We start from the raw sequence: 72,089 nt of genomic DNA, 5'->3' as shown, positions 1-72,089 counted from the left end.
TGAAAGTCAATTTAGAAAATTGCAATTATTAAATGTTAATTTATGTAATTCAGACACACTGGAAATGGAGTATGGAAATTTGTCCACCATTATCAAGTGCTGTTATAAAAAAAGGAAAATATATATTTATGAACTGCTGTCAGATTAATGATATGCTACATTTATTGACGCAGTAATGTTTAATTTAGCAGATATTCCAGTGATAAGCCATTAGGTTTGCTGCTTTGATTTGGGATTTTATGTGGTCATAATAACAAACAGATGTTATTACATTTAATAAGTTTGTGCCATAGCACTCGGATGAGAGTTTAAATATTGGTCCATTCGCCACAAAAAAGCGTACCATCAAAAGATCCGTCAACAAATTACTTGTTTTGTCATTTAACAATAAAATATTCTAATTTTATCTACACAGATTTCATTCAATTATCTTTGATAATGGATGTTATCACGAAAGGAGCACTTAGTCTTGAAATCATCCATATTGAAAAATAAATCTTTATATAAGATTTAAACATATATTTATATAATCTCATCAGTGTGACTGTTAACAAAAATCATAACAGGTTTATAAAGGTTCTTTTATAACATTAATTATCTCTCTCTCCCTCTATATATTAGAGTAACAGTATGTTAATTTTAAAACTTAAATTTTGTCTAAAAAATACCTTAATTTTGTTGACTGTGTATAAAAGATAAATAAAAACAAATTTACACAGTTACTTTGTTTGACCTTACTGTAATAACTTTTAAAACGTTTCTGCTGTATCTTTGATATTGTAAATGACTGCTTGTCCTTTCTCCATATGATTAATGTCCCTAATTTATTTTCAGAACAGCTTATGGATTATGCAAGTTTACTTGCTGCTAGGGGAAAAAAAAAACCTTCTCTGACATTTAATGTAAGAACTGCTAACTGAATTTACATGAGAAACACAACACATTATCATATCACTACCAGAGAGGGCGTCACTTAAATGACCTTAAGAAACAAAACATTTGATGGGATATAAACAAACAAACAGAAGGTTTGAGCATTTTGCAATTCCAAAATAATTATCTCAGATTGCTATAAAGTAGATGTAACTTTGTAAAAGCCCCAACCGAAAACCCGGTCCCTAACCCTGATCCTAACCTAGCTATACATGTGATTAACAGCACAACTGGCAGATAAACAGACATCAATTAACATTATTAATATACATTTCAGGAATTAATATTAAGTGTTCGCTTCCTGAAAGCCTATAGATGCTAAAGCTACATATGCAAACTAGAATGATTTACAAAGCGCTAAAGAGTTATCTGTGGCACAGTTGTGTTTCCGACAATGGTATTTTGGATTAATATTAACTCCCTGACATTATTTGGTTGTCTATCATACTTACTAATTGCTGAGCCACACCGTTTAGGAAGTGCTGATATGCTAATGAGCTTCTGTGCCTTGTCTTTGCAGGGCTTCTCATTCATGTGCAACTTGTTTATATGTCACAAATAAAGTATTTTCCTCTTCAAACTGCGAGCGCACAAAAATCACCTCCCGAGATTGGGCATGAAGTCCTCGGATTATGCGGTTTTATACCGTTTACTGTGGTGATGAAGCTGTTGGGCTCTCCTTGTGGACTGACAGGCTGGGATAGGTTCAGCTCTCCACAGATCAATGCAGAATCTCTAAGCCCCTGCTATTTTCATTCCTAACTACCATCACAACCAAAGCGTGCCATATTGCAGATAATGCTTTCATAATGGCATTGAGATATTGTAACAAATTTATCATTATAATGGATCATTATACATCTGCCACTATGTAATGACAGAGAGATAAAAAATGCTGCATGATTTACCTTGCCGATATAGTTCATTGGCTTTTAGTTTCGAAAATTAGCATATAACACACACACCGCCAGGACGGCAAAAAAAAAAAAAAAAGAAAAGGAATTGCTTCTCAGCTTCAAAGCTTCAAGTCATAAAACTTACTTCCGAGGACAATGCTTCGACAATCATCTTTCAGGAGTTTATGACCAAAATGAAACCGCTGCTGTACTGTGTGTCCTTTCTATTCACTGGGGCACAGTTTGTGTTGGGATCTCAAGAGGAACTACAGAATCTATTGAGGAACTATTTGGGTTCCAACTGAGCTCTCAATTACTTCATTACTAGTAGGGTACTTAATTGAACCCCAATTTAACTAATCATTTGCCTAATCTTAAATCTTAAATGATTTTAAACAGTTGTAGAGTTAATGTTAAGTATGAAACTGTAGATGGAACGTGAAATCTCCAACTTTTTATAAGTGACTCAATTCAGATGAAGAAAAATAGTTCAATTACGGCTTCAGTTAAGTACTTGAGAACCTGTTTGAAATACAAAACAGTAGGGTAGGGGTTTTTCTAGATCGAGGATTGAAAACCAGTGGCATATGATGTCTCTTTCTCTCTTCTTTGACTCTTTGTTCTTCTTTCCTTTACTAAGAAGCCCCAAATCTGAAGACAATCAAGCAATTGGTGTTTCTTATCTATGCAGGCAATGCAGCTTGTCAGCCACCAAGTTATTATTTTGGTATTGTCATTGATCCTATAGACACGTGTTCTTCTGGCAATCTCCTTGTTCGTGATGTTCTGATTCCCAGAGGCTTTACAGGATATGATTCATGTACCTTCCTCTCGAATCCTCTGAGAATCTGCTCTTGCCATGTTTGCTGGTTCTTCACATCTCATCCCTGTACAGGAGTGTGTTTTTCTGTTTTTTGGAGAGCTCTGGCATGATATTTCTCAGAGATCTCCACATCTGCCCCTTTGTTCTCAGCCTGTGACGTCATCCCTGCTTGTGTCTGGTCTGGATGTTTCTACTAACCTATGAGAAAGCAGTGGGAATGGGATGGCAGACCTTTGTGTTGCAGGGCTGCATTCTGGTTTGTGTGGTCACTTGTCATTCTTCTCAGTCCCTTGTGATATATTTGATTGAAATCAAGACACACAGAGGAGATGAGGGGAGAGCAGGAGGTTGTTTGGTTGAGTTTAGAAATAACCAAATCATCTAAAGCATCTCCATTTCAGAAAGCAAGTGAAGGGAAATTTATACAATAATGCCTTGCAAATAATAGTAATAATATTAGCTGTAACTACATTATTCATATAACTGCAACATTAAATCAGTCAGAAGGTTAGGTTTATTGAATACCACATTAGGTTCCCACCTCTGTTTGAGGTGTTATTGTGACGGGGGTGAGGTGGGTACTATCGCAGGGCGAGTGGAGCCCTGTGATAGTACCCACCTCAGTGCCACACTGGAAAGTGCCACACTGCTTCCCCCATGCACTCCTCAGCCCAGGTCTACGGTGTGGACTCCAGTCCTAATCGCTGCTGCTCTGTCCAACACCACCTTGTAACTTCTTGGAAACTGTTCCTCCAATGTGTTCTGTCTGTCTATCTGTCTGTCTCTCTCTCTCTGTCTGTCTGCGTTCCCGTCACATTTGCCCTTCCATGCACCCTCCTGCTCCACCTTGCTCTAAGCTATTTTTGCTCGGTTTCTATCCTCTGCTCTCTTCTCCAATCTGCGCACTCGATCATTCAAAACAATCATCTTTTTGGGGCCGATGTAAATATGGATTTTATGTTACGGCCCATATGTTTAAACCAAGTCACATTTTAAAAGCACGACGACAAAAACATTTTTTTTTATTGCGGGTCCCTTCAGATAAATAACTCCAGACTGCATAACATTTTCTGTGTTATGTTCACAATATCCTAAGCGGAGTGACTGCAAATGCAATGACCTGCGGTCGTGCGAGTCGTACAATCCCAGTTGACAGCATGGAGGCTGTTTTAGCAGTATCAAGGGAACAAACGCTACCGGTTCACGATGCCCGATGGCACTGCCACAGACTGGCAGTTTCGTTTTACAAGGTCATGAGTGTATCAGAGCAACAGCAAAGGTTATAGTAAACTGGATGTCACCAAGCTGAAATTAGGCACCCTCGATTTAAAAGCTCTGTCCAGACGGATGAATTTGGATTTGGTAATAAGACCATTGAGCATTTTTTTGTTTTTGATTGATTTGTTTTTTATTTGTTTTCTGTTTGTCTACCTGGGTGGGCTAAGATATTGTATGAGACCCTCCCTCGATTATCTGAAGTACAGAGAGTTGTTAAACAAAAGGTCCTAATTATGAATGTCTAGGAATAGAGCAACAAAAATAGACGCTGTAATTCAATGCAAAGTAATCTGGAATCAGCAAGAATGGAAAACATCAATAAAGTTTTCCTGAAGGTTCAACGGCTCATTGATCATATTATGGACACAATCAATATGCATAAAGCATAATTCAACATTACCCGAAGGGTGACAATGTATGTTAACCAAGACAAATATATGTTTGTAAAATATGTGTAATGGAATAGATTACATTATTGCATTCATTATTACAAATTAATTACAATCATTACCAAACAAATCAAGAATGCATACAAATACGAGGGCAAAATGTGATGAACCAAACAATGTGAATAAATAGGGTTTTGCATTCTTCATTCCAGATCCATTCCTTTGAGCCCCAACCTCCCACGAATGCCTTTACTAAAGGCCCTTGCTCACTTCAACAGTTTACTACATATTTTGATTAGGGCTACTAATGTTATGTTGCCAAAAATTAGAGTAACATCTGTTTGACACTGCAGAGGATAAGTCATTCAGTAAGTATGAGAGGGTGGCTTGTGCCTTTAATTGTATAATTAAAGTATGCATGCATACCACCTGCATTGCACTACACAATGATAATATGAGTTATTATACTATTAAATATTGATCTAAAGGTAAGTCAAGTATGTTTTATTTCATATAGTCCCCTTCACGCGGAGTCCTTGCCGGCACACTGCAGAAGATGAATATGGCAGATGCAGAATAACAAGCGATAAACAACTATAGCTTTGAATCCCAGAGACTGGAGACATAAAAGCCAAACGCTCCGTCTCCAGATGATTTTTAAGAATAATAAAAAGCAGTCAGCAGTCACGAGTTCACAGGGTATCACTGTGTGACAAGTGCATTTTTTCTCTTTAATGCTTTCAATGATATTCAACTGAAGAGCAATTTAGACAGATTCATTTTAGGTTAGTTTCCTGAACTGTAATTGTACTTCACTGACTTCATTCTCTCTTCAATGCTGAAAATGTAACCGTATCCGTGCCATGCACTTACGGACCCTTCAAACCAGCCTGCTTTGTGACATCTGAGGGGTGGAAGAGATGGTGCAATAGTTACAGATGATTACATTTTATGGAAATCCTCCCCCCCGTCAAAAATAATAACACAAAAATATGGTATTTAAATTACAAACTATTGCAATTTAAAGAGATGTGAATTTTTAAGCTTTTTGAATGTGGTAATGCTTCTCTCTGCCCTGTGCTGGACATTTCTCCACTGACAGATCTGTTGATACAGTACTTGGATGCTGTAAGCATTGCTATCAAAACCGATTGGATTTAGAATCATACAATTTGTTTACGCAGACTAGATGCAACATTTTGTAGAAATGAAACTGCTGAACATTAAGAAATTAATGTAATTAACAACAGAGTTTTGATGACAATAAATCAACACCTAGGATAGCCAAAAGTCAACATAATGCTGACCCTCATGTTGATGCTGTTATCATTTATTTGACACTTGTTTGAGGTGACAACACTGCTGACATTTTCGACACACTGCGTAGAGACTATTGACCCTGTTCCCACCGCTGACACCAATTAGCTGCTGTCTATAATTTAAGGGAGAAAGTCACTCTGTGCAAAAGAGCCTCAAAGGCATTATTATTTAAGTATTTTACAAACATAATCAGAGTGACAAACAGCAATAAAGCTTATCTGGAAGATTTCTGGGGAGGTTTCTCATGTACTGTGACACGGACAAGGCTATAAATAATTGTATTTGTTACTCTCCCAAATTGTCCTTCTGTAAAATGACAGACTATGCCACTGCCTAGATGTAGCTCTACTTCACATGATGGCATATTGGAGATGGCACTTGAAATACCAACCTCAAGAACACGTAAGAGATGAACATAACGAAGGAAGGATATGACAATCCCAGATAACAGAGAGGTAGTTAAATATGAAACACTAATGTGACTTTAATAAGGGATAATATTAAACCAGAAACAACTCCAGCGAAATGCTTAAATTACTGGGTGACATCATTGGCAAGGATAAGCTGTGTTTATATAGAAAGCTTGTTTTATTAATTCTCTCCGATCCTACAATCTAACCACTTTTTCAGTAGGGGAATTTTCACTGTGACGTGTTTTTAAGTTCTATAATTGTATAGTGCATTTTGTATTTGACTAATGCATAAGGTAAGTACTATTTATGTCAAAACACCCTTAGGGAGATTATAATTATGATCATCTATGATCACGGACCAATGTCAGCTTTACAACCCATTCATTTAGGATGAATAATAATGCAGATTTGATTTGTATACATGTGTCCACTTATGTTTATTTTGTTAATTCCACCCAATGTAACACAAGACCAAGGGCAAGAAGATTTGTCCGACACCAGACAGTGAGAATGGAATGGTGAATAATACAAAAAAAGACTTTGGGAAGGCTATCAGCAAATTCGCCAACGAGACAGTGACAGTGATGCAGGGAGATTTCTGTACGCCAAAAATACCCACAGTACTTCTCACTCTGCTTTGCAAGCAGACGTGTGCAGCCATATTTCCAGGCATTTTCCTCAAGCACACAATCTGTATATTCTACACAATCTACAGCAGCAGATTAGTGACAGAGAAAATACAGACGCAGGAAGATCTACTGTTAAGGCTTTCCGCTGCAAATTGCAAAGTAGATGTTTCTGACATTGAAAGGATACCACTTGAAACAGACACATTTGTTTATTTATAAATCATTATAAACTAAGCTCCACAAGGACAAAAAACTCCCTCACTGGCTTTAAGAATATAATCACATGGATATTTAACAATCTACTGTTCTTATTAAATTATTCTTTCTGTGAATACATTGCACTGCAGTATTTTTCTTACAGACACCAGCATGTAACCCTTTTGGGAAGTATTCTTGATTCGAAAGACCTTGCCCATAAAATGCCCAGAACTGGGATCTGAGACACTTGTTTTTTCTCCTACATGCCATCCATAGGAGTTTTTTGTTTTTCTCTCCTCCATGCCTAAATGGTTTATTCACTAAATGTTCACTCACTTTATTCTATATCATGTAAAATGTTTACAGGTCTATATTTTATTTTATTGTATTTATGTATTTTATTTTGCTGTACATTTACCAGTCTGTAAAGCACTCTGTGGCTACCCTGCGAAGGGTGCTATACAAATAAAAATGGATTGATTGATTGATTTTACATTCATGTATGAGGGCATTTGAGCTTGTCATTGTCATTCAATGTTTTATGGGTGGGGGTATATTCAGTAAGAGGCAGGCATTGGTGAGTCTCCCATTACAAACAAATCTTCTTACATGCAAAGACGACCATATTTCAACACTGCGGCATTCTTTAAAAAGTAAAGTATAAAAATCCACAAAGTACAAAAGTGTAGTTTTGAAATAAAGACTATCAAGCAAATTCAATTAATTGTAATTACAACTTGGCATATTATAACAGTGTGAAACACCATTATAATAATGTATCCAGCTCCTTCATTCTCCACCTTTGACTTCCATCTTTCTAATGCATTATTCAGATGATAAAAGCAGATTTTATTTATTCCAAAAGAACAGCAAGGTTATTTTAGAAGTCACTTTGAGAAATATGTGTTCAAATATTATAATGTTGCATTCATCAAAGCAGCTCTCAAAGTCACATTACTGTCATACTATTTTTATGTAAAAAGATAGAAACTATGGCAGTAGACTAATTGCATTTCTATTTAGCTGTATGAACAATTTATTAACTTATATTTTTTAACTGATACCTTTTTTATAAAATTATAATAATGCCCAATTACAGTTTGTTTTGAGACAAACCAAGATGTATCTGAACTGTAACAGTTGCTAAAATGTAACTTGAAATATTGACTTAATTGCAAATCCCACACCCACACACACAGGAATATATTTTAAGGACTTTAAGGACCAGCAGTCATATTAAAAAAGACAGAAATATCCCAAGTTCAGTTAGACAGACCTGGTTTTCTTTCAAGCCAGAAAAAAAAAAAACATGCATAAAAATTGTGTAAAATACAGCAGGGTAGTTTTTTGTTAGCTAGAAAATTGCATCCTCCACAAAGTTCACAAAAATATACACTTGTGGATGAACACTTTTATTGTTGAAAATCCATTGATTTCCTGTCCATGTTGTTCTCCCCCTCGTTTAAATGTCTTAGATGTGTGAATTTTTTTTTCTCACTGACAACATGTCAGTTGATTGTTGCTTGTTGCCACAGAGAGTTGTGGTCCATTCATTTACACTGCACAATCCCTCTGTTTTCCATATTTTAATGGATGAGAATTTATTTTGAGACATTTCTGGATCATATGTATATTTCACGAATGTAAATGTAATGTCTCAGCATGTTTGTGTTTGTGTGCAGGATAGATCAATGCATTATCAGTATAGGTACAATAGCATACATTTTCTGTTTAGTTTGTGCGTGTAGCAATTACTGCAAAAATTCGGTGTAAAAGTGTATTGTCATTTTCTCACATTACCAAGCTTCATCATTAGTCCTTCTGCTCATTATCCCGTTTTACAACAATTGCCTGTTGGACTTATAGCTAATACAGTAACCGAGGTCTATACAGTACAGTGGCATGATGTGATATGGATGTATTTATTTATTTCATATCTTGTTTTATTTAGGGGGAGTGTGAGCAGACACCGCACAGGTCCCGGAGCAGAAAAGAGGCAGGAATAAACAAGCAAGGATTAGGGAAATCAACGACGGTTTCTGAAGTCACATGCCGCATTCATTATTCTCAACTCATCCGTCGGAGGTGCTTGAAGATTACCACAGTCATCTAAACAGACCTTTTAGATATAAATGACTGCATCCAGCACAGATGAGCTGTCAAGTATGCAAGCTATTCAGGACACCTGAATTGAGAAAAATGAGGGCAATCAAGCGATGGAGAGATATCTCTTTTATCTCCAGCCAAAGTAGCGGAGCCGCATTATCATCATGCACAATTATGCATTCTTATTTTTCTGTGGTAATTTCGCCAATCCGCGGCGCTGAAGTTTCGCCGTTTCTTGTTTGTTCTCATAAGAAGAATGAATAAATATATAAATACCTTCAAAGGCTCAGAGAGCTGTCTGTTGGCCTACATTCCTCTCCTCCTGACACATGTGTCCGTGCATCCTGTAAGGGTATATCTGAATTTAGAAAAGTGTCAATGCCGAAAACCACTCAGACATGATGAATGCAGCCATTAGGGGCATCAAGGGCAAATGGGTGCTGCTCATTTCAGTTTAAGCTAATGGAGCGTATATATCAGCATGTGGACTTCTAATATCGGTGTCCCTAACTTTGCCACACCGCCACCGATTTTTCTAACAGGATACTAAGTGCTTAGAAAATAAATAACTGATTGATACATATATGCCCCGGCCCCATATGTCATCAAAATCCATAATTTGTGTACACACACATATCTCAGAAGAAGTGATTTCTTTATCCAGCTGACAATGTAGCAGCTCAATGGATACATTCACAGGCAAAACAATACGAACAGAAGAGTTACTTGCTATTGTTAGTTACTCATAGACTAACTGAATTAAATATAAATATAAACGGCACAAAATGAATTATATATGAATATGCTGTCCCTCAAAGCAAGAGATGTTAGAATGAGAATACAGCCAGCATCTGTTCACTGTCATTCTTGACTCCAAATTCGTATTATTTAAGCACAGACATGTTTAATTACTACTCCTCTGCCCCTCCCCCTTTAATTTAATAATTATTTCTCATGAATTTTAATGGACATATTTCACATACAGTGAGGGAAAAAAGTATTTGATCCTCTGCTGATTTGGTACGTTTGCCCACTGACAAAGAAATGATCAGTCTATAATTTTAATGGTAGGTGTATTTTAACAGTGAGAGACAGAATAACATCAAAAAAATCCAGAAAAACGCATTTCAAAAAAGTTATAAATTGATTTGCATGTTAATGAGGGAAATAAGTATTTGACCCCTTCGACTTAGTACTTGGTGGCAAAACCCTTGTTGGCAATCACAGAGGTCAGACGTTTCTTGTAGTTGGCCACCAGGTTTGCACACATCTCAGGAGGGATTTTGTCCCACTCCTCTTTGCAGATCCTCTCCAAGTCATTAAGGTTTCGAGGCTGACGTTTGGCAACTCGAACCTTCAGCTCCCTCCACAGATTTTCTATGGGATTAAGGTCTGGAGACTGGCTAGGCCACTCCAGGACCTTAATGTGCTTCTTCTTGAGCCACTCCTTTGTTGCCTTGGCTGTGTGTTTTGGGTCATTGTCATGCTGGAATACCCATCCACGACCCATTTTCAATGCCCTCGCTGAGGGAAGGAGGTTCTAACCCAAGATTTGACGGTACATGGCCCCGTCCATCGTCCCTTTGATGCGGTGCAGTTGTCCTGTCCCCTTAGCAGAAAAACACCCCCAAAGCATAATGTTTCCACCTCCATGTTTGATGGTGGGGATAGTGTTCTTGGGGTCATTCCTCCTCCTCCAAACACGGCGAGTTGAGTTGATGCCAAAGAGCTCGATTTTGGTCTCATCTGACCACAACACTTTCACCCAGTTCTCCTCTGAATCATTCAGATGTTCATTGGCAAACTTCAGACGGGCCTGTACATGTGCTTTCTTGAGCAGGGGAACCTTGCGGGCGCTGCAGGATTGCAGTCCTTCACGGCGTAGTGTGTTACCAATTGTTTTCTTGGTGATTATGGTCCCAGCTGCCTTGAGATCATTAACAAGATCCTCCCGTGTAGTTCTGGGATGATTCATCACCGTTCTCATAATCATTGAAACTCCACGAGGTGAGATCTTGCATGGAGCCCCAGACCGAGGGAGACTGACAGTTATTTTGTGTTTCTTCCATTTGCGAATAATCGCACCAACTGTTGTCACCTTCTCACCAAGCTGCTTGGCGATGGTCTTGTAGCCCATTCCAGCCTTGTGTACATCTACAATCTTGTCCCTGACATCCTTGGACAGCTCTTTGGTCTTGGCCATGGTGGAGAGTTTGGAATCTGATTGATTGATTGCTTCTGTGGACAGGTGTCTTTTATACAGGGAACGAGCTGAGATTAGGAGCTCTCCCTTTAAGAGAGTGCTCCTAATCTCAGCTCATTACCTGTATAAAAGACACCTGGGAGCCAGAAATCTTGCTGATTGATAGGGGATCAAATACTTATTTCCCTCATTAACATGCAAATCAATTTATAACTTTTTTGAAATGCATTTTTCTGGATTTTTTTGTTGTTATTCTGTCTCTCACTGTTAAAATACACCTACCATTAAAATTATAGACTGATCATTTCTTTGTCAGTGGGCAAACATACCAAATCAGCAGGGGATCAAATACTTTTTTCCCTCACTGTAACTGTCTCTTTATTTCACTTTGGTAAATAAGAGACTATCTGTGGAATAGAGGAAGTTTAGTAGATGTATTTGGACTATTTTTTGAGTAAACATTGGCTTTAGGCTCTACGGTAGAAGGGTCTGTAGGGATTTACACAGATTCAGTCTCTCTGGCCACCTATACACACAGCTCATCTTATTATTGAGCTGTAATCCATAGATTTCTATCTGGAGATCTCCATTCACTCCATCATCCTGTGTGTGATTGTTGTGAGGCCCAGTCAACAAAACATATTGACCAGCGGACTCTACTTGTGTGCCGGCTCACGATAACCAATAACCAATGATATTCACTACAAAGACTATTGACTTGTTTAATGTGATGCTTAGATAAAGTGCCTTTTTTGTCATTTCTTTGCCTTTGCATTGGAAATAATGTTATCTCCCTCTCAAGCGAAAGAATTAGAGGTTTTTCATGTGAACTTTCAGATCGAAACTTGAAACCCAAAAAGTCTATATTTAGAAAGCGTAATAAATCACACAGGTGAAATTCGGAAAAAGTAGATTTGTTTGGTAAATGACTCATGGCCGTGAAAAGTGTTTTCTAATCCTATTCAGCGTTGCAGTGGGAAAACCTGTATTATAAACAGAGCATGCAACAACTTATTCATATAAAATATAAGATTTTATATTAAAGAAAATGTTCCCAGGTTGGGTCAAAATGTAAGCAGTCAGGCACGCATGTATACAGTTTGATGGCCAATCCATTAGATGTGTGCTACGTTAAATCTAAGCAACAGCTGCTTAAAATTCCCAGCGATCCTTTTGAGATGATGATTATGTGCATTGATCTATTTTCTTTAAGAGTGTACTTTGAGAAACACAGCTGCCTTAGATACTATTAAGGCTATCACCTAATCAAATGAGTATATAAAAAAAACATGAATACATGGAGGTTAAATAGAATCAGCTTTTATGGAATGTGTAATGATAAGTCTTTAAGGTCTCTAGTGATCATGATTATTTCCAGCTATGGGCTCTGGATTCTTTAAAAAAACAAGAACAACACAAATAAAACCCCTGAATCCAGCCTTGTGCCGGGCATTGAAATGTGGATCAATCCCACTGTGGATCTGTCAGGGAATGGAGTTTTAGAATGGTCTGAAAACGTAATTGGAGATGGAGATAAAGTGTTGCCAGAAACTGATTTTCAACTCAAACGTCTCAGCCATGGCTCGGTGCACCTTGTTTTAGGGAGATAACAGCCTGGCTTTCCCCCCCGACTGGTGTGCACCTGCGCTGAGATAAAACGGCTATGAAGTCCATCACATCCTGACCCGGTGGACTCGCGCCAATGCTCGAGTAAACAATGAACTCAAGACTGGAGGTGTTATGACCGATACTATAGCAAGCCAAATTATCATTTAGGGATCTCTAAATTATTTTAAGATATCGTCAAATGACTTCCTGTATGTTGGCTGAGATTATCACTTCCTGTTTCCTCATTCAGTTACATAGTAATGAACAGGAAGTGATTTGCAAATATCTTTAAATGATTTACAGATATCTTTAAATATTTAAAAGTATCTTGAAATGAAATAAAGATATCTTGGCTTGCCATACCGATACAGCCGCCTAATTGAAGAATAACATGATCTGCAAAACAACAACAAAAATGAACACAGTCTTCTTGGTCTCCCATTATGGGCCTTAAACTGTTGCATTTACTGTTTTAAATCAATTCGAAAAGATTTGCATGAATGGTAGAGTAGGTCATGTCCTGTTATTAAACAATTGTAGGCAAGTGAGAATACTTGTACTGTTGCAGCTTGCACTCAATTCTTATTTTTGTTTTGTTAGTTTGGATTTTGTTGCTCCAGTGTTATAATAGTAAACTCCATAGATTACAAAGATAGATATGAAACTTACTTTAGGAATGGAAATAGAAAATGGTAGATAAACTGCTTCATAGTGCACAGTGTCAAAACTGTATTTATTTCTCTTTTTTCCAGAACAGTGGGGTTGAGGAGGGAAGCAGACTATGACACATTGAGGCTATCGCGTGAATATGTGAAAGGAGACTAATGAGGACTGATTTCAGGTTAGACCAAGACATAATTACTGCATCCACCCTTTCTTGTTAAATGAGGCTCGGGCCTCCTGGGGAAAGTCTTATTTCCAGCAGGTAAGAGAAAGCAATCGTGGATTCGCAATGAAACCATCCATTCGGTGGCAGGTTGTGCTTTCTTATTTCTCCCATAAGAGATAAAAAGCTGACCCAAGGATCTTTTTTGAGAGTGCGGTTAATTTAAAAGCAAAGCTCTCCCCAGACGTCCTGTTTGTGCACAAGCCTGCTTGTGTTTGATTTATGTACTGTGAGTTAATATGCTTGTACTAAACCATTCTGAGGCATATGGAAACCAAGAGCGGACTCTTGTTGGAAATTAAGAGTTTGTACCCACCCTTTGTTTTCTATCACAATGAACCGTACCTTAATTGTGTCTTATTGTGTAATTAACACCGGCAGGCTTGAACCCAGCGACATTTACATTACATTTAAATGCAGAACACATTCTCTGTTTACAATGTGTTTTTCAAAGGAATAAAACTGCTGCTGTGATTGTTTGAAGGACGTTTTCTGTGGAACACTGTTAGATGTTAATAAATAGCTTTTTTCCTGTTTCACATGAGACGTTTAGATGTAAAGTAAAGATATGTCTGTATATTTATTTTACAATGAAGGTAACATTCAGTTTGTTTAGATGACTGTAATAATCGTCTTTATCTATAGATATAAAAATGGTTGCCTCAAGGATTCATTGACAACAAAGTGTGTAGCTGTATTGTTGCCAGTAGATCTTCCAGATAATCAGTGCTGACATATCCATGTATTGCCCATAAGAAAATCACAATGGGAAGCAGGAATATTCCACAATATTGCACCAGTCATGACAGCACGAGTTAACATGCTTTAATTCTCACCTAAATCGAGTTCAGATCCCACCTTATCAATGTTTATTTGGTGTCATGTTTTACAAGACTGGCAAATGAAGGCGTCGCTGCTCAAATAAAAACGAACAGAACATCGCGTCATTACTATTTAATATCTCCACTGGCATTCTGAGTGTCATCATTTATACAATATGTTTGATAATTTAGCCACAATTTTAATGAATGATTTACGACAGCCCACCCCCTCTAAAAAAGAAAGAAAGCAAAAGTTCCTCCGCCACGCTTACATGATAAATAATGAAATACTCTAAAGCACAACAAATCTTGAAGAATGTCTCGTTAGCCTTACTTGCGTAATCAACACTGTCAGGTATGAACTGAGTGACATTAAAATTAAAGTAAAATGCAGTACACATGCTTCATGTCTGTGATTGTTTAAGGAATCCAGTTCACAGCTGTTTAAAATGTGTTTTCAAAGGAATAAAACTGTTTTAATGTTAAGAAGAGATGAAGACTCGTGGAATGTCGAAACCTGTCCCTTAAAATTAGGGAACATTTTGTAAATACAGTGTAGCTGGTGTTCTTATTACTTATTTACACTTTAAATCAGTTTCGTTGTACTGGTTTAATCAGCAACACAGATCCACAGATATGTTTAGGGCCCTTATATCTCAGAGTTTTTTTATTTAAATGGATCCTACCAATTGGTAAGTAAGTTCAAAATGTGAGGAATGTCTATTCACACAATCTAATTAATTATTTTAAATGGAAACCTGTTTTCAAGAGCACATTAATTTCCCTCTATATTCGCTTTTATAAATCCATTTGCATGGAGAAGTATTATTTCAGGCAGGGGTTGCAATATTTGCCATTAAGCCGAACAAGATCAGTGTGTAATATGAAATATAACATTCTTTAAGCACATTTAATCAAGTACATATTCTTGTACCTGAAGGCTCTATATTGTAGCTAAAAGCATGTTAGCAAGACAGAGAATGAATCATTTTCTTTATGTAAAGTATGTGTATATATAAATATTAATGTATAATGTATGTATTTGTAATATTGTGTGAAAATAAGATATACTATATATATAATGGGTGTGTGTGTGTTTGTGTGTTGTGTAGCAGATCACATATTTTAGAAATAATTGGGAATGTATAGGACTAAAACTGTCATTTAACATTTAATCTATCTAATTTCAATACAATTCTATAATCATTTTAGTTTTTCTCTAACATAAAGTTAATCTTCTTGTAAACCAAACTTTGAAAACATCACCTTCACAGACGTACCCCTTTCTCTTAATTTATCACGCCAATCATAGGCATATTGAGGCTATATTTGATGTCACACCCAATCAGTGGAACTGAGATTCATTAAAAGAAAATTGTTTTTCTCCCTCTTTGTACAGCCATATAGGCCCAGCCAAGGTAGATGAAAGACATCAATAAAAAGCCAATACGTCTGGAATCATTTAAATGTAAATGAATAATTGATTAAAATTGTCAAAACAACCTATTTTCAATCTTCTCTAAGATAATCAAATTCAGTGTTCATACTATCTCTGCTTCTATGGGGAGAATATCTAAGTGGGAACTTTTATCCCGGGTGCGTGTGCATCATTGTGGGACTCGACAGCTCTGGCTGAAATTATTTCCAGTGTTAAAAGTGCCTCTGTTTTGTCACATTCTATGAATTATTTCTCATGTAAATTAGAGCTTCCATTGAAATCTGTGAGGAGATAAAATATTAACTCTAGCAGAGTGCATTACCTTCTGCTTCAGATTTGAAATTTTGAAGGCCAAGAAAGCTATTCAAAGTCTCTTATGCTTGGCTGGGACCTTTTACATGATTACAGGAGAAGACTGAAGAATGTCCCAAATATTGTGTATTCAAATCCTTTATGAGAGGGAAGTGCATTATCTCGGAAAGCTCTTGTGTGTTTTTTTCTACCGTTTCAGAATGATATGGTCCTGGCTATTTCCTAAACCTAAATACTGTCTTCTTCAGATATTCTTTGTGTGTGTGTGTGTGTGTGTGTGTGTGTGTACAGAGATACATAAGATAAATCCTATTGATTTTGAGCAGATAAACACAATTTTACCGCAAAAAGTGACAGCGTACAAAAATATTAAAAGTACGCTACATTTCTTTAAAGACAAATAACCAGGCAATGATAAACCTCAAAATTGGAGAGTTTGCTGCTTTATTGTTTAGCAGCTTCACATATTAAACAGCACAAACACATACAGTGGGCTGGAGGAATAATTGTCACAATGAATGATACACATTCTCTATGCATTGATATGGGGAATATAGCCGTATGGATCCATACATTTTAAACCAAAGTGCATATCATGTTATTGTGTATGATTCATTTGTAAGTAGGCCTTTCCTTAATTTGGCAGCCGCAGCAGTTGGATGCTGGGAAATGTTGTACACTTGTACTTGAGATGCATCATGATACTAGAAAGATGTGCCTCTCCTTTAAACAGTTGTCTAAATTTCACAAGTTCATTTGACGAATCTATGCATATTTAACATCATAAAATCTGAAATACTGTACTATTTTAAGGGAAGATTTTGGCTCTCATTTTTTATTGCTTCCTTAAATGCAGACCTCTTAACAGCTCCACAAACTGGGAACTAATAAGAAATTATCATGAGCCGTATGCTCAGGGGAAATAACTTAAACGCATCAGCTATATTTCTTTCTTTTTTCAGTTCACTGTTAATGACTTTTTCCCCTCCCAATAAAACCATAAAGGTCAGCCGAGATGTAATGCTTCCCCTTATTTACTTGTGTAGATAAGCTGCCCATTACGAACTGATAAGAATTGGTTCCCCTACAGTGGTTGTTGAAATGTGTTTTCCATGTTAACACTTAAGCAAGTCTTGCAAGAACAGCAGATTATGTTGTATTTTTAGACCACCATTTGTTTGTTATATGGCCAAAAAGGAGTATTTATTACACTTAAATTTACAAAACAGAAGGCTTTGTAAAAATGCAGCGCTTTTTCCATCTGCTCTGAAAGAGAACTGCAGCAGATTTTCTGTATTTATTTATTTATGTCTTGTTAAAAATAGTGAAGAAAAATCTCAGTAAAAGTCTTCACACTGCTAAAAACTTTGAAAAGCATCTGGCCTTCAACAATATACCCTTAAAGTAATGTCATTTTGAAAGATAGATCACCGACAGACTAACCTTCAGTGTAATAAAAAAAAAATCAACCATGGAGGGAACTTTTCAAAAGCTGACAAGGTTTGAATCAGCTATCCTCTGGAGATTCAAGCTCTCTTCCACAGACATGGTTTACAGCTATTATGAAAGTGAAAATGGCGTCTCCTGGGATCTTTAAACAGACACAAACCACTTCAGCAGGTCCTGTATTTTTAATATATACATAGTAAAAATAAACGATGAATAAATAGTACGTCCTGATGTCCAAAAAGCCTGAAGCAAGACATGAAATATAATAACTGATTTGGAGAATTTGTTGTCCTAAAAAGGAATAATTGATGATGTTGTAAAATTGAAAGGCAGTCATTTGATGCTGATGCTTACTCGGAGGATTTGGTTTTAATGACCCTCACAACATTGGTGCTTTTCAGATAAAGATAATACCATCTTCACCCCACAGTCCTGTATCTTTAGTGATGTAAACACCAACTGCATTTAAACATGCCTCAGGGCAGAGCTGTCTGCTTAACAGCATATATTCATATTTACATGAATATTAAACCTTCTGATTTTAAGGCACTACCCCTTACATTGTCTGTCTGTGAAAGCTTAAATAACAGCCACAGATGGAGCAACAATGTGAAACACCTGCATAGGATAACGGTGTGTTGTGTTGCATAACGTTTGTCACAATTATAACTTGAGCATACATATTGTGGAGGGATTTGTTCACTTCAGCTGCTCAATATCTAAGGAAAATCTCATCTCAGCTTGTGGGTGACCAGGTGACATTCGGAGTTAACCTTTGAATAGACAGATACTACCTAACCTGGGAACAGTTTGTGTGTGTAGCTTGTAACAGTTTTTATGTGAAAGGCTACAATATGTGTGTTGCGCTGGTTACTAAAGATACACAGCATCTGATAATTCTGCATTGTCAAACCACACACCAGACACAGTACAGACGCAAATACTCCCCAGCATCGCTACAGAGTGAATTACTTATTTTATTTACAGTACAATTGGCTGCTTGAGCACCTGAGGTTAAATGAACAGCATCCTTTTAAAAAATACAAGTTATAAATCCACCTTGGTGATTCGGTGGCTGAAGCTCGAGCACTGAACGCAAAAGGATCGGCTCAAATCTTCTGGACCACGCATGCCACGATTTTCCCTTCATTTGACCTAAACTTTCATGCGAACACACATTGTTAAACCACCCTCCTCGCAATAAAGTTTCAATCTATCAAACTTCAGCAAGGGGAAACGCACAAGCGCTGGAATTGGAATCACATTGAATTTCGAATCTCCGCACTGACATGTGACCTTCGCGTCGGCGCCCATAGGTGAAAAATGAAATGTAAAACAGCGAGGATGATTACTATTTTTTAAGAATGTCACAGAAAATATATTCCATTAGGGTTAAAGGGGAATATCTGATTCTTAATTTACAGTTCGGATCCATGTGTAATACATCTCCGCTGGGCTTGTCAGCTAGAGTCTACATCTTCAATCACGAGCCAATTTACACAGTAAAAAGGTCTGCCAGCTCTTCCGTTCATCTTTTACTTCTGAGTGCATCCAGCTTTTATATTTATAAACCACTAACACACTGTCAAGAACTTTTAGTTTAAAATCACATGTGGCACCTAATTTATGGTGGTCCTCACCACACATCTGAATTCTCCTTCCAAGAATAAAAACTCCCAGGAATAATGATAAACAAACTTTTTACTCCATTGCATTTCTGTCTTCACAGTGTCAATTATTGACCATTATCTTTGCACATAACGTTTTTTTTTATAGTGAACTTATATAATAGTATGATTTTAATTACATATATTTGGCCTCACACATAATAAATCTAGATATTGGCTAGCTAAATATTGAACAAAATGGACCAAGTGTTACGCTGAGAGCACTTAAAATTTGGGAGAGTGGAGGCTTTTATTAATCCACTGAGCAAAATTGTGCTCTTTCAATTTCCAATTTCCATAATGAGTTGAGCTAGAATGACGTGTTTCGTCTCAACCATTATACTCTGATAGCCTGTAGTTAGTCTGCGTGATGGAGAAATGTATGACCTTAATAAACACATAATCGAGTTCACTGTGGGGACTGAATATTAATTAATTTTCTTTATTTCAACATCAGTTGAAGAATTCATATTACACAGGCCAAAAATCTGATTTGACAAATCGTCAGCTATTCACAGTAATATTTTTTGTTTTCACACTCCATAAAAACTTGCTTGATTTCAATATATATATATATATATATATAGTAATATTCTGAATGTTTAAAAGCACAAAACTGAACTCCAACTGGTTTTTAATACTTTCCCTTTAATTGGGATCCTCTTGCCATTTTCTTTATTTTGTAAAAATCCAAACCTGAATTAATTGATTTATTTAAGTTTTTTTTTTAATAATTTAATTGGAATTGGAATCACATTGAATTTCGAATCTCCGCACTGACATGTGACCTTCGCGTCGGCGCCCATAGGTGAAAAATGAAATGTAAAACAGCGAGGATGATTACTATTTTTTAAGAATGTCACAGAAAATATATTCCATTAGGGTTAAAGGGGAATATCTGATTCTTAATTTACAGTTCGGATCCATGTGTAATACATCTCCGCTGGGCTTGTCAGCTAGAGTCTACATCTTCAATCACGAGCCAATTTACACAGTAAAAAGGTCTGCCAGCTCTTCCGTTCATCTTTTACTTCTGAGTGCATCCAGCTTTTATATTTATAAACCACTAACACACTGTCAAGAACTTTTAGTTTAAAATCACATGTGGCACCTAATTTATGGTGGTCCTCACCACACATCTGAATTCTCCTTCCAAGAATAAAAACTCCCAGGAATAATGATAAACAAACTTTTTACTCCATTGCATTTCTGTCTTCACAGTGTCAATTATTGACCATTATCTTTGCACATAACGTTTTTTTTTATAGTGAACTTATATAATAGTATGATTTTAATTACATATATTTGGCCTCACACATAATAAATCTAGATATTGGCTAGCTAAATATTGAACAAAATGGACCAAGTGTTACGCTGAGAGCACTTAAAATTTGGGAGAGTGGAGGCTTTTATTAATCCACTGAGCAAAATTGTGCTCTTTCAATTTCCAATTTCCATAATGAGTTGAGCTAGAATGACGTGTTTCGTCTCAACCATTATACTCTGATAGCCTGTAGTTAGTCTGCGTGATGGAGAAATGTATGACCTTAATAAACACATAATCGAGTTCACTGTGGGGACTGAATATTAATTAATTTTCTTTATTTCAACATCAGTTGAAGAATTCATATTACACAGGCCAAAAATCTGATTTGACAAATCGTCAGCTATTCACAGTAATATTTTTTGTTTTCACACTCCATAAAAACTTGCTTGATTTCAATATATATATATATATATATATAGTAATATTCTGAATGTTTAAAAGCACAAAACTGAACTCCAACTGGTTTTTAATACTTTCCCTTTAATTGGGATCCTCTTGCCATTTTCTTTATTTTGTAAAAATCCAAACCTGAATTAATTGATTTATTTAAGTTTTTTTTTTAATAATTTAATAGAACACTGTAGTTCATAAGCAGAGGTTGAGCAAAACAGTTTAATAATCACATTTTGTTCTGTACTGCAATTTTTTTTCAAAAATCTACATTTCCCTTAAACACATTATCATTTATGAAGAAATAATACAGAAATAAGTTATTTTTCTATAACAATTCCCTTAATTATGAGTGCTTACTTATGTGACGAGCATAGCTGTCAGTTTTATTGTTCTTTCAGCCTTCTAGGTGTGAAACAACTCTGCAAACTAATTAGTGGTATTTGAGAAAAGCAAGTGCTGAACAGGTCAGATATACTGTGAAAATGCTCAGGAATAAGTTAACAATTATTTCCTGAAAACTTTTAGTTTTGATGGCGACATATTCTCAGTTAACTCTGTAAGGGATTTAATATATCAGTCTGCAACCTGCGGAGAGAGCTGGGAAAGATGTTAATTTGTGCCCAGCAAATAAAGTGGTCGACATCATTCATAAACTGAAAAGACAAATAGAAGACCTTTATATTTGTAGACATAAAGGTTGCAGACCTTCGGACCAGGGGGTTGCCAAGAATCATCTAATTGTATCATTGCTTTATTTAGAAATATTGGATTTCAATCTATGTTTGCTTGATGGTTTCGTCACTTCCTTGTTTGGAGATGATACTAATTTAGTCCTGCCTGCTGTCGTGAAACCAATCAGTTCCTTTTATATCTAATTGCTATTGTTTTTAAGACGTGGTATTTGTCAGCTTGGAAGCAGTGAGTGAATCCTTCTAATTTATTTAAACTGAATAAAGTATAGATGCAGTTCATGTGATAAATTAGGGTCACACTTTCAGAAGACACTGCTTCACACAGCAGTCCTAATATTCAGACTATGAGTCTGCTTATGAACGGCAGGAGTCACGATTGTGGGATTGTTATTCAAAATGTACAATAAATAACATTAATATATAAAGACAGGATTACGGTGTGTGCTGACATTATATGATTTTGGAATCAAAATCAAAAACAACAAACCTGGTGACTGGGGAAATTTAAAATATTAGCTCGAAGCTTTTCATTTTAAGTGACTCATTTGAGTCTGAGATGAATATGATAATGCAATCATTGTATTTATTTACTTAACTGTGTGTATCTGGAACGATGAAAAGCATATTTTTAAATGGTTTGATGGGTAATCAAACATGTGTAATGCCCTGTACACGACAATGAAAAGGCACTTAATATTCAATAATAATTTAATATTTGCATACATTAACAAATAACATCACATGAAACAAACTTTGAGTGTTGTTTTCATTATCATGGTTCACGCAGGTCTGCTTTTCCATATAAGGAAGTAAAAAGAAACCTTCACACAAACTAAGTAAATATATAAGAAATAACATTTCCAGAAGCAATCTTTAGGATTCTCCAAGCCGAGCCGATCTCCACTCACCCTGGTATCTATAATCTCAGAAAGGCAGAAAAGAAAAACTACAACAGTCAGGCTGATGAAACGTCAGTGCTTAAATTCTGTATAAGCCATGCTTTGTTTCAAATGCTTCTACTTAATACCACCCTTCCTGCAATTTAGAAAAGATTAAAATGTAAAAAGTGTCACAAACATTATTTTCTTTCTGAGTGTGAGAACACGGACGCTGCAGAGGAGCCGAGTGTGAAGAATTGAAACAATATACCAGAGTATAGCTGTTGTTGCTGAGACAATGACAAGTTGGGTCATTGTCTTGACTAATGATGCTATATATAGCTCCAAAAAGAAGTTTCGTGCTGCAGGCTGAGTGAAGTATTTCAGTAATAATTTTCTTAGCTGCAGGCTGGATTTTGACTGCCACTCAATGGAGAGGCAGTCAAAAGTTTACACTCATGCTGTGTTGTCTCAGTTCAATCAACTGGGAGTTTCAGATTTTTTTCTTGGCTGATAAAATGTTGTACAAACTCTGAGAATATATCATTGGTAAATATGTATACAATGTCCTTAACTGAAATAAACCACAAGCAACCTTTTTATCTTCAAATGAATGCATGTGTTATGATTATATATTGAGATATATATTCACATGTAGCAGGGAGTATTTGTGGCACTGATCAAAAAAGAGGTAAAGATAAAATCCAAAATCAATTTCATGAAAAGCTAAAAAAACAACAACATGAGATAGGGTTTGTACACACAGCTGTCCTCTTTTATCGATCATTCATTAATATTTTCAAGGCTCCTCCAATCACAACAAAGGACAGCCGCACGACAGATGAGACAGACCTGGTAAAATATCAATGGAAAATGCAAACAATATAGTAGTAAACCTTGTAATACCTCACTGATATTAAGGGGCAATCATTTTAATTCTGGCCGTGACATAAAAACAGGTATTTTCAAATCAATATCAGTCCCAATTTGTTGTTCAAACCATCAGCAAAGTATTCTATGTACAGCCTAGTTACACCGATCAGCCATAACATTATGACCACTGACAGATGAAGTGAATAACACTGATAATCTCGTTATCATGGCACCTGTCAGTGGATGGGATATATTAGGCAGCAAGTGAACATTTTGTTTGACAAGGGCCACATTGTGATGGCTAGACAACTGGGTCAGAGCATCTCCAAAACTGCAGCTCTTGTGGGGTGTTCCCGGTCTGCAGTGGTCAGTACCTATCAAAAGTGGTCCAAGGAAGGAAAAGCAGTAAACTGGCGACAAGGTCATGGGCAGCCAAGGCTCATTGATGCACGTGGGGAGCGAAGGCTGGCCCGTGTGGTCCGAGCTACTACAGCTCAAATTGCTGAAAAAGTGAATGCTGGTTCTGATGGAAAGGTGTCAACACACAGTGCATCGCAGTTTGTTGCGTATGGGGCTGCGTAGCCGCAGACCAGTCAGGGTGCCCATGCTGACCCCTGTCCACTGCCGAAAGTGCCTACAATGGACACGTGAGCATCAGAACTGGACCACGGAGCAATGGAAGAAGGTGGCCTGGTCTGATGAATCACGAGTTCAAGGTGTTGACTTGGCCTCCAAATTCCCCAGATCTCAATCCAATTGAGCATCTGTGGGATATGCTGGCCAAACAAGTCCAATCCATGGAGGCCCCACCTCGCAACTTACAGGACTTAAAGGATCTGTTGCTAATGCCTTGGTGCCAGATACCACAGCACACCTTCAGAGGTCTAGTGGAGTCCATACCTCGACGGGTCAGGGCTGTTTTGTCGGCAAAAGGGGGACCTACACAATATTAGGCAGGTGGTCATAATGTTATGGCTGATCGATGTACATGTATGCTTTTGCAGCCACAATATCACATTGTCTGTTCAACAGTCCATTCAGTAGTAGAATAGATATCTACCTTTTACAGGAAGACAGGATAGTTATGAGGTCAAATTCAGACCATAAAGATTGGAAACCCAGATGTTTTAAGTAAAAAATCTCAACTATATGTATTTAGGTCCTCTGAATATTCATGAGCACAGCAAGTCCATCTCTTGCGAGGAGACAGATAATGAGATCCCAGCAGAGCATGCTGATTTTAAGTATTTCCCTCTTATTTACCTCTCACATTGTACAAGCCACGCTTCATCCTTGATTTGTACAGTAATAAGATATAATATTACTTCCATGGTAAACGATTCTCCAAAGTTGGGTGCTAACTTTATAATTAGTGTTATCTCACACCGACGGAAGCAAGCAAATCCCAGAGCACCTGTGTTTTCTATCTTGGGTGGCTTAACAGAATTAATATTTCAATAATTAAAATATCATGGATGTTCTAATGATGCTCGTCCATCAGCAACAAACAAACCCAAACGTACATAATTACATTTGCACAGTTAAATAAGGTACACGACGCCCAGAGACCATCCCTCAGTTAAATAATGAGGCCCCACAGGACGTGGTTTCTTTGGCAAAATGTAGCATTTGTTTGTTTCTAACCATTTTACACAAACCGAACAGTGATCAACCCTGTAAAGTGTCGCTGAGCTGATCCAATTCTGAAGTAATTGATGATAAAAGGGATGACAATAACTAATCTATTGAAGTAGCAGCAACAAAAGGGAGTTTTGGAATGTACTTTTTTAATGTTTACTTTTCAAATCACAAGATAGCTTTGCTGCCAGTTGGTTGTTTTCATGTTAAACAGCTTACATTACAAGCCTTCAGGTTTTGTGTATTTTAAGATACAGTGTGAGACTCCGACGTTCTCGGACGGGTGTGTGTTTCACTGATTAGGCAAAGTCATTTGTTCAATTAGGTCAGCAGTGTCCAGAGCTGGCCCTCGCAGGCTGCAGGGTGTGCAGGTTTTCATTCTAAATTATCTCTAAATTACTCAATTAAACAGATTACACGCTTAACTGGTCAAAAATGATTCCCCCCCGAGTCTTTAGGATCTCAGGAAATGAGGCTGACCTACAAAACCTGCTGGATTGAGGATACATACTCCGGCAACATGCTTCCTTCTCAACACTCATTTTCAGGAAGGGTGCTGAGGAAGTCAAAACACAAACTAAACTTTGCGGTCTGTCGTTTTTATTGTACAATATTGTCTATGCTACTTGATGATAGTTGATGAAGTTGATGATACTTCAAATAACATGATTAGCCATGGGCCAAGTAAACACTGACCCACCAATCACTTGCATTTTATACATCCAGCAGAGTAAACAAGGTCAAGCATTGTTCATTTCCATTACACAATTAGTTATTTCTATTCAAATTGAAAATAGATACTAGATTCTATGCAGTGAATTCACTGTCAAAATCAGTGAGCACAGAAATACACATAACCATCACTTTGCAACATTTGTACGTTTACAGTTAGCATGTCCTAATACTATGCATAGAGGAGGGATATGTTTTTACTAACATGAACAATATGGTTACGACCTTAAGCTCTGCATATAATAATTCACTTAAGGTAAATATCACTTAATGTAGAAAACGCTCAACGTGACTTACTGTACTAAAACACAGCTGATTACATCCAGTCTGTAAATTCTGTATAAGCCATGCTTTGTTTCAAATGCTTCTACTTAATACCACCCTTCCTGCAATTTAGAAAAGATTAAAATGTAAAAAGTGTCAGTCTGACACTTAAAACTTAACCATTGATATCCACATTTTATAAATGACAAGACTGACGTGAAGTTGATATTGCATGTGTTAAGATAAACGCATCTTCTTTTGTATAGGGCTGGTAATCCTTTCTGTTGTGTAACAGCTTGGAAAGTGTCAGTCTTGTCATTTACAGACTGTGTATTTTTTTTTCTTTAATTTAGCATTGACCTAAAACAAATTGCTGCATCTTGTGTGTGGGTTGGTCAGATACAGGCTTCACAAAATATCCACACAATCAATGGATAGTCAAGTGAATTATTGCAGAGCAGACAGAGCAGATTTAAAGTACACGTGGTTATTATGCGTGTATGTGAAGCTCTGTAGTTACTGTGTCTTTGGGGTAAAACCTGAGGCTTCGGAGGCATGAATCACTCCTGTCTCAGATGCCACGCAGGAGGAAGTGAACATTTATTAAAATCCTGAGGTCAAGCACAAAAGCAGGTGACAGATTATTACCTGTGTGAGTGTTAATTGCGTCTCTCGATCCCTGTTCTTTCCCCCTTGTCAAAACTCCTTCAGAGTAACACAGATACTTCATAACACAGCAACTTACAATAATGATCAACGTACAGTTAGGTTTTTATACCAATATTAAAAACATTTTGAGAAATAATAATTCTGGCTGTTGTTTCTGTATATGTTTCATGCATTCATATCATAAAGCTTCTACATTCAGCGTATAGAAATGTATTTTTATTTTTGGTCGAGAGAACTACCCAAAAGGGGAGTGGCCTAGGTCGTTAACATGGGACCCAGTGAACCCATTTATATATAACAAAACAGTCTATGGGTTACTTTACATTTGCTTTTTATTCTCTCATGTTTTCCACACATTTCTGTTAGAAGAGACTATTGTCATTATATCAAACAAATTATTTATGAAACAAAAAGACAATTTATTAACTACCAATTTATTTGCATTAGTTATGAAATGTATATACAGCTCTGGAAAAAATTAACAGACCACTCCAAGTTCAGAAATCAACGTTAAGTGGTCTCTTAATTTTTTTCCAGAGCTGTATTTGTCAAGTGGACAATTTCTTCTGGTTACAACATCATCAACTCATGACAGAAGGAAGAAAGAGGGTACGATTGCACTGTACTGCACATATCATATGTGATTGAAATTACATACTGAAAGTTTCCAATAGACATCAAAGAAAACTTCAGTAAAAAAAGAAAGAAACGAATGGATATGAAGTGAGAAGCAAAATCAATGAGAAAAGCCAGAGAACAACATGTCACAACTATACAAAACCCTCCTGTCAGCATGTCAATACTGCCAATGGCACACAATTATACATCTTTTAGTTTTCCGTTTCCACAAAAGTACATTTCAGCTCTATTTAATGCGTATCATTTTCTACGCTGTTATTTTAGCTATACATTATTTTACAGTCTTAGTTTCTAGGGAACCATCTCTGGCCTTGAAATACAAGCCATTTTACTTCTCCATGTATTTCTCATAAACTTCTAATACTACAATTCTTCCCGGATCAAATTATATTATTTTTTCACAAAACATTTCTCTATGATACTGCTTTTGCTTTTATCATATACATATTAGTCCTGTTCATCTACTAAGTAAATACAATAACACGACAGCAGAGAACGCTGTAGAAGATGCAGCCTCTGTGAAACATTTAATAAACTTTAAACAAATACTGAATCTTCCAGTACAAACATCAATAATATGAAGCCAATATTTTGTCCAAACACTCTTCATCTTCCTACAAAAGTAATACCAGACCCAGAGGAAGGAGGCTCTGTTTGTTAGATCTGCTTCAAAGCAATGTCTGTAAATAACATTTTTTTTCGCCTCAGAATTTGAGTGTTTACTTGTCATACCAATGTGTCAGTATTTGTTATAAGACCTGGTACCTTCACAAAGGTAACCATTTTAAAGTGTTATGTTGTTGTCATTTAAAGTGAAAAACAACATGATACTACGCTAGTATGTTTTGTGTTTTTAAAGCACAATGTTGGTTTTACAACTTCTTGAAAATGTCACCCCATTGATTCCCAATTTATGGTAATTAATATAAGAGAATAATGAATGCTTTAGCATGCTTTACAATGAGTCTAGCCTGACTGAAAATGATATCAGAATGATCGTTAGAAATGTCTAAGATCGTGGCATTCGCTACCCCAGGACAATCGATCTGCTTCTAATCATTTTTTCAATCATGTTGGGTGCTATCAGAGAAGAGTTCATTCGGTTTAAACAAGAGCCAAGCAGTTTCATCAAGAAATTATTTATTATACGTGAGAAAGGACAGCTATATCCCTGGGTTTCGCTGCCAAGATGAAAATCCTAATATGCAAAAATCTCCCAAAGCGTTGCTGTGCTGAGTAAAAGCTCTCTCTCTCACAGCAACAGTTTCGGCTGTGCAGGAGAAACGGATTGACCTGGAAAATGCTGATCAAGAAATGTAGCGGCTCAGTGTAACCATCTTTGCAAGGGAGTCAGATTTTCAGGTCACGGATTAGTATCAGGCAGGTTCCTTGCGGTTTCTAGTGCAGAGAACCAGGCAGGATGCAGAGATGGGAGCACAAAAAATGGTCCCGGATTCATACAAGACTGTATCTCTTCATGAAGAAGCGGTGTGCGCAGATACGGAGCTGAAGGTTCTTTGTTTTAACTTACAGAGAAAAAACACAGCCTTCCAAACTGTTTAGTATTCTGTGCCAACCTTGTTATCATTTCAAAATATACTTTATCCCACAACTTTAATCACTATTTTTCCTGTGCAAAAAAGTTTGCTCAATTAATGTCCTTTTTCTTGAGTATTCTTACATATTTCAAGGCTGCATATGTGTGTCTGCTCAAAAAAAAGAATATACACACACAAATCAACAAACTACTGCTTGATTTTCATTTGTCAAATTATAACGTAAACTTTCATAAATCATCTCGGGCATTTTCAATTTTGTCTGCTACTGGGACATTCATGTGCAAGAGCTCTGTGTGATAAACAAAAGCAATATTATCACTATCAATATTTCATGCCTTCCCTCACAAATCTAGGACATTGTCATAATTAAGATGTGGATGCTCTTAAATGCCACAGCAGGATACAAATCCAGTGTCCCTGAAGAACTAATTTAAAGATTTTAAAGTTCTGCATTTAGTCAGACGAACACAGTGAGCGCATTGTTCACGCTGAGCAGAGAGACCTCATACTGGAGAGCTGAGAGACAGATACTTGTGTATTCTCATTTTTTATCCCTGCTTCAGTTCTGACATTTGTTGACCTTGCCATGACCTCTAACCTACTTTTTTAAAGATGGAAAAATGTATTCCCTCACCTACAAAGCTATAATAAAGAGTGGAGAGTTTATTTTTTGCAGCTCAGCAGTCTACAGAATCCTTTGCTGCAGTATTTTAATTAATATCTATTTTGTCTGTGTTGAGGAACGTCTTAAAATAAAACATTTTATTCATTTTTCAACACATAATTATTTCAAAACAAATTTAATTTGAAATTAAGTTGGTCCTTCCCAGCATTTGATGTAACATCCACTATATTTCAGCTGTACTGTGCTGGCAGTGCTTACAAACACAGCATTAATAAATAACATACACCTAGATAGATGATGAAGATGGCAAAATTAACTTCAGATCTGGGCAAACCCCTGAGATTAATGCTGGTGCTTTTCACTAACAGAACTGATCTAATGAAAACAGTGTTTCAAGGGCTTTCAATCTCTCCGCTGATCAGTCAGAAGTATGCACTGGTTCCCAAATATTCATCTATTATGTGTAAATTGCAGGCGATTAAGAGGAAACCAAAACCATGGTTCAGAATTGAATTTCAATTCACTTTTGCCTTGCTAATATGCAGTGGTATGCATTAATCAGGGTGACTTGATTAAAATGCATCAATGACAGCAAGGGAACTCGTTGATTTAACACTTAAAAAAAATGTAATTTTTCAGATTATTTTGGAGATGTGAAGTGAAATGGATGCCTGGGAGAAACAAGTTGCTGTCTCGTCTTGTCCTGCTGTGAATCCACATGGATCAGTATTCACTAACACACAAATGTTCACTTGTGGACCCTAGTGAGCTGAAGCATGTAGTGCAACTCTGTAGATAGATTGCACCAATGAACACTTTCTCAAATAGCTTTGTGAGGAAAAAGTTGGATTGTTTTTGCCTTAAGCTTTTTGTCAAGTTTATTAGAAAGTTATTGTAATAATAAGTATATTAATAAACCATCTTAAAGAAAATAGGAACAACAGAAGAACTGTAAGAACAATCAGATCTGGAAGTAATAATGAAGCTATGTCTACCACTGTGTGTGTTCAGACTAATTGTGGCTTCACTTGAGCAGTTTGCAGGACACAGACACTGACGAATGACCTTCTGAGTCTGTCTGTAATGCATTCGATATGCAGTTTTGTACTTTATCCAAGTGATTCTCTTATGGATAGAGAATACAGCTCCATAACTCCATTTGCAAAGGCAGGCCAAACACTGCAACAGTATTCATAAAATAAATCTAATTTACGGAGCTGAAATGATGGAAAATGCATCACAGGCATCATGGAGTCTACAGATGTTATCAGACAATGTCAGTGTACTTTATATTGTCAGAAATCTTCAAGAATGTTCTGCCACAATGACTAAGAACGCACTTTTATGTGTATTAAAGAGATCTTGTGATTTAAAAAAATAAAATGCATGCAGTATGTCAGTGACAGAAATAAGTATTGCATTTGTGGGAAGGATAATGTGCCATACCCTATTGGATTGAACTTTTGGCACATTTTAAATAACGTTTAATATAACTAGATGGATGCTGAGTAACAACGCTTTGAGAAATAAAGACTTTTCTCAAATCCTTTGCTGTGGAGTCTGTTCTCTGAAAATAGTCCCCCACCTCAGCAGTATACGTGCAGACATTGAATTACCCCGTGACAGCCGAATGCGGGGAAATGTTCAAAAAGGGGAATTGATTTTTTGGGTAGTTAATTAAATGTTGGCCACTTCTACCTGAAAACTGTCCTGGACAGTCTTCTAACATGTGCTTCTGGAAACGTACAATGGGAAAGGTTAATTTGCGGAGTTTGAATGGTGAAATGAGCCGGCGTGATTCGAGTGGATGGCGTCTCTGATTGCACCTGGGTTTATAATAACACTGTGATGCCGGGGTCTTGGCGAGAACAAACACGTCGAGGAGTAAATGAATGTGTCTGGGTGCCATCTCAACAACAGCATACTGAGACCCAAGCGGTAACCACAGAGTAAAGTATTAATAGGACTGTACAATCCTGTGAACTGTTGTACGAGAAGGCCATTATCCCTTGAAAATATGAATATATGTGTATTTTATAATATATAAAGTGGTTTTATTCTTGTGCTGCAAAAAACAAAACAAAACAAAAACTATTCAAATGCAAATACTTAAGTTGGATCTGTTATATAAACAGTAGATTACATGCAAAGCATTGTTTTATTTTCTTTGATTGACAATAACACTACAAGGAGTTTGAAACATTGTGTGTTATTGCTTAATGTAAAAAAAAATACACTTCAATATTTTCAAAAAAGGATACACAACATTCTATAGCAAAGGAATAGATACATTGTTAAAATTACTTTGAGAAATGTTTAAAACCTTCTGAAAGATGATGTCCATGGATAGTATTGATTAAAAACATGTCCTTAAATTAAAAATAAAGATACAACAGAAAGTTTCTGAATCCTGAACTCTGTTAAGGATTCCACAGAAAGCCCACACCGTTCACTTGAGCTCAGACAGGGTTTATTTCCCTGCTTTCTCACGAGGGAGTCTCGCCAGTAAACCCATCCCCCCAACCTTGTTAAGCAGAGTCCCACATTAGTCTAACTCTCTCTTCCTCCGGGGTTTGGAGACCTGTCAGCCTCAAGGTTTAGTTAATCACTCAGTGTGCGCGGAAGTCCAACTGCTCCAAACTATGTCCCCGGTTGCTAATAGAGAGACGAGAGAGACTGAATCTCTGTAAGAGCAGCTCATTAGGATTCCAGGTATTTAAGGAAACAGTCCATTTCAATCGATGGGATAATTTGTCTTCTACTCAAGTATATGGTTTTGAAAGATGGACTCACATTATTAGATTTCTGATGAATACATATAGCATGATGCTGTAGGCGGCGCTGGACATTATAAATGTACAGCCAAATACATTTTCCCAACACTTAGACAGTGTATTTTCAATTTCAAATAAAACCTGTTACGCAAGGCTGTGGGATTCAACTATAGTATCTGTGTTAAATATGATATATAGATCACATTTAAAGGAGATATTTGTATATACATAGCATGGATTTTTACGTCTTCACAATATAGGCATACATGAAATAAGACCAATGCTTGAAAATGCTGTCACTTTGAAAGAAAACAAAAATCAATGCAATGCAAAAACCTTCACATAGTCCTCTGTTTGTCTGTATCACTAATCAATACCAATGCATTCACAAAAACCTGACAACCAACAAAAACTGATAATATCACATAAAATTTGTCTTACAAATGTAAAATGTTTTAAAGATGTAAACTGATATACAGTAGATTGTACCAGTCTTTCCAAATATATCACCTATACTCTAATTCAAACTGCACTGAGAGCCAGGAAAGAAAAAGCTGATTAAACAACAGGCTGTGCTAATTATCGAAAGCCATTTAGCTCTATGACAAAATTTCAGATCTATCTAACCACCTGTGATCTACAAGTTGTCCATTTCTCATAATTGGACAAAACTCTCAAGTTAAAATGAATGATACGTCATCTTATTTGTCTTTTCAATATAACATAAAAAACATTTCTTATGATCATGAATGTAATAATAAAGAAAATGAACAAACATTGACATAATACAAGTACCCAGATAGTAACACATTGGCAAGACATGTGTGTGTATTAAGAAACAGTCATCATCTGTCTTTGGCATCATTGGCACTGACAAAGTTAAATATAAACCCCATGTCTTTTTGTTGTTGTTGACTTGTTTATTTGACTACTTTTAAGTTTCAAACGTCAACCTCAGAATGATACAAAAACAATCAATCTCAACTTCATCCCCAAACTTCCCACACACACTAAATCCACCCGTACGCTTATGTACTCGGAGTCCCTCGCCTCATTAGCCATGGCAGGTATCAGAATGCAAATAATGAGGAAGTGCCCGCAAGGCAGCGAACACGGAGGAGAAACGAAAAGAGTGAAAACCTAACATTAATTAGAAAATACCCCAGAGAACAGGGTAGCCTCAGATGGCTGTGTGACAACATGGTGATTTCATTTTGTCTTAAAATAGTGGCACTCCTTGCAGCGCCGTATGCCAATCACTGGGCTACTCTCGGCATTGTTACGGTACTTAGTCGAGTGGCACAAAGACGAGCTGATTAAATATTAATAGTTCGCTCATGTTACAAAACATATAATTCCACTAAAATACAGGTATAAAGCATTCAGGGCGGCTGCAACCATTTACTGAATTCAAAAACTATTATACATGAATAGACAGGAACAAACACGTTACGTTCTGGAATGTCCGTACGTTTTTTCAGCGTAGTTTGTTCCGCACAATTCGAATTTGTTGATTTTGTTAAAGTCACAGCACAGCCTATCCTTGTCCTGCCAGTCGTTTAATATCTTGTTTTAGTCTCTTAGTATCCAGGTGATAGAAGTTGGTTATAAAGAGGCTGATCGTAGATGCAGGCTTTTAAGAGTTATTCATTGCTAACTCTTCATTGATATGGTGGAGAACTCTTAGAAGGAAAACAAATGTATTATGCTAATAAAAAATTATGAAATAAAAATAATTACTATCATTTTTTGACAGGATACTAATGAGATTTACCTTTTATTTTCTTGAAGTGAACTTTTTTGTAATAAACTGAAGTGACATAAAATCATTTGGTGTTTAGGTACTGCAGAGGAGAAAGTATTGAACAGGTCACGCACTTTGACCCGATCATTTGGTTGACCCCGTTCCTCTTTTAATTGTCAATTTAGTCTCCTGATTCCCACTTACGATTGAAGCGGAGGTTCTCTCTCTGAAGGGGCGATCGATAACGTGGGCTAACAGCGTGAGGAAGAAGAATATATCCTGCGCTCTGAAACCTCAATAAACCTCAAGGTGACCGAGCCACTTGGTTCTTACCTCAGGATACGGGGACTTTTGATCAAGATTACGTTTGATAACTTAGAAATGATCCATAGGACACTTCTGTCTCCAGTCCCAACAAATGGGCCCTTTGAAAAGCTTTCCATCACTTTTGATGTACAGAAATAGACCCTGTGATTTCAGTGGCATAGATACTTAAAAGGGATATTTACCTTTGTGAATTGTACATATGATAATGGCAATTACCCTAAGGAGAGCAAATGGCTATCTTCAAAAGCTGAGATAAGCCGGGTAATTGCCTTTGATTTATGTTGTGTACACTTATAGGATTGGAGACAGTCTTTGAATCAATAAGATGCATGTTTTCTCTTTCTTTCTTTTGTGAAGGAAAATAAGCTGAATTCAGGCTGGTTTAACAAGACAGTATTCCCAGCTTATGAAGGTATCATTCAAAACATTTGTCAATAATATAAGTTAATCACTAAGCATGTGATTTTAATGCTTTGATGACACAAGAATGTTCTAAAATTGCAAGAATTTAAAATACTCTATATTTCTTCCCATAAGTATTTGCAAACACACACTAATATCTTCTTAGTCTTTGAAAACAAAATCCAGATATCTCTCAAGAAGGCCAATTATTTTATTTTTCAAAATACTTCAAAATAGGAAAACACTACATTTATAAAAGCTTATTGTTTGGAATTGCCAGTCTTTGCCGCCATATTGTCATTAACTAAAACTAAACGATTAAAATGCAAATGATATGCAGGCTGACGTCCTTTTAACACTATAAACTGCAGCAAGAATCACTCGACGTGAGAGAGACCTGGCAGGTGTGGAAGAGGTAATTGCTAATTGCTTCAGTAACATTTTCCAATCTCCTGTGCATCGCGGCTCTCAGAGAGTCAAAATGAGCTACTGAATCAGAAATTGAGGTTGGCAACCTTGGTGTGTTTAAGGGTGATTTTTCAAATGAGCATTACAGTTCCCAAAAGAATGTGATAGCTTCACCATCATAAGGAATAAAAATTAAAGTAGACACCATCGCCATACACAACAGAAGTGATTCACCGTGGGATGAGCTAGCTAGTGGCAGGGCCGGAGTAGCAACAGGAGCAGGAAGAATACATAAGTACATCTGAACATTGCAGGTTATATTCTAGCAGTTAAAAAGGAAGGTATTTAAACTACATATTCTCCATCCACACATAAGAATAAGATAGCATTGTGACCTCCCATGCAAGATTATGCCAAAGTAGATTAAATTGGAGTAAAACATATAAATTGTCATTGTACACAGAACGAAAATCGATGCACACTTTGCATTCAATTAGAATTGCTTTCAAGGTGTATAATCGTGGTGTAGATCAGTATATCAGTAGATCAATTCTTGTAAATAAGGGAAATTAAATGTGTTTATTGTGATGTTTGAATTTAATATCATTGTTTTCTCCTTGGTGCTTTATTAATGCTACTTATTTCCATTTCAGTAGGTTCTATCCAAATTAACAGGTATTAAGTGTTATGTCTCTGACTGAATATAGATGCACATCATTTAGTTAAAACAGTGTTTAAACTTAGCATCTGGAAATATACATTTACTTCAAACCTGCATGTGCTAAGAATGTCTGACTACAGACTCTCTTATATAAATATGAAATGAATGCAATGCATGGCTGTTTTGTTTGTGGACAAATCAAGATACAACCCCAGAGAAAGAGAAGACTTTTGGAAATGTTATATATTTGTTTGCTTAATAAAACAAATCTGATCTGCACATATTATATTTCCCTGGTGTTCTGCTTTTTGTGTTTGCTTTCTAATGTTGTGGAGGCTTTAATACCCAGACAGGGCTAAGCGACCTACATTTTGATGACTAATTACTATCTTTTGTACTTAGGGTATTGAGGTCACGCTTAAACATTACTTAATCATGTAGCAATTGTTCTTTTAAGATCTGTCGATACGAAAACATACAATTAATCAAATTTATAGATTCAGGGGAACAGAGAAGGGAGAAAGATCCAAACTTAGTTGTTTGATTGACTTGCCTATATTTAAAGATAATCAAACGCAGTTGCAATGGTTTTCACACACAAGCATTTTGTCTTACCCCCATGCAAAATAAAAATATCCATCATCAAATATATCCCATTTCAGACTCTACTATATATGGGACATATGTTTTCTTTGCCATCATGGAATATTGCTCTTGCTTTTTCAATAGCGACTTTATTTTCAGCAATATGCAGTTTCTGATGATGAGGCAATTCCACACTTGTGCTAATCCAATTGAAATGTCTGAGCTTTGATTGAAACTTGGAACCTACAAGGGAAAGATACATTTGCATTTGGCCGACCAAATCATTATTTTTATAGACCCTTTTCACAATTACATACTCTCGATGTTAATGTTACTTTCAAAGAGAATTTGTTCTTTATGTGCTCTGATGCCTGTACTCCATTAATTTAGTTTTATTGCCTCTAAATTAGTTTCACTTTCCCCCCTCTGGCAGCTTAATTTAATGTGCATAAATATAATTTATAGACCCAAACATTTGTATTCCAAATATTCAGCTCAAGGAGTTATGCCTCAAGAAAGTAAATTAGTTTACAAACTCAAACTACTTCAATTCCCTTATCTCATCTAACTGACGTGCTGTTCTGTAATGTTTAAAACTGATGGCAACATGGCCAACAGGGGCCTCATTTACAATTCCCATAGTGTTTATAGGGATTTCTAGTTGTAAGGTTCAGTGCCTGTCTATCATATTAAACTTTACAGATTCTTCTTTCAGCGAAGGGACTTTCACAAAAATCCCAGTAATTCTGCACGAACAGCGTTTGAGGGCATGTCTATTTCGCCCTCCAGATCTTAGATTTACATTTCGCTGTATCTAAAGAAACATTGGTCACAATGTTCAGTTTGTCTTTTTTTACCTGCTCTTTTTCATATAGTTTGTGGAGCTACTGGTTACCAGCCAACACTATACTTATATTTACACACATATTTACTTATAGACTCAGATTAATATTATGAATTCTGTTTTGAGGAAGACTATTGATTAGTCTTTAATCCACATACTGTTGCCTAAAATACATATTTATAACGATACACAGAACACAATGTTCGTGTTAATATTTTGTATTACATTAAGGTCAACCATTTTGTTTGACAGAAACTGTTTGCATTTACATAATCATAAGAATATCATTATCCAGATACCAATTTATTTTCCATTCAGTCTTGTGGGAAAAATTATAAATCTGAGGTTGTGGGAACAAACTGGGATAATGTACAAGAATTAATCTGCAGGAAATAACCCCATAACATCCTGTTATGCTGTAAATACACTGTCACTTAGTGTCTGAAGCCAAGCAGCCCTGTTGCCAGGGAAAGGTACTTTTTGCAGGAATGTCTTTATGATAAACAAGTCCCTTTATGGCACTGAAACATGAGCAGCTAGCTGTGAAAGATACTGGCGGAGATGTTCTGGTCAGAGATTGAGTTTTAATCAGGAATAAAGCTTCCTTGTCTGCTGTGCTGGCCTGGGGGTTTGAGTGGGTGAGACATTATCAGCGAACGAACCATGTATTTGTTTAATTAAGAGGTTATAAGACACCTGTTTGTATCACTATTTTCAAAATTTTCATTTGTAGCTGATTTCCTACATAGACCAAACTGGAGTCACAACATCAAGGTGACATAATTGCAAAGTCCCATATGTGGTGTTTAATGTGTGTTGGATTTGGCATTGATGAATGGGTCAACCAGGTCATAAACATCATAGCATATTTTGTAATATAGTATTTCCCCTAACACTGTCAAGGAATTTAAATAGATACAGACCATGCCAGAATGAAATGAATGATATTAAAAACACATCCACAATGTAAACACAGTATTCGAATAGGCAAGGCTTTATATTACCAACATCAATCATGCGTTTTCTTTGCTGTGAGTCTTTTCTTAAGTACTGTCTCATTACTGGGGTCTACTTATACTTACAACAGAAGCAGATAAACGAGTTAAAATATATTAATGTGATTCATGTTTGAAATACGGAGGTAGAAGTTAATGTGTTCCTAATTCAACAGCATCTCGAACAAACATGAATCATACATTTTTTAGTAACGCAATGATTGTAAATCCAAGTTTACCTAAATTAATCCCAAATTCTTAGTGTCAGTTTACCCAAAAAAGCATTAACTTACTTACTCTTAACCTTATTATGAACCCTATAAAACACACAGTAGCCATTTTGAAAGAGAAACTCAGTCAATATGTGCCCTGTGACCAATGCAATTTGCTCCAAGCATTCATTTAACCTGCCTCTATTACAGAGCAGTATTTCAAAATTATTTTTATGTTGCTTTGTACATTCAATAGTATTACACAACAAAGTGCAATTAAAATCAGTACTTCTGAATCATTAATTCTATAAAGCTTTGATTTTCAAATACAAAATTGTCATTTTTTACGTAATATTAATCCACGTAATGGTTGCCTATATTTCAAACAGGCACACAAATGTTAAAAACGTGTGGGGAAAACATTCACTACATCATTGTCTATAGAGCAGCATGAAAACATTTGGCTTAGCTTTAAATGGTTTCCTGAAATACATACATGCGGTGATATTTATAACCTAGAAGAAAATACAGATAAAAGGGTCATTTCTAGAGAAACCTTCAGAGACCTTCATTTTAAGCCAGGAAAGAGATACAAATTTGACAATTTATGTATCAGAAAGGAATTAAATTTCCCGTGAACTTGGTCAGAAATCCCCTTCTTTTGGAGATGGCAATAAGACGTAAAACACTGCAGATTGCAACCGACTAGAAGGTGGCAAAAAGAAACATCTCAGATAATGGGCTTTGATACTGTGCCTGTCTCTCTTTCTCCAGCACCCATCCATCAGTGTAAATATAAAAGACAGAGTGGGTTAGAGGGAGGTTATTCTCCACCTGTCACTGCAAACTGGATTTTCTGGACCTTGCTGACCTTTGGATAAAGTGATTTTCTTTTCATATACTGCGGGTGTTTCTTCTGTAAATGTGAAAGCAATAAGCCTGTACTGGAAATCTCTTCACATATTTGGCTAGACAACAAAAGGCCTAAATTCACTTCTGCCACACATCTCTACAATTATGTAAAAAGTTTAAGAAATAAAATAAAGGATAGAGACATCATTGTGTTGGTCTAAAGCTGTACAGATCATACGTAGTGTAATTGTCATGTATATTTTAATTTCGGCGGATGACTTTCTTGGGAAATATGAGGGACAGTATTCCTCATAACAATTTCAACTAGTACTGATGACAAGGTATATCACAAAAGGTATTCACTGCATTTGTATTGTTTTGGATCTATTTTGTGTGGAATCTTAAAATAAATAAATTTGTATTAATTTTCAATGTCACTTTCACAGAAGATAACCAGTGGGAAAAATCATGAGTAGAAGAGGATTCATCTAACTTTTAGACTATATCATAGACATGAGTTTGGCTGTAAGGTTTTAACTGGCTTTAATGTTTTATTGTGCCATCAGACCCCCTGTTGCCTGTCTGACTCTTTTACGCAGATGAACTGCAGAGGCTCCCGTAGCGATTACCCTCCTTTACAGAAAACATTTCACATTAGGTTGAGTCTTCTTGCTCTGAATATTATAGTTATAGTGTGTGTGTGTGTGTGTGTGTGTGTGTGCATGTGGGTATATATAAGTATATATCAATCTAGTCTGAAAACATCCAGCCTCATCTTTTAATCTCTAGAACAATTCAGTACGTAATTCCATTATCATCGCTCAACCCAAGACCGCTGTTGTTTGATGTTGTTTATTCAATCCAAATGGAATAATCTATGTTTATAAATACATGTCTCTCTCTTTAGAAGACACTTTTTGCAAGGATGCAGAAACATTTTCTGGCATACACTGGAATAGACAACAGTCCTAGAAAACTTTAGCCTGGCATGTATTTATTAACCACATTGATGAGCAAATGCATTTAGAGAGCATCTGATGAGCTGCTAAATCGAGATTAATTGTGATTTAGGCACCTGTACAAAGCACTGTGAACAAAACTGAATAAAATAACCTTGAAAATATAATTCATAATTTATTTGAACTATATTAATCTCATCCCATGTATTAAATAATTAAGTAGGAAACTAAAATAAAAACAATAAAGAAATCAAGACGTTACTTTTCCAGATTGTTTTTTCTAGGGTATTTTCTTAACCTTATTCTTTTATGTTTTGTAATCAATATACAACTTAATCAACTGCGGTCAAGGCAATGAATATATATTTCATAGAATTAGTAAAGTTTTCAAAAAAGCAAATCAGTTATAAAAGTAAAGTTATCCAATAAAACACCATGACATTTTAAAATATTTTTGTAAAAGATTTATAGACAACACATAAAAAGGACTTTAGTGTATTAACAAATTCATAATACAGATTATTTCCCAATCCAATTTCTCTTTCATTATAGAAACCAAAATGTATAAAACAAAGATATACAGCCGACGTGACACACAATAGTGCGCTCCACTGAGAACTATGTGATGTTTTACAATTATTTCTCCAAAAACATTGCCTACAATGATTTGAAACTAAAATATTAATAAACAACAAACATCAATGGAAATAATAATAAATAATAGTGGTGTTATTGACTTTCATGGATGCAGAAATTAAATTTAAAGAAAGTGAAACCAAAAAAATATTAAAGAACCCTCCGGCCATCCAGAAAAACATTTCTTGACATTGATCTACATCCTCTTATTAACTACACAATTTGGTTGCTTCGTACTCCATCGAGTTGGGTTGCTTGGCACTGAAAGTCTGCAGGGCAGCGAGAATCCGGACCACTTCGCTTGCGGACAGTTTAAGACGATGGCGGAGCAGGCAGGAAAATAAGTCCATTGGCTGCTGACCGGGTGGCGAGAGCCGGTTCACACGGTCTCTGATCTCCACCAGCTGCAGCAGTGCCGAGTCCTGTGATCCCTGAGTGTATGGGTAGTCCAGCTGGAGGATCAGATCCTGAATGGCTTCCGGGTCAAAGTGCATACTGTAACCAAACACCTGTAAACTGTTTATTTTCATGTAGCCCAAGTTTCGGGAAGGGTCCATGAACTCTAGTGGCTCGAAATAGACTGTCCCGTTGCCGTGGAGCGAGGCTGTCTTGATACGGCTCCTCAGGTAGATGTGGACAGTTTCGAAAAAGGTTTTCCACTTATTGCCCAAAGTCAATGTCCAGTTGTAACAGTCCAGAGGGATATCTAACTTAGTCCTTTCCCAGTCGGGGTACTTATCTTGATTAATGGGCATGTACCAGCTCTCTGAATGGCTGCCTCCAAAGGGATTGATATAAACGGACAACACTGGTTCTAAGGTGCTGTTTTTCGTCAGGCAGATCTGGAGGGACATCCCCAGGAGCATGTGGACCAAGTTGGACTTGTACTTGTTGCTCTTCAGCGTGAGGAGCATTCTCTTCCGCCAAGACGGGTCAAACCAGTTGTTGAGCCGCATGTCGTTGCTGATGAAGATGGCGTGGACCGCGATGCGGCTGTCGCGTTTCTGTAGCAGGTATTTCATCTCCAGGTCCTGCAGGTCGGTCTCGAAGCCGATGAAGTGGTCCGTGGAATCGGGCACCTCATGCCTGCAAGAGCCTTGACTGAGCATGTATCCAGGATTGCAATTCCCACATCGGGTGCGATTCTCGTACGAGCAAGAAGCACAGTAAGTACCATCTCCCACGGTGCACGGGATGATTCCCTGGCAGGTAGGCTGATCATAGGGACACGAGCAGCTTCTTGACTCTTCGGAGAATGTCCCGATTTGATTGTTTTCACTGCAGTACAAGATGGATTGAATGTAGTTCACCCAGTAGTTTAAAGACCTAATCGAGACAAAGGAGAGAGACAAAGAAGAACTGCAGTGCGTTTCTACATCTATATAATGTAATAGATTAGAAATATATGCATCTGGTCCAGCAATTATCCCAAGCTATCTGTGTTGAGGATTAATGAGTGGAAAACATATAGGCACTCAGTGAGGTTTACGGAAATGTTTTATCCTAAGATGAAAAATGTATAAGGACATATTAAATACAGTAATGTGTTGCAGTAACTAAAGGTTCACAGAAGGTTCAAATTACATATCTGGCCGTGCATTCATATTGTAACCCCCTAGGCATGACATTAACATTAACATAGAGTATTTAAAAGACCTAGCTAATAATTCTCAGTTTAAATAAGATAATGCCAACCCATCCAACCCAAGAAAAACAGCAATGACCTAAACACAAAGCTGGTATTGCGATGGGGAAATGGCTGATACTTGTACTGTAATAAAAATATGTTGAAAAAAACATGTGATGCAAGTGATCTATTACTTTCTGTCAAAATAATCATATATTATTTATTTTTCCTGTGAAAACATTAAAACCACAATGTTCAACACCACAAGACGTGTCCATCATGCCAGTACACCGATATATATTCTTTTCTGTGTGAAACCCTGTAAGGCTTTTTTCCCATTATTTCTTCCCCCAACATGAGCTCTGCTGGCAGAATATGTAAATATGCACTGAAACTCATTCCCTCAGAGACGAGACAGAAGCAGGTGGGCTGTTATGAGATCCAGCCGCCTGTCAGCAGTTTTCAGAACGAGAAGAAATATACTGAAGAGTTTGGATGTATCCATTTGCTCACATAACCTAATTATTTTATGAATTATGAGAGTCTGAAACAATAAAAGATCCAAAGACGATGTAATAAAAAAGCCACACTGATCCACCGCCAGTATCGCCCTAATGAAACCGAACAAGATGGAGAAAATCCACTTATCTTCTCCTCCTCTGTCTGTACGTCCCGTTGCATGATTTAAACAACCGGGTTTAAATTAAGGTTTGATTATTAGATTTAGCCAGAGTTTCAATATATCCATATCTTCTTTAACAAATGTACATAGGAGTGCAAAGTCATGTGTTATCTGATTCATTTCAGACCTTAATAAAGCCATCCCTACATGGCATCGCAGGCATGGGTCGCATGTTTTAAGTTTTGTTTCACTGTAATACAACAGAATAGCACAAACACAAACTCCTGCGCTGATCCAGATTTCTCCTACAGTTGTGTAACATACAAATACACAATTTACAGGTATCGTACAGGTTTTGTAGACATTCAATACTTCACAACATTCATCAATCAGAATAATCCTTACCTTTCTTTAGGCACAGTGACTTTTGGTTGCGTACGGCATCGTTTAATCAGGCTAAACAGCCGATTGACGACCCTCTGTGCCTTGCTGAGGAGCAGACTGGTGCTCGCCTCCAGCTGTTTATAGCGGTGCTGGATGTTTGGGTCCATCTTCCAGAAGTGCTGAATAGCAGACGTGTTCAAAGCGTAGAAAGTGGGTAATTTCCTGACAAACATCTTGAACTCATCTGAAAAACACAATCGTGGGCAGAAGTTGATACTGCCGTTCTTTGCTTTCTCTCTCGATCAATTCGGAAGAAATCTGCACAATTGATTTTTATTTAAAACGCAGGGATGCACCGCTGTAATCTGCTACTTCTGAAATCAGTCGGAGCAGGATTAAGTGTCTCTCGCAGGAGGTGTCAGTTCACAACATACACAGGGGAGAGACGTTAGTATACAGAGAGGGATTTTGGTGCAGTGAAAGTGTGAGCTGCTGTTAGCACAGACATTTAATGGCGGGTTAAAAGCAGGTAATTCCAACTAAACAAATATGCAAATGCGTATAGTCTATAGTCTTCCTCCTGCTGCCTGTATGTGATTGAAGACCCTCATCCTTACGTACCAAGCTGCTCCGGCCTGCCTCAGAGGTCTTATCTGCTCTTGCCCTAACCGTTCCTCTTCTACAGGTCGATCAGTCATGCTTACCCGCAGGTTCTCAACTGCCTACATGCTCTTCATCTCATCTCTTGCCCCCCAGTGCTGGAATGATCTGCCCCTAAGTGCTAGAACTGCACCACCTTTGTGTCTCACCACCTTTTGATAGATCACACCTGCGGACAGTCCTAAATCTTCTCTTATACCTTCATTTATTAACTCTAATGTGTAGATGGCATTGCATAGCGATGTTGGTACCCATACCATGATAATATTCACTTAAAAACAACCATAAAATATATAAGAGATATAAGAGAGGTCTTCTGCTAATCGTAATATCTTCCATCTCATATCTCTTATATTTCAACATTTCAAAGGTCGCCTTCTTACCCGATTCCTCAAAGTCATTATTGGTGACTCTCCAAGCCTCCCTGATGTGCAACAGGTTCTCCTCCATCGCTCTGAGGTCCTTGTCTGGACAGTTACATTCGGGAAACCTGGTGCTGCACTGGCACCAGCAGTCATTGTCCTTACAGATAAATTCTCCCTCTGAATTGCACCCAATGTAGCTGAGAGCCGCCTGCACAAAGCGACTTCTCAGATAGTCGGGTAAAATGATTTGTAATCCTAAGAACACAAATTAAATAGAATACATTTATATCGTTAACCTAAAAAGAATAGTAAACGCAACACAAAGCAAGCCAACAGATTGAAACCGCTGAGCAATTAAGGTTGTGCAATCATTGCCCTGTTTTTACCAACTAACTTGTGTTTCTTAAGAAATTACTTAACCGCCATTAACAAGAGTTTATCTTAAGGAAATAGTCTAAGAGATGTACCAACATTAATTAAATCATTATTCATCATTACATCTTCCCCACATGACTTAAAAAATGACTCCACTAGTGTTTTCTTCGGTTCCACCTCTAATCATTCCAATTATTTCGCCACAAGGTCCAGACCCAGTGGCAAGGCAGTAATTGCGGAGCCCACAAGTTTGCACAGTACAATATTGTGTAGGTTACTAATGCTTTTAATTTGAAATTCGTGATTTGAAAAAGTTAATTTTGTTTCTTAATTAACACTTCCTGTCTCACATTATTATTGCCTAATAATCTCGTGAATACTCATGTTGGCAGGAAAGCCTTACAATTAAGCTGTGAGGAAAAAAAGTCAATGGATGGTGGTTTAATTACTCATTGTCTGTGCAAACCGCTGCTTTATGCCTTTTCATCTTACTCTGTCTTTTTGGTGTGCATGAATTGAGGGGGTGAGGATGATGCCATCAAAACAAAAGGCTCGACTAAGTCTATACCTTGTAAATGGATTTTGTTTTCGGGACTCTGAACCAGAACCGAACTGACAGAGTCAAGGTTGTCATAGTTACTGCATCCAAGAGGACCGGTCCTTGTCTCAGTCACCTGAGGAGACAAAGAAATATAATAAAGGACAAGGGGAAGTGATTTTTCAAATACACTGAGGAAACAATAGTTAACACACATTCATGTTTTATGTTGTCATCAAAATAGATGCCAGACCATAAATAAACACAGTGTAGAGGAATGTGTGCCCTGTTCTGTGCTGGGTTGTTTTCTTCTGTTGGTTGTACAATTTAAGAAGATCCATTAATACAATTTGTAGAAAACAGTGTAGCTAACTACACAACCGGTCAAAGGTTTTAGAACGCCTCCATTTTTCCAGTTTTTATTGAAATGTACACAGTGTAATGTCTAAGTGTACTCTGAAATCAAAGCATAGAACAAATAAACAATTGGAGATAAAAATAAAATCATGGAATCGTTTTGTAAATCTCAGAAAATATTGACAACTATGACATATTCTGGAACCAGACAGTCTACTGATCAAAACAAGACCATCCAGGTTTTGGTAGAAGCAACACACACCCATAGAGAGCTCAAAATGTCAGGATGGAAAACTCTGTTCACAGTGTACTAATACACAATGATTTTACATAATTGGATCTGAACTTATCTGTGTTTGATAGAACATCAAATAATATACACTGGATTAATCATTAGCTTGTGCTGAACAAAACAAGCCTATTTGCAAAGAAATCCAATCGGAACTGAGTGATCTGTGACCGTCTGAATGAGACACCCCCCCCCCTCCCGGAGCAGACTGCGTGTTTACCTCCCGGGCTCTGAATGATGGCAGGCAACATGGAAACTGTGCATCGGATGTGTTTTAGAGTGAAACACGCTGGCTGCGCATAACACTGCCAAATAATGCTTACGAGTACCATTTCAGGTTATTCACTGGACTTGAACTGCTTAAATTTCAATAAAAACTGGAGAAATGGGGGTGTTCTAAAACTTTTGACTGGTAGTGTACTAAAAATTGAAAATATTATTGGAACAGCTTTGCAATTGGGCCTAAAATCTGTTAAAATTATAGCTTAGCTTCCCAGGTTTTAGATATTTGGTAAGCAGTTACTGCCCTTTAAGTATCTGCTGGTGAAATCATAATTCAGTGCCACCCTAAATATACTCCACATTAATACTAAGGCTGGCATGATGATGGATGTAGGCGGACGGCTCCAAAAGGTAAAAATGGATGGTTATAAAATATTTATGAACACGAGGAGAACTGTAGCTGAAGTCTTCAAAAATCTATTAGTTGTCACCCATAGATGTTCGGTATAAGAAGCTTCATAGCCTTCGCTGTCTCAGCAAAATGATAAAAGAAACAGAATCGGGCGCTTCTGGTCTCCTTTTAGCATTACATTAGAGTCTTCACAATCACAGCTCAATCATCGCCGACAAAAGGCTGATTTAAAGCTACTGTAAATCAAGGCTCCTCTGGCACATTGGGAGACAAACTGCCAGCCCCGGGGCAGATATATCTCTTGTTGTCACTTAGAGATTATTCTCAGGGCTACACTGGTTTCTTTTAATATTTCCCCAACGGGCCCATAAAAGTAACGGTTGTGCTATTGTAGATTAATGGCAATCTTAGTTTTTTGTTTTGTTTTGTTTTCAGTGAAGAAAAAGACAGTTCTCCTTTGCGGAAACTCTACCTTTATCGGACCACTATTGTGCAAATCAGTCATCGCAGAAACCCTCAAAGGAAATGAATGTTCATGGGCTGCTTCCATATGGGCTTTCCATGTTTCTGTTCTTGCATAATTTCTTAATTTGAATTACTAGCCTCCAATTAAGCATGATGTGTTGAATGGCCCCTCATTTGTACAATTCCCCATTTTTTTAATCTTCTTCAGTTCACATATACCTTTACATATTCCTGGGAAACACCACTCCTCAATACCCTTCATCAACAATGTTGTGTTGACGCACAAAAGAAAATGAGTTGCTGATGCCCACAAATCTTCACTTTTCATATTTCTGTCCATCCAAATATTACAGATAATAAAATCTCATTGGTTATAGTATATTGCGGGAAATGTTGTATGGGACATATGGTACTGTAAGTCCATTAAAAGATCATAAACAGTATTCGGCTATTTTATTGCTCATAAACAATGTACAAAACACCTCATAGGAAAAATGAAGTTTGGGAACTTATTAAAAAATGAAACAAACTCCAGAGTCAATATTGTACTGCGTTTGTACATAAATATGAACTAAAGTACTGTAAAGTAGACTAATATGAATGTAAAATACTGAAAGTAAAAGAAACATGATAAATATGAAAATACAATGTGTTCAAATTGTTGCATGTATTTTAAGGCAAGCCCTACTGTCTTTATTTGTGTATTTGTGTGGAGTGTGGAGTCTAAAATACTCTCTTAGTTTACTCAGCATACATAATTTAAATGTGTATTATGTATCCTTTAATGAGTACACTTGTGTGTGGAAAACCGAATAATACAAATCAAATTTGAAGGGAAGAAAAAACTTATTTTGGTTTCAGGGATTCATATGTTTCTTTGGTAAATGTTTTATGAGCGTATCATGTATAATTTATCTGTTTTTAACTACACAAATACTATAAATTGTCATAGCATTTGCTGCAGAATCCTCCAAAAGCTTTTTTCATGGTTGTTTTGAAGAACAAAAAGAATATTGGAGGGGGACAAATGTATTGAAACACCACCTGTAAAAGGTCCAAACCAATAAAATTAATAAATAAATAACAGATTTACATATTTGTAAATTGTTGTTGGTCTTACGATTAGACTTGTACAAATGGCTGGCAGGCTAGCAGAACTAATTCATAAATTACATTAGCAGCCAAAATTAATTATCTAAAACACTTTTTTGTGTGTGTGGTTTATGTGAAATGTTGAATCTGCAGTAACTTCAAAATTGGACATGAAGCAAGAGGGAAGGAAATCACAAATTTAACGCACACAGTGCAGGCATTTACATTTGGTTTATTGATGCTTCCACACAATTAATTAAATCCTAAGAAGTATCTTCAGGGATCAGCAGATTAATTTCTAACGGAGACAGATGTCCAACTTAAAGGGAAAATTGACCAAATGCAAATATAGAGATGAGATTTCTTGTGCATAGAAATGAGACCATCTGCAACAAGAGCCCATTGGGACAGGAGCATAAGTTGTGCTTTTTATCTAGAATAGTGAGAAAAAAATGTTGAAGCTTCAAATTGCTGTAAATTGGCCTGTTTTTGTGGCTGGTGTTCTAAATGTGTGTCTTAGATATGTCAAATTCAAATTAGTGTATTAGACTATGAATTTATAAAAAACTAATTATCCTTTTTTCCAATGGTAATTTTCTATGATCAAGCAATTTTTACAGAGTGCATTTCGATTTAATGAGATCAGTAATTGAGCTACACCAGATGGTTTATCATATACATTTATATGTGTGTGTATATATCTATATAACAGAGCAACAGACAGAGAGAGAGAATTGTTTATAATGTTATGCTCTCTCATATTATTCTTAAGGGTTCCAGTTATCTTCTGAAAAGACTTCTCAAAACTGATTAATAGGAAATAGATGCCATAAGATCCACTTTTATACTGTATTAGCCATTAGATTCACCAAAGCCAGCACATGCATATCCCACTCTCCTTTATCTTATACCACTTTTATATTAAAATGTCATTCAAACACCACAAGTTGGGACAGATTAGGAATTTGAGTTTCGGTTTTACTGAAACATCGTTGGATCCAAACCCATCCAAACTCTTTTAAAAGTATTTTCTGCTTCTGAATAAAGTGCTTTGGAGTTTATAATAAAGGCGAATAACAATAAAAACAGAGAACTGAGTTTTCCCCTTTCAAGCGTGAGTTACTGGATGCGCCGAAGTTGTGTTTCATGTTCGCTGATTTGAACCTGGCAGCTAATGCACAAATATTCTGTGTCTGCTAAAGATCTGATTTGTAATACAGACAAGCATATTTTCTTCTGGGCCTTGAAATGTTTGAAGATGATCGGAGAAGCTTTTGCATTTCCTAAATCACTGGCTTTGGAATTCATTTGGTGACAGCTTTCAAACTTGCTCATCTCCTTCGCTAAGTGCATTTGTAACATGCCAAACCGCATTTACTGGAGACGGCTTATCCACGCCGACACTTCTCTTTTGTGTTCCTCGTCACTTATTTTTTCAGTGACCTTTTGGCCGTTTTGCGATGAGCGTTGGTGCTTTTCTGCGTTTGTTTTTCTATAAAAAGAGTCACCAATGTGCTTATTTAAAGGATCGCAATAGTATTTGATTTGATTAAACTCAAGTGTATCTTTCCAAGGCAAAACCGGTTTCCTATAAACGGCGGTTTAATAAAAATTAATGCTTAATAAATTAATTTGCCACCAGATATCTAGGGGGTTAGTTTAATTGCGAAACTTCTAGGTTTTCCACACATTAGATTAATGCTCACTTTCCATATGTGAAAAACAGAGTTAGAATCTGTCAAATTTCATATTAGCCTATTAGCCATTAACTCTCTAAGTCTAAAAGTCATATTCCCATATGTGCCTACACAAAAATGTGTCTTCCACATCCAATATTTATAAAATTGGGTAAATGTATTATTATTATTAATTAATGACTTGAAACTGTATTGAACAAAATCTAATGGAGTCTCACAGTTCAGCGTAAACTTAATAAAACTTTCACGCCCAAGTTACGATTCACAATTCCACCAGCTCGGCCATCAAAACGTGCAGTTTAAGAGATTTAAATATCAAGGCTTCAGGAAGGGGTTTTAAAAAGCATTGCAAAGTAATTACAAACCATCAAACTGGCTTAATAAAATCAGCTTGGCATCCCCAGCAATAAGAGAAGGAAAGTGTATTAATCCTTACGCATTGCTCTTGGGTTGCCTGACTGAAGACCAAGACAACAAGGATAAATATGGCCCAGTCTATAGCTGTATTCTTTCTTCCTAGTTTAAGTACATTATGCATAATCTGCTTGTGATTATAATGTTATTATGATATTGAAACATATAGTCTATACCTTATCAGAACTGTGCAACACTGACAACTGAATTATATTGTGGTGGACAAATATACTTTCTAGGTTTATGATGTCACTGTTTGTGACCAACCAAACTGTCATGTTTCCACTTCCAAAGTTGTACTGCAGGTGCTACACAACATTTTTTCCTGTTGTTTTGTCATTAGACACAAAAGAAAGTGTCCAAGCGAGAGGAGGCCATTCGACCAATCATGCTCGTTTGGTGACTAATAATTAAGAAGTGATCCAAGTATCCTATCCAGTCTGTTTTTGAATGTTCCCAAATTGTCTCTTCAGCCACATCGCTGGGGAGTTTGTTCAGATTATGACGCCTCTCTGTGTGAAGAAGCGTCTCCTGTTTTCTGTCTTGAATGCCTTGAAGCCCAATTTCCATTTGTGTCCCTGGCTGCGAGTGTCCCTGCTGATCTGGAAAAGCTCCTCTGGTTTGATGTGGGCGATGCCTTTCATGATTTTGAAGACTTGAGTCAAGTCCCCACGTAGTCTCCTCTGTTCCAGGGTGAAAAAGTTCGGTTCCCTCAGTCTCGACAAATATACTTTCTAGGTTTATGATGTCACTTGTTGTCCATGTTGCCACTTCCAAAGTTCTCCTGCAGGTGCTACACAACATTATCTCCTGTTGTTTGGTCATATTAAGCTTCTTCTTGGAGCTGAGAAGTTCAAACATCTGGCCACAAGCCTCTTCGCCATCGCTCTTCTGACCAATCTTGAGTTTAGTTCCCTTTCTAAACATACTGATGGTTCTCTCTCCTGGATAAAGGGGTTTGTGCTCCCACATGCCACATGCCAGGTTTAGTTATTTTACAATTGTTTATTTACATTGTTTACAATGTGAAATACAACACAACAAATCCAACTAATATCTCGTAACCTTTTCAGTCGCACCTATTCCAAACGAGTTCCCTCTGAAATGTTGAATTCTAGGTGTAATAAACCTCAAACTATATTAATCGGTACCTTAACATTACAGCGGTAAATCACATTTAAAAGCCCTAGTTTATGTCCGCCGGCACTATTAGCATTTTCAGTCTGGTGTCCGCGAACACTGTTATGTTAAGAAACCATTTATTATTGGCAGTGTACAAAATACTCTACATAACTCATCCATTCATTAGTGTGTGACACCTAACTCATATTAGAAACGGCTGACAAATGAGGTTAGCTATCTAAGAAATTATTGAGATGGAACAGATAATTTATCACCCTGATCCATAATTGTAGTGGCACAGTCCTTGGCTCATTTCTTTTCCAGAGGAGGAGCAATGTCAGCTGGGATCCAAGCAATCCTTCTTTAAAATAACATTTTTTAATCAATTCTGCATCTCTGTGAATGACTACTGTTCTTTAAACACCAGCCCTCGATCCACACAAGGTAAAAAAAATCCATGCTTTGAATTAAAGGTTGAAAATTTTACAGCAGGCAGTTAAACGGCCTCGCAAATAATTGCATTGGGGAGGTTTTGTTTTCATTCATCTCAATCTGAATGTTTTAGTGTACTGTGAGTTTCTGCCCTATTCAGTATAAATAAGGTAACTTATTAAATCAAGTGCTCTAGAAGCCACCAGTCTTAATTGTTGGGTAGCAAGACAAGAAATATTACAACCATGCTAATCAGATTCAATGTATAGATGGAGAAACAAGATTAATGTTTAGATTTGCGTGCTTGTTTGTATAGGAATTCGAAGAGAGACAAATTACAAATTAATATGGTACCTTTCTGAAAAGTTTCCAAGTTTTGTTTACAGTATGATCGTGCTACAGCATGAATCCATATTGTACGGCATTGTGGGCATTGAGATTGAAAAGAAACGAAGACAATCGTTCATTTTCCAGTAAATCAATCTTCATCCGAAGAAATAACACATGCTAAAGCAGCGACTAACCACTGTGCCCCTCCAAAGTGAGAGATCCAGCGAGCCTCCGCTTTGGGAAGCATTAGCATCTGGTATATAATGTATATTTCCATTGGAGGTGTCAATTTACCTTAATGGCGGTTGAGGCGATCTGAATGTGATGGAGCTTGCGGAGAGTACTCTCTCTGTCAATGAAGTAGGAGGCGGCCAGCTGGTGAAGCGTCTCCAGGGTCACCGCTGTGCTGTTCGAGTCGCCTGCATCCAGTTGCTTGCTCAGTTTCCTCTTATCCACAAAAATAGTCAAGGATTCTTCCCCTGCAAAATGTAAAACATCGGTTAGTGTCTTAGTGACTTGTACCATATGGCATCACCATTATAATCATGATCAGAAGTAAGTGAAAGGCTCAGTTTGGCATCTCTGCAGCTTTAATATCTGAATATTGCAAACAAACCCTGCATCTAAATAGTCAACATTTCCATTGATGCCAACTGCTTCTGTTTTAACATTTTGAAAACGGTTCAGTGGTTAACACTAGCTGAAATGCATCTGCCAGTTAAGAATAAAACATGGTTTGTGTGCTGTGGATGAAAAAAAAGCAGTTAGTGGTTAACTATATAATAGGGAACTTTACAAACACTACCTCCCAGTGTAGACGACAGCAGGAAGTGGGTCCCGTATTTCTTGATGATATTGTCTGTGATCTTTTTGAGGCTCGGCCTGCGTCCCAGCAATCTGATGTTCTGCATGAACTCTGGATCCAGAGGCAAAGCAAAGCCATTGTAGTCCTTCCTCTCAATCGCCAGGCTGTTGACTTTCCAGCGGCCAAACTCTCTAGAAAATCAGACACGAGAGATGGATAGATAAACGCGCTCAAGCGCCGTCGATGGCTTGGCAATCACAGGCAAATGGTTCTGAGCTTGACGTGGAGTGGCTTAATGAACCGCTTGATATTTTGGCAGATATTTATGGAATTACAACGTGGCAAAGCCTTTTTTTCCACCCAAAAACTTGTAGTTTATGCAACAGATGCACTGAAAGTAAACCTTACATACAACAGTAGTATATATGTGTATGTGTTTGTATTTATATAGTCAAAATAACAGGAACTGAATTAATAAGCACGTATTGATATTTAGGCCCCAGTCAAATACATGTCATCTGCTAACAAGTATAAAATTATGTAAGTGCTATTTTTGTTGTCAGACACCGACTGAAGGATGTTATTGCTGTCAGGTGGAAGTTGCACTCGTACGGATTTCATAGACAAATTGCACAAACAAGCTCTGAAGGTGATTCTCCAGGAAGAAAAGGTTACAGGACCTGTATTGCCTGCCCAGTCACCTGATCTTAAATCAATACAGCATTTATGACAATATTTACAGGTAATGCTTAAGGCAATACAGCCCACAAAGCAACCTGAGAATAAATTACATGTTTTCGAATACGCATAGATCACATTTAATAAATAAAGGAGACTTTATTTTCAAGATTTAAACTAAACAATGAAAGCTGGCAAATTAAAATTGAAGTAATCAGGTGCTTTTTTCATCCCGTTTCATCCACAAAACTGTTGAACAATCAAAAACAGGTTGAGAAATAATAACTTAATAAAAAAAACTTAATAAAATATATTCATAAATGTAAATCTATTGAATTAGTTCGAACCAATACAGACCTATATTGTATAAATAACCAACAACAGCAAATAAACCAAAACATAGCAAATATTTTAATTGACAAATGTGACCAAAGAAAATACAAATATCACTGGGACTTTAACTGGATGTTGTGTTTGAGAGCAGTCTTGGCTCAAATGCCAGTTCTGCCTAATGACATTTCATGTGCACGTCCTGCATGTTAATAGATTAAAACATTTTTTCCCTGTCAGAAGCAATTGATAGCACAGACAATAAAAAGTGACTGAAACAACCACATTTGTATCCTTTATGCAATTGTGAAGAATCATGAAATTGAATTATGTAACTTTACTTTACAACATGTAGCCATCTTTCAGCTTAAATGTAAAAAAAACATCTGCCTAATTCAAAGTTTTTTACAAGTTGCCAGGTTTTACAAGAACAACACTTGATTTAGAACTTAAAACTACATAAACTATATCTTAATTATGTTTGATAATGTTGAAGAAATTACCCTTTTCTTTTTCCCACATTCCAATGCCCTACATACACCCGAGAATAAAATAATGCTTTCTAGTGAGATTAATTTTTTACAAGTTTGCCTTAAAAGCCTAGAAGCATTATTAAATATAGAAAAATGCAATTCCAGTCGCTGCTCATTTTAAAGCAAAAAAAAAAAATAGTGAATCCTCACCATCGCATGCACACTGTGGCAAATCATTTCAGTGAATTGTCACAAGAGGTTAGTGTCAGTTAAGGGCTGTGATTTGCATGTTATATTATAGCATTCTGGTTAGAGCAAAACCAATTCCACCGAACGCACGTGGACACACTGGAGTACCAATCAAAACCACAGCAATAATATATGTGAGTAGAACAGGGCATACGCAGCCAAACACCATGAGTGCATCAGTGCAAACTCATTACATTTCAAGTGCTACTGCTTCTCAACCGCCACAACATCCCCCACCAAGCATCGACTCTCATACCATTCTCTTATCCAGGTACCTCAGGACAGTGGTTTAGAAACTGGGACATCATAATGACCCACTGGCACAATGGGATATGATTTTGTCTCAACCTTTCTTCTCTGCATTGACTTCCAAAAGTTGCCAACAACAGAAAAGGTGCCATACTCTGAACATCAAAACAAGATTTGTATGAGTCATCTACCATCCTTCACTGAGCACTGATCTTTTCCACTGATCTTGATCTTTGCTAAATAGCTCTTTGTTTTTTTATTGTTTATAAAGTGCCTGGTTTCCTTGTAACTATCAACAGAAAACACAAGAATATGCCTTTGGGGGTATAAAATATTTAAGCCGTAAGTTTCTTTCCATGTTGTTCCAGACAGTATAACAATTACTCTTCTTCACACTCCTTGGAGTCTAGTCAAGTCATTTCCACTAAAGTTCTGTGCAAAGTATGTCAATTTGTGTGCTATTGTCTTGATCGATAATATAAACTCTGTGTGAGTTACCCCCCCCCACACACACACACCTATATTCAATCATCATTTGTTCCACTAGAGGGAGCTTGAGTTCTGTATAACAACAACTGTTTTACTGTATTTGTTTCAGACAAAAAATGTCCAGCACAACATTTGTACATATTCGCTGATGTAGAAGGGATCTAAACGCAACCCAAATGCTGTCTATGTACCCCATCTGTGCCTGGCAATGGTAAAGCATTTGACTGCCAAAGTACATGTCAGTCTAGCTAGTGCCATTGTGAGCTCTAGATACATCTTTATATACATTGGGGGTGAATTTATTAATTAATAAATCTGGCAGATTAAAAAATAATGGAATTTCAATTTAATTTCTCAGCTCAATCAGTAGAATCCTTCTAGGTTGGTAACAACATTGCCTGCATATATATATATATAGTATGCCTTATATAAATGCAATGTATTGATCTGTGGTATTGGATAATTTTCCCTTTTTGTTTTGGTACAGCTCCAATGCTAGTAGATTTTGTGTGTCAGAAACCTGTTTAAAGAACCACAGGGGTTCCTTGTCAACTCACTGCAGAAAAACAAGAAGTGGTTGTTAAGTAGCTCACCTGTAGATCTTGTATTTGGTAGTAAATCCCTGCTGGTACCTTTCCACAAATTCAGTGAATTCTTGTGAATGGTGATAGGGGCCTTTATCTGACAGGAGCCATCCCAGGGGACCGGCAGCATTACTGGCACTTGCTGCAGTCCCTAAAACCCAGCAATGGAGGCTTAGTGTTACACACTCCCATAGAAGCATTAGAAACACCCGTTTAAAAGCAATATACCGGCAGGTCATGCTTCCCCCGGGGACTCTTCATTCTCCCGCAACTTTCCCTATTACCTGCAATGGTAAAAACACAAACAGAGAATCGGTTTTTCAAATAAAATGGCATTTGTTTTTATTATTAAGATTCTAGTTTATAACCAGTTTAAAACATTTTGGTTACATTTAACATTGTATGACAAGTCGTGTGTGTTGTCTGTTGAATGTGATAATACGCTCCTGTTTATGTTTGAGGAATATATATTCCCAGTATACAATATCCATACATTGTATCCATGCATTTTAAAGGTACGTATAGCAATAAAAAAGACGTTGTAAGTTGCTTATATTAATAATAATTGATATACGCTTTAAATGAACACACACACACACACACAAACACTGTAAGATACATATGAAATATCCGTCTATATGCGTGTGAAATACAATGCAAATGCGAATAGTTCAATAATTCACCGGTTTACTTAATACAAGTAAAATGCTAACTTGACCCTTACCTGGTTCGGAACCTGTTTCTTGTTTTCCCCCAAAATACTTTATTGAAGTTTACTCTTCACTTAAGGCGTCTTTTGCAATTAGCGGGGATGAGATTATATCAAGACTTTCATTGCTGTAAAACCACATGAAAGTGACTTTCAAACAACACCCACGTACGAGGTTATTTTAAAATAGAAATAGTTTCGTTTTTAAAACGCCCCAAAAAGCCCCAAAAAGCATGAACAGCAGCAGGGCTCTTCAGAAAGACGGGCTGATCAATCCGCTTTTTATTTCCCAAAGATGTTTCATAGTGGATCCCAGAGGCGCCCAAATCGTCCTGCAACAGCACATCCACAGACACAGATGCGAGCCTCTACAGAGCAGCTTGTTTTTAAGGGTTTTCTTGTATGATTACACACGGAGGAAGATGCAAGGTGTTCCTCAAAGGCAGAACTTTATTGATGCAAGAGCTGATGTCAGTTGCAGGTCCTGTCTTTAACGGTGGCAACAGATTGGGATCACTTCAGATTTCATTTCCACCTCCCAGCAGTGTCTTCATCCTTTTTTATTGTCATGCACACCCTTTCAAAAAAGCTAAAAATCCTAACTGAGAAGCGGCTCCCCTCTCAATCTGTGCATGTGCTTCCGCTGCTGGCTGGCTGGCTTGCTCTTTTGCACCGACAAACTTGCAATTTATTCACAGGCTCCACCAGCTCTCTCTGTAATTGGTTGCATGCGTGAGGGAAGGAGGGTTTCTGGGTCTCAAGCTGGTCGCATAATCAGGTGGTAACCTAAGGGTTTGATGGCGTTTTGTCTGGAAATAAGTACAATACATACTAAAATATGGTTTTAGGAAAGCATATGCCTATACATCCTTTAAATAAAGTAATCACATCTAATTATTATTATTATTATTATTATTATTATTATTATTATTATTATTAGTAGTAGTAGTAGTAGTAGTAGTAGTTAAATGTAATAATAAAAATACACATTGATATTAAACATGTTGTATTAATGTCATACTATGCTATATTTAAAATCTCATTTCCAAAAAGCATTTGAGTTTGGCCAATGCCGATGAAGGACAATGCCTAACATGGCCACTTTGACTTGATTGTAATTTGTATGTTTCTATTACTGTTAGTGTAGCTTTTGGAAGTCAGCCCACTTACAAGACAGGAATCCAATGACCCTTTTGACATGTGACAATACACATGAAGCGAAAAAATAAACGAGAGCAGAGGGAATTATTTAGACATCCAAAATAATTGTCTTAAATGTGAGGTGGATACAAACTGAAAAATACTGTCAAGTCATAGAGGTTTTCTTGGCTAGCTGCACAAAACGCAGGGATCCTTAGGCAAAATGCACTGAACCTGAAGTGATATGGAGGCAATTTCCTTCAACACAGTCACAGCAAAGACCAAGGCATTGTTTTCACATTTCTGCTTTCCTACTGCTTTAAGGTGAGTGGAATGAGTTGGAAGTTACCTGTCTCAGTCAAATCCACACCTTTCATTTTGGAAACACATGTTGTCTCACCAGGTGTGCTTCCCCATGTCTCCAACCAAACAGCAGTGGGAGAAATATTCTTTTGGGAAAGTGCAATGGTGGAAAAAAGCTCTCAAATGACTCCGTCTGAATGCACAATTATGATAATTGAGCAGCAAGTGATCGAGGCCAGAAGTGATTTAATCAAGAGGTCTTGCTTGACCACGGAAGAGGCCCAAGCATTGATTTCCAATTGATTGCCGCTGACTGACAGGGCAGAGACCAGAAGTAAATTACATAATCATTGTGGAAAATCAAAACAAGGTGTTAATCTAAAAGAAGAAGGAAAATAATCACTGGCTAACCTGGCTGGAGATTTTATTGGCATGTTACAACTTTGCTGAATGGGGAATTTGGCGCTGCTTACATAACTGACTTTTGTATGCGACTGCTGAAATGTTTAATTGAAATAGTGGAAGGGAAAAAAATCATTCAGTCAGGACCATTTACTGCCCAAGAGATAGAAAGTCATTACAACAGGTAAATATTCACATAAGAGGTATACTGCTCAATGATGCTGCTGAAGTGATGTCTTTGTGAAGAGTGATCTGGGGAAAGAGCAATGATAATATTTTAATTAGCCTGCAATTTGACAGTTTCTTCAGCGCTCACTGAATGTGAAAATGTCTTAACAGGTTTGGTACGAGATTTCAATATTATGTCTATAAGAAAATCCTGTCTTACATAAATCATTTTAAAGTCGTTTGTACTGTTTTTATATTCCTGCAAATAGTATTGTTTAGTTTTTTCTACCCTGTAACATCTTTGGTGTTGATCATTTTCAGGATTAATAATATGAATCAATTTTTCCATCACACCAAAGATGAGCTCTGTCACTAAATCTAGCCTGAGTGCAAAATTGAATTTAACCCTAATCCTAATCGGATACACTATCTCAAACCTAAAATTAACACCAATCTGTATTCTGCATTATCAAAACAGCAGAAATCATTTGAAATCTGTCTGTATGTCTCTAAAAAACCTAAAATCCTTCTCTAGAGCTACTCTCATCTTTAACACTGAATATAGAACAATCATTTCACTAGCCACCTGTTTAATAGGCATTATTTAATTTTAAAATATGATTTCCCCAATATGATTCTGGCATATTTTTATACCACACAGAACTGCCGAACACTACATCATCATACAAGTTTCCAGGCAGTTAAATATTATTGTCTGCTGAGTATATCAAGACTTGCTGTGCTTGTCACGATTATCTCTGGTTCTTGAATATATCACCCACACTGTAAAGCAGCCAAAGCAGTGACAGCCTTCTGTTTTTGCTTCCCAGACATACGTGTACTGCACGAATAAGCAACTTCAGAGAGGAAGAGAAAAACTTTTTAACTTTTAGTTGTCAGAATGTTCTCTGAACTTTCTCTTGCAATGTGTAATATATGGTAATCATTGTAACAAACTTTGAATTGTTAACTATGACTTTCATTAGAATGTGGAATACACAACAAATCAGGATTTACAGTGAGGGAAAAAAGTATTTGATCCCCTGCTGATTTTGTACGTTTGCCCACTGACAAAGAAATGATCAGTCTATAATTTTAATGGTAGGTGTATTTTAACAGTGAGAGACAGAATAACAACAAAAAAATCCAGAAAAATGCATTTCAAAAAAGTTATAAATTGATTTGCATGTTAATGAGGGAAATAAGTATTTGACCCCTTCGATTAGTACTTGGTGGCAAAACCCTTGTTGGCAATCACAGAGGTCAGACGTTTCTTGTAGTTGGCCACCAGGTTTGCACACATCTCAGGAGGGATTTTGTCCCACTCCTCTTTGCAGATCCTCTCCAAGTCATTAAGGTTTCGAGGCTGACGTTTGGCAACTCGAACCTTCAGCTCCTTCCACAGATTTTCTATGGGATTAAGGTCTGGAGACTGGCTAGGCCACTCCAGGACCTTAATGTGCTTCTTCTTGAGCTACTCCTTTGTTGCCTTGGCTGTGTGTTTTGGGTCATTGTCATGCTGGAATACCCATCCACGACCCATTTTCAATGCCCTGGCTGAGGGAAGGAGGTTCTCACCCAAGATTTGACGGTACATGGCCCCCAGGATTTCAGTCCTTCACGGCGTAGTGTGTTACCAATTGTTTTCTTGGTGACTATGGTCCCAGCTGCCTGGAGATCATTAACAAGATCCTCCCGTGTAGTTCTGTGCTGATTCCTCACCGTTCTCATGATCATTGAAACTCCACGAGGTGAGATCTTGCATGGAGCCCCAGACCGAGGGAGACTGACAGTTATTTTGTGTTTCTTCCATTTGCGAATAATCGCACCAACTGTTGTCACCTTCTCACCAAGCTGCTTGGCGATGCTCTTGTAACCCATTCCAGCCTTGTGTAGGTCTACAATCTTGTCCCTGACATCCTTGGACAGCTCTTTGGTCTTGGCCATGGTGGAGAGTTTGGAATCTGATTGATTGATTGCTTCTGTGGACAGGTGTCTTTTATACAGGTAACGAGCTGAGATTAGGAACACTCCCTTTAAGAGAGTGCTCCTAATCTCAGCTCGTTACCTGTATAAAAGACACCTGGGAGCCAGAAATCTTGCTGATTGATAGGGGATCAAATACTTATTTCCCTCATTAACATGCAAATCAATTTATAACTTTTATGAAATGTGTTTTTCTGGATTTTTTGGTTGTTATTCTGTCTCTCACTGTTAAAATACACCTACCATTAAAATTATAGACTGATCATTTCTTTGTCAGTTGGCAAACGTACAAAATCAGCAGGGGATCAAATACTTTTTTCCCTCACTGTACACTGATCAGTCATAACATTATGACCACCTGCCTAATATTGTGTAGGTCTCCCTTTGCTGCCAAAACAGCCCAGACCCGTCAAGGCATGGACTCCACTAGACCTCTGAAGGTGTGCTGTGGTATCTGGCACCAAGACGTTAGCAGCAGATCCTTTAAGTCCTGTAAGTTGCGAGGTGGGGCCTCCATGAATCGGACTTGTTTGTCCAGCACATCCCACAGATGCTCGATTGGATTGAGATCTGGGGAATTTGGAGGCCAAGTCAACACCTTGAACTCGTGATTCATCAGACCAGGCCACCTTCTTCCATTGCTCTGTGGTCCAGTTCTGATGCTCACGTGCCCATTGTAGGCGCTTTCAGCAGTGGACAGGGGTCAGCATGGGCACCCTGACTGGTCTGTGGCTACGTAGCCCCATACGCAACAAACTGTGATGCACTGTGTGTTCTGACACCTTTCTATCAGAACCAGCATTCACTTTTTCAGCAATTTGAGCTACAGTAGCTCGTCTGTTGGATCGGACCACACGGGCCAGCCTTCGCTCCCCACGTGCATCAATGAGCCTTGGCCGCCCATGACCCTGTCGCCGGTTCACCGCTTTTCCTTCCTTGGACCACTTTTGATAGGTATTGACCACTGCAGCCTGGGAACACCCCACAAGAGCTGGAGTTTTGGAGATGCTCTGACCCAGTCGTCTAGCCATCACAATTTTGCCCTTGTCAAAGTCGCTCAGATCCTTACACTTGCCCATTTTTCCTGCTTCTAACACATCAACTTTGAGGACAAAATGTTCACTTGCTGCCTAATATATCCCACCCACTGACAGGTGCCATGATAACGAGATTATCAGTGTTATTCACTTCACCTGTCAGTGGTCATAATGTTATGGCTGATCGGTGTATATCAGTAAGATTAACGGATCGGTTGATTTACGTTTATTGCTGATAGTAATAAACCATGTAAACAATTAAATACAATTTAAATGGATATGATTTAAAAGTGAAGGCTGTTCACATATGAACATGTAAATGAGAATGTCTGTTAAGTAGTATGTTTTATATATTGTTTTAACATGTATATTCATCAGTCAAAACCAACAAATAAACCAAATAAAACTGACAAAAACAATGCAGTACAAACTTGATGAAGTAGGACAGGAGTTATATACTTAACGGGATTGTGAAGTTTCCTCACCCCTTGGTAGATATTTGAGCTAAAAACCTGTCAAGTATTCTACAAGCCCAATAACAACCCTAAGCACATCTCTAGGTCTACAACCAAATTGTTAAGGGAGCACAAAATCAAAGTTCTTGATTGCCACTCCAATCTGCAGACCTCAGTATAACAGAAAACATGAGTATGAATTGAAACAAGCAGTCCAATAGTACAAGCTAAACAACCTGGTTGTTCTGCATGGAAGAGTCGTCAAGTGTCCCTCATGCGCAGTTGATAAATGTATTGAAATTCCACAGGAAGCATCCAGTTGCTCACAGCCAAAGTGGATTCACAAAACAGGGATTGCCACGCTTTAAATCAATCTGAACATTGTTCATTTACCAGTACATGTGTGCATATCTTCCAGTGTCAACCTGCATTGTCTTGCTAAATCAACTTTTAGTCACACTTCATCAAAGGTTTGAGTCGATTTGGAGGCAGCAAACATGTATTTCCTCACCAAATTGTATTTCAAAACAAGCAAATACTAAACTTCCTGGTTGCAGTATTATATTTGGACAGTATTATCTACATTAATAGAAGTATTCACAGCCCAAAATAGTAATATGCCACTTTAACCACTATTTCCACATTTGCATAAACCCAACAGCCAGTAGATTTATAAAAGCAACTCACTACTACAAGACGAAGCAGGAAACACATCAGAACTCTGGTTGGAACCAGGTGCAAAACAAGCGCACAAAGAGTGAAACAGAGGCGTCTGTGTTCCTTTGGTACACAAGATTGAAAGGTTTAAAAAGCTGGAAACAGTGAATGTACTTAGAATCCAAATCCAGCAGAGGAAACTGCAAATTAAGTCCAAAGAAAAACAGTGTGTTTGTGTGAGAAAACTTAACGGAAGGAATGCTTATTATTTTGGTGCCCAAAACACGGTTTGATGTTTTAAGTTTGTTTTTCCTGTCTGCTCTGTGACTCCAAGCTGATTCTAGTAACATCCATTACAAATGATGAAGTCTAATTAATATACTACTACTACTACTAACAACAACATTGAAATGAAAATGACTTGAACTGTTAAATCTGACTTTGTGATTTCAGAAAAGGCAATGCCCTTTGCATTTACACTGAGGACTATCAAAGAGAGAAGTTTTCATTTGTGTATGCTACAAAAACACCCTTTCAAAATTAATTTCAGAGAGATTCCTAGCGACACATCTCTCTCTTATTGTGTTGGGTAGCTCTGAAAATGCATGTGTTCCTGGAAAATGTGTTCCCCAACATCAGTGAAATGAATGATCACATATGGACGTTTGAAATGGCTCATATAGCACATGTAATGCATTCAATCTCCAGTATGATTTGTATATGTTGTTGAAAAAAGCAGACCAAATGAAATTTCCCTGCAGGCTAAGGGCTGAGACAGACGTTGGCTGTAATCTGGACTTTTGTTGTCAGTGTAAATAGTAATTGAAATGTTTCTAAACCTCCATGCCGTTTCTTTGTTGACTGCTCTCTGATTTACAATGCAGCTGATGTTGATTATTTGTGCTGTAATCATCTCCCGGAATTCAGTTTTCAGGGACTGCAGGAGGAGAAAGCCTGGGGCATTAAATACAAGCTGAAACCGGGCTGCTCTTATTTGCCTCGACATTTGGTGTGAAAATGATGTGAACATTATGCACAGGGCTTTCAGACCGGGTGCCTCAACTAATCATATTTAAAAGAATGAGTTTTGCAGGGGAAGGAGGATTGCAGACGTGGAGCGGGGCTGCAGTTATCTGTTTTGAGCATTGTGCCTTCTTGATGGGAATTTCTAGCAAGGGGCGCATAGGAGGAAAAGCACTTTTAACATAAAATATTTTGTACAGTGCACTTACACTTCGCTTGGTAGGCTCACAACATTAGTTAGTTGGATTAACAGCACCACTCGGGAAAGTAATTAGGAAGACCGCTGCAGGTGAAATATGTACTCTATAAGTTATGAAAATGAGGGGGAAAACAGGAAATTGTCAGGTTCCATTTGTTTAAGACACAAGAAGTCTTTTCAAATTAACCCCTTCGACGAGAAATTCACTCGAAACCGAGAGATGAAGACTTCAGGGGGATTTGATTCAAGTGTTCAAAATCACGAAAGGCATCGACCACATCAAACCAGAGGAGCTTTTCCAGAACAGCAGGGACACATGCACCCGGGGACACAAATGGAAATTGGGCTTCAGGGCATTCAAGACAGAAAACAGGAGACACTTCTTCACACAGAGAGGTATCACAATCTGAACAAACTCCCCAGTGATGTGGCTGAAGAGACAATTTGGGAACATTCAAAAACAGACTGGATAGGATCCTTGATCACTTAGTTATTAATGGACACCAAACGAGCACAATGGGGCGAATGGCCTCCTCTCGACTGGACACTTTCTTATGCTCTTATGTCAATTAAGATGTGCCAATGAAATGGATTTCAAATATAATGAATGCACTCAATAAATTAACTCTGTGTGAATTGTAAAAAATGATCAATAGTGAGAGACAGATTAGGCTGTAATATTCGGAGAGCTTGGTGAAATAAAACATGCCCTTTTAGATGTATAATCTAAATTGCATGACTCCTTCAATGTCAGAGGATGCCAAGTATAATAGTAAAGCATCTATGATATGAGTTGTAAAACCCAATAACTGGAAACATGGTACAGCACCCTCCCTCCACTCTGTCTGGATATAGAAATAAGTCAAGGTTTTGTCTCACTATATGTTGACCTTTAAAAATCGAGGGACAGTGTAGTGCTTTATTATTTATTCATCTTCTGTCCAATGCCTTTATGATACTGGGCTCCCAAGTGGCTCAACTGGTAGGAGCTTGTGTTGGGAGCGCAGGTTGAGCCCTGTAGTCCAGATATGATTAGTTTGAATATGGGTTATGTCATAGTTGACAGACAGTGGGATTTTCCAGTCAGGGTTTCAGCGCAACATCAACTCTTGTAGGCTTACTGTCGACTCTGCAATATTATCACCCAGAGCTGCATCCAGTCTTCCTACGAGGCTGCAGATCTGCTTCGAGGTGTGTAGTGGCAGTGCGTACTATAGACGTAGCCATGCCCCCAGGGAGTGACATCACAGGTAAGTCTGAGCTCAGGAGAGTCAATAAAGTTAGCTGATGTTCCTGAGAGCTTGAGAGTCCAGACTCTTTCTTCCCCCCGCATTAAATTGCTTGATTGCTCGCTTTCTCGACATGAACAGCTGGGATCATTTTTGTCGTGAAGTTGAATCTTTGGAGTCACAGCTGTGCAGATCTCTTCACCGTGACAAACCTCAGCTTCCACATACTTAACTTTTAACAGGCCTGGAAGTGGGAAACAGCAGAGAGCTGTAATATGAAACTCGCACCTTTGCTGGGTCCATTTTCTCCTTGTAGCCCCAGCTGTCACATGACCCAAACACTCTGTATTTGCCAGGTGAAATTGAACAATTGAATGTTCATTCTATTCAAATTTAAGCATGTGTATTTCCCATATTTACTCCTACAGATTCTTAGATAATGGCAGAGGAATGGGGTCACAGTAGCTCATGAGTTATAGGCAATGTAATTTGCTGGAGTGTTGATTACTCAATTATTATTCAGTTCAGTTGAAGTAGGCGTGCTTGATTGACATCTTGAAGTTTCCATCTGCATATCAGTTGAGTTGACGGTTGGATGTTGGATGTCAATTTTCCGCATAGTGTGGAAGGGAAGCTTGCACCATCAAGATGGGATTTTAGTGTTTCAAACACAGACACATAAAATCCAACATGAAACATTCTCAGTTCAGACTCAGCTGAAGAAACAACCTTGATTGCAAAGTATGTAAATATGTGTAAATATCCGAAGAATTATGCCATCTGATGTTTTCGAAGTTGTTACAAGACGAGTCCTAAGATGATGAGCCAAAGAGTGCTTTAAAAAGTGAAAACTAGATAAGAACATTAAAGACGGATGATAAAATAAGTCATCTTGATTAGAGATTAACATTTCAGTGTGTTAATATCGAACTGATAGAACCTAGCTGATGAAAGGGAACGCCGGCACTCTAATCTATTAGTTAGAAGTCAAGATCATTCCTGTGCAGTGAAAGCAACAATAAATTGTCACCATTTACAGCACAATTAGCAAGATGTTTTATCTTTTCATTTGCATAAAAAGCTATTGTTTACATTATCAACAACAGACTAATTACATATTACCAGATTAAGCCTTTAAAATACGTGATTATCTATTTATATACAGTATAAAGGGTCATTTTGTTATAATGGTGTAGGAGGAGATGCACCACTAGCACTGAGGCTGCAGGCAGACTTGTTTCCACATTGTTGTCGACCCTGGCCTGGCACAAGACTCTATCCCCCGTTTAGCTGCGGTGCATCCCCACCATACCGCAGCCCTCTCCCTCGAAGACCTGCAGAGGTGCATTGTTTATCTCTGATAACACAGTTACGCTACATTAGAAAGCAGTCTGGACGGGAGATCGTACACAGATAGCTTGGCAAGCTCATTACTGCGTCGCCACAGGGCCACCCAGCCAGGCTGTAATTGGCTGCTGCACACATCCAATCTCTCGAACGGTTCCAGGGGCATGTATATTACAATATCCTTAGTGTTGGCAGACAATCCAACGGGGGGGAAAAGCAAAAATAAGTACTGCGTCCCACCAATACGTGACCTTTTTTGAGCAGCTTGCGTGGAAACGGTGCTCTATGAAATGAAAGGAAGAAATACCAGTGGATTGATTGATAAGATGTCCACAAACAAATTGCTACTTCTTTTTTATAGCCTGTTTGTTTGTCAGTACAAACCTTGAAATTGCTTTTGCACTAGAAGCCTCTTTTTAATTGGTCACGGCTGCAGGACAATTGGGGAGAGAACAGCACAAAATGATAAGATGAAGAATATAATTCAAACCTAGAAGATGCATTTCTACATCTATAATGCATCACATCTGTGGCCGTGTAGAAGTTAAATGTGTCGTGATTTGTCCTGCAGTAAATATGTTTATAGTTTATGTTTTATATTTGTGACAGAGATGTTAAACCATGTTTTTATTCAATAAGGTAACTTTATGCATTATGTTACCATTCTTGCTATGTATATATATGATATGATATAATATGACTTCCCTTTTTAATATGTCAGACCATGCAGTACCTACATATTGACATTACCAATATAGTGATTGAACAGTCAGCTCTCAGATGTGTATCGCATTGTTTTACTTACAAGAGATTTGCAACTTCAAACATACTTTTAATGGGCAATTTCAATTCCAACTTTGTGGTGCCAGGATATATATTATTATGATAATTACAGATGCCTTAGAGGTTCAAAAAGGCAGCAAGTTGCAGTATTGTGCATTGTAATTACCGTGAACTATAATATACAAGCACTCATGGGTAATCCTCCAACATCAAACCAATTTTAAGATGATTTATGTGTTAGAGCAGTAAACAATTTAATGGTAGCTTTTATTGATCAGGCAGAATTGCTTATCGGGCACTTGAAAAGAACAGCAGACACAAATGAGCTCCATTATATGAAAAAATAGATTTTATATTTAAATTGTAATATGTGGAGGTCACTGTTCTTCTTACAAGTACTAATAACAATAACATCAACAGAGAAAAATCTTATTATAGCCTGAAACTTTGATTCCTTTATAGCTGAAAAGGTCTGATTCTTTCAAACAATACACAAAGGTCAGGAAAAACACTGAAGTTGGAAAAGGTACAATAAGATGCCTGCAATATACATGTAGTGTTAATTGGTTTAAAGGTGATTCATATTAATCAGTAAACAAGCAAAGTTCGGGATTCCCATCCACTAGGAGGCAGCAGAGAATAAAGTGTTTGGTATGAAACTTTCTTTGGACGTTCTTTAAAATGTCTGGAATAGTAAATAAAGAGTAAATACATCCCTGTAATGATAAGCTAACATTATTGAGTAAGCATCTTATCTGTTTAGTCATGCAGACTTAAATACCAACCCGACAAAATTGAATTCTTTAGAATAGATTTTCTTTAAAACTTGGTAACAATAGGTTTCGCCTGTCAAATCCAATAAAGGTTGTTGCGGAGCATCAATATTAAAACCATATCTACACGTCCTGATTATATCAACATCATGAATTCTGCATTAGAAACACAGGTGTGTGCTTGGCTCTGTCCATGACTGTACACTCACCTAAAGGATTATTAGGAACACCTGTTCAATTTCTCATTAATGCAATTATCTAACCAACCAATCACATGGCAGTTGCTTCAATGCATTTAGGGGTGTGGTCCTGGTCAAGACAATCTCCTGAACTCCAAACTGAATGTCTGAATGGGAAAGAAAGGTGATTTAAGCAATTTTGAGCGTGGCATGGTTGTTGGTGCCAGACGGGCCGGTCTGAGTATTTCACAATCTGCTCAGTTACTGGGATTTTCACGCACAACCATTTCTAGGGTTTACAAAGAATGGTGTGAAAAGGGAAAAACATCCAGTATGCGGCAGTCCTGTGGGCGAAAATGCCTTGTTGATGCTAGAGGTCAGAGGAGAATGGGCCGACTGATTCAAGCTGATAGAAGAGCAACTTTGACTGAAATAACCACTCATTACAACCGAGGTATGCAGCAAAGCATTTGTGAAGCCACAACACGTACAACCTTGAGGCGGATGGGCTACAACAGCAGAAGACCCCACCGGGTACCACTCATCTCCACTACAAATAGGAAAAAGAGCTTACAATTTGCACAAGCTCACCAAAATTGGACAGTTGAAGACTGGAAAAATGTTGCCTGGTCTGATGAGTCTCGATTTCTGTTGAGACATTCAGATGGTAGAGTCAGAATTTGTCGTAAACAGAATGAGAACATGGATCCATCATGCCTTGTTACCACTGTGCAGGCTGGTGGTGGTGGTGTAATGGTGTGGGGGATGTTTTCTTGGCACACTTTAGGCCCCTTAGTGCCAATTGGGCATCGTTTAAATGCCACGGCCTACCTGAGCATTGTTTCTGACCATGTCCATCCCTTTATGACCACCATGTACCCATCCTCTGATGGCTACTTCCAGCAGGATAATGCACCATGTCACAAAGGTCCAATCATTTCAAATTGGTTTCTTGAACATGACAATGAGTTCACTGTACTAAACTGGCCCCCACAGTCACCAGATCTCAACCCAATAGAGCATCTTTGGGATGTGGTGGAACGGAAACTTCGTGCCCTGGATGTGCATCCCACAAATCTCCATCAACTGCAAGATGCTATCCTATCAATATGGGCCAACATTTCTAAAGAATGCTTTCAGCACCTTGTTGAATCAATGCCACGTAGAATTAAGGCAGTTCTGAAGGCGAAAGGGGGTCAAACACAGTATTAGTATGGTGTTCCTAATAATCCTTCAGATGAGTGTATTTAAGGTCACTTTTCTGGATCTGAACATCAAGGTTTGTCTCCTACATTATTTACCCGATATACTGCACAGAATTTGTGCAGATAACAGCAAAAGCGATGGAATCGGCATTTTTTATAGATGTAGTTGAGGAAATACTTTGTCATGATACATGTGAAAGAGAAGTCAAATGCACCTATTATTTCAAACAGCCATTTGTGACAAAATTGAGTTAAATCTCTGGACAGCTAAGTACTGAATTTTTTTTTGCTGGAAATAATCAAATGACAGAGAATGAACATAGCCACAGGTGTCCTCAGTAATGTAGGAGAAGAATGATTGAAAGACAAGGTCAATTACCAAGCTGGTACAGCCAGTTGTGAGGCTGTGAAGTATATTATAAGCCTGTTTAATCTGTGCAATTGTGCGACGGTTTGCACGAAATTGTTGGAACCTAAAGTACTGCAACATTTACTTGCTGGGAAATTCCCACAGTGAATTGTTCAAGTATTAGTCCTTAATGGGACATGAATTCCAATTTATTATGATGTCAAGTATTTGGAGAAAATAAATTATAACTGAAGAAAAACAAGTGGGGCTCATCATATTTGTACACAGAGGGTATTGTTTGCCTCCTCACTCTTTAAAGATACTTGAGGATTCAATGGGAACATATAGGTTTTTGCTGTATGTAAAACTTTGCAGTTAATTTAATCAATTCACAAAAAATAGAATGGGATATGAAATGTGTAATTTCTAAACAAATGTAGTTGTTGACAGACTTGGTACGAAGGGTGATTGTGCTTGCAAGAATGACCTCTGTTGAAAGAGGCATCTTCAAAGTCTGGAAATGGTCCAGAAGGCTCCACTCAGACAAAGGACACTTGAAAAGGATTTTTTCTTCTTCGCGCTGTAGGTATCCATAATCCCCACCAAAATAAATAAATAAAAGGATTTTGCATAGTTAACAATACGGGTTTGACAAACAGACTCATACTGCGTTCCCACAGCTTAATTTGCATCACTAAGACCAGTGTACCAAAATATAGCAATACGGATTTGCTGTAATCAATTCACTTAACTTACTACAATAAGTAATTGGAAGAGATCTAGGTTCCCTGAATAGATAGATGAAATTCACATCTTAAAATCAGCAGAGGATTATCACTGGACGCTAAGATATGAGCTCTGATTGCAATGGACACCACAAACTGGAACAGAGAAAACAACAGCCTGCTTTTCAGACAGTACATTGTATTTTATAGACATACATTATGCAATGTGGCTTAATGGTCTGTGAAATCTCATTTAGAGGTATTGTGATTAAGGCCTACATTTCACTATAACAAAGAAAAAAGCCACTAGTATACACAGACAAACAAGGTAAGTGGTTTTTGACCTTCCTTTTTCCATTCAACTTGACTTGACTTCCTTGTCTGTAGATATACCAAAATAGCAATCAATAAATACATACAATAATACAAACATATTCCACATTCTCTAGACTGACTTTCTTTCTACATGCCAAAATACAACCTTATATTTTGTGGTGCCTACATTTAGTTGTCTACATTTGACTTTATAAACTGACAGCTGAATACTTCACTTAAACACCTACTGTTTAAAATAATCAAAAGGCTCTGATTTATTAAATTACTTCAATTAAAGGTTCAATTAAGTACTTGAGAGCTCAGTTGGAACAAAAGCCAGCAGGGTAGGGGCTCCTCCATAAGAACATAAGAAAGTTTACAATCAAGAGGAGGCCATTCGCCCCATCGTGCTTGTTTGGTGTCCATTAATAATCCAGTCTATTTTTAAATGTTCTCAAACTTTCAGCCTCTACCACATTGCTGGGGAGTTTGTTCAGATTGTAATGCACTGTGTGAAGAAGTGTCTCCTGTTTTCTGTCTTGAATGCCTCGTAGCCCAATTTCCATTTGTGTCCCCGGGTGCATGTGTCCCTGCTGATCTGGAAAAGCTCCTCTGGATTGATGTGGTCGATGCCTTTCATGATTTTGAAGACTTGAATCAAGTCCCCACGTAGTCTCCTCTGTTCCAGGGTGAAAAGGTTCAGTTCCTCAGTCTCTCAGTAGGACATTCCCTTCAGACCTGGAATAAGTCTGGTTGCTCTCCTCTGAACTGCCTCTAGAGCAGCGATA

The 72,089-nt window shown here is 37.5% G+C and overlaps 1 protein-coding gene across 1 annotated transcript; it reads right to left on the bottom strand.

The window, feature by feature from the left end:
* Positions 1 to 40,870: 40,870 nt before the first annotated feature.
* Positions 40,871 to 57,672, bottom strand: brinp3a.1 (bone morphogenetic protein/retinoic acid inducible neural-specific 3a, tandem duplicate 1). Its single transcript, XM_066692303.1, has 8 exons — positions 57,042 to 57,672; positions 56,327 to 56,601; positions 53,266 to 53,456; positions 52,755 to 52,939; positions 45,659 to 45,764; positions 44,734 to 44,970; positions 43,712 to 43,934; positions 40,871 to 42,383 (listed from the first exon to the last, which is right to left on the bottom strand). The coding sequence occupies exons 2-8, from the start codon at positions 56,554 to 56,556 to the stop codon at positions 41,267 to 41,269; spliced, it is 2,289 nt and encodes a 762-aa protein (XP_066548400.1). The 5' UTR covers positions 56,557 to 56,601; positions 57,042 to 57,672; the 3' UTR covers positions 40,871 to 41,266.
* Positions 57,673 to 72,089: the final 14,417 nt, after the last annotated feature.

The sequence above is a fragment of the Amia ocellicauda genome, chromosome 19 (assembly GCF_036373705.1).
Source record: "Amia ocellicauda isolate fAmiCal2 chromosome 19, fAmiCal2.hap1, whole genome shotgun sequence".
NCBI classification, from domain to species: Eukaryota; Metazoa; Chordata; class Actinopteri; order Amiiformes; family Amiidae; genus Amia; species Amia ocellicauda.
This window is presented reverse-complemented; position numbering and strand designations above follow the sequence as displayed.

Coding starts and splice junctions, on each gene's coding strand:
- brinp3a.1 (XM_066692303.1), bottom strand. CDS start 56,556: ATGACCTGCCGGTATATTGCTTTTAAACGGGTGTTTCTAATGCTTCTA. Junction 45,765..52,754: donor TCGCCTCAACCGCCATTAAG/GTAAATTGACAC, acceptor TTGTCTCCTCAG/GTGACTGAGACAAGGACCGG. Junction 42,384..43,711: donor GTCACTGTGCCTAAAGAAAG/GTAAGGATTATT, acceptor TGTCTCGATTAG/GTCTTTAAACTACTGGGTGA.